The sequence below is a fragment of the Chrysemys picta genome, unplaced genomic scaffold (genome assembly GCF_011386835.1).
Source record: "Chrysemys picta bellii isolate R12L10 unplaced genomic scaffold, ASM1138683v2 scaf46, whole genome shotgun sequence".
Taxonomy (NCBI): domain Eukaryota; kingdom Metazoa; phylum Chordata; order Testudines; family Emydidae; genus Chrysemys; species Chrysemys picta.
Genome location: NW_027052753.1, coordinates 23262 through 94819, shown reverse-complemented (window position 1 = coordinate 94819; position 71558 = coordinate 23262). Strand labels below are relative to the sequence as shown.

Below are 71558 nucleotides of genomic sequence, written 5' to 3'. Positions count from 1 at the left end.
TGCTGCTCTTACGAGAGTTACCTTGCTGGCACTTCTGCTCCGCCTCAGCAGTTCTCCTCTGCTCATAGACGGTAGCTCCAGAATGCATGAGACTTCACCAGGTAGAACGAGCATGAGCGAGATCTTCCCAAAACTCTGGGTCAATGTTGAAACACCTCAAGGATAATTTGAGGGAATCTTTGAAACTTTTATTCTGGCCTCCCTGAGAGCACTTTCTCTCCTTTAACTCACCATAAAAGATCTTCTCTGACAATGACTCATCTGACAGTCTGGTGACATGGCCTGCCCATCTCCCCTGTGATTTCATGCTTGGAGTGCCTACCCATCTGAGAACCTCAATATCTGGAACGTTGTCTTACCATCTTATCCTCATCAGTTTCCTCAGACAGCCCATGTGAAAGTAATTCAGGTACACTGTCCAGGTTTTGCATGGATACCTCAGAGTTGGCAACATGATGACTTTGTAGATGTTCAGTTTTGTTTGTTGGCTAATGTCTCTGTGCTCCCAAAGGCTACACTTGCTTTGTCAATTCTGGTGTTGGTTTAATTATCCATGTGAACTTCACACAACAGTGCACTGCCCAGATAGCTGAACTTGTCCACTGCCCGGAGGGCTTGGCCATTCACTGTAATAGCAGGCCCTATATCAGGCTTTCCTGGTGCAGCAGGCTGGACATCACTTTTCTCTTCTTGATGTTGATTGTGAGACCAAAAGTGTCACAGGCTGAAGAGAACTAGTCCACACTTTGCTACACGTCAGACTCAAATCTGGCATTCAGGGAACAGTCATCAGCAAACAGATCATGAACAGCCACTTCCTGTACCTTTGGCTTTGCCTGTAGTTTCCTCAGATTGAAGAGTTTCCCATCAGTCCGGTATCTGATGCCAATCCAGACGTCACAGTCACCAAACGCATCTGTAATATGCCAGAAAACATCATACTGAAGAGCGCTGGTGCCAGCACACAGCCCTGCTTGACTCCCTTGGTGACTGGGAATGGTTCAGATGACTCACCATCTTCCACAGCACGAGCCATCATGAAATTGATGAACCACTGCAATGAATTTCTCTGGGAAACTGAATTTTGCCATGATTTTCTAAAGGCCCTCCCGACTGACTGCATCCAATGCTTTGTCAGGTCAATGAAAGTGTAGCGGGGTGGTTACCTCGCTCCTGCCCTGAAGGGCTTAAAACAGCCCAAGGGGAAGGGTTGTGGCTGGGAGGTGCTAAGCTGGGCTGATTGGGAAGCAGCTGCAGCTGGGCCACACCCCAATCAGGCCTCATCTGGCCCTATATAAAAAGGCTATGAGCCAGAGGCCAAGCAATCTCTCTCTGCCTTCAGAGGGAGAAGGGCCTGGCTGCAGTGAGCTAGAGACAGAGTACCTGAGTGGAGCAGGGCTGGGGACAGGCTGAGGAGCTGGGGAGCTCCAGCCTGGAAAGCCCCAGGCTGCGGCCTAGTAGGAGGCCAAGGAGTACTGGGGGTTGCAGAGGGCAGCCCAGGGGTAGGCCCAGGCAGCAGGTCCAAACCTAACCTTGCCTGAGATGAGTGGCCTATACTGCAGTCTGCCCCAGGGAGCGGGGGCTAGTTGGTGACTGGCAGTGGCCTTATTCGGAGGCAAGGTAAGGATAGTGGGTGGGCGTTCCCCGGGGAGGGGAGACCCTAGTACTGAGGGGTGTACTGCCAGGGGGCAGCACCCCAGATAAAAGGGCACCAGTGTCCGGGAAGGACACGGGGGCCAAAGGACAGGCGGATCACCGGCCTGCAGAGGGTGCTCTGGGCTGGAAATCGAGCTAATTCCCAGAAGAGACCAGCAGGAGGCGCCGCAGGGGTGAGTCCGCCCCTCTACAGAAAGTCATATACAGGTTGGAGTTCTGTTCCTGACATTTCTCCTGAAGTTGAGACGCAGCAGACACCATATCTGTGGTTCCGCACCTTTTTCTGAAGCCACACTGACACGCAGGCAGGAGCCCTTGTTCAAGGCAATTCTGGCAAGAATTTTGCTGGCTCTTGATAAGGAGATGCCCTAACAGTTGTTGCAGGTCTGTCTGTTATCTTTCCACTTGTACAAGTGGACGATAGATGCAGCCTTTTGTTCCTGGGGTATAGTTTTAGAGCCCACATTGACTGGAAAAATTCAGTCAGTTTCAGAGCCATGTGCAAGCCTCTGACCTTGTAGACTTCTGCTGGTATCACTTCTGCTCCAGGTTCTTTACCATTTGACAGCAGGTCAATTGCTTTCGCAGTTTCAGTCAGTAAGAGATATGGTGATATCAAACTGGGGCAGTCGATCAATTGCCTCCTCACTTACAGATTGTTGATTGAAAAAAAATCACTGGTCTGTTGGTATAAGGAGGCACCATTATCCCTATTTGGTGTATGGTGTGTAATTCCCCTGCGAATCTAGCGCCAAAACTGATCTTTCAATTTGCAAATCTCAAAATGAATGTTTTAATATTCCCCCCAAAAAGGCTTTTTTTTGTTCTCCACTGAAACAATGATAAAAAACAACATGAAGTCATGAAATGTTTTGGTTGACCCAAATATGCATTTTCATACAAAAAATATTTCAAGGGAAAAATGAAACAATGGCAGAAAAGTGCATTCCAAAACCAGAAAACCAACAAACAAAGAAACATATGACAATTACTAGTGTTTGACTTTGCAAAAATTTGAAAATCGTACAGAGTGAGAGGGCAGGGAACGGACCACTATACTACAACTTCATAACAGCTAACAGACATTAGTAATTTTTTTTCTCTTTTAGAGGAAATTCTTGCTGAAATTTTTAAGTTCCATTTTCCCTCTTCCTTCTTCCATAGTCCCCTGAAACACCTCCCACTAAGGGACGGGGCTTCCCTCGCCCATGACCCTCCCACCCAACAAAGACTCCTACTGTGACTCCCTTTCCTATGCTTCCCTCTCCCAACTCCCCCAGCCCATCACACCTCTCTGCCTCCAAGTTCTATCGTCATCCCCACAGCCAATGACTTCTCCCTGCCTCCCCTGGATCCCACCGGATCACACGGCATATTGAAGACAGGTGTGTTTTAAACCACTGATTGTAAATCTGTCCCTCTCTTTCACAAGCCCAGCACATTGTGTTCAACAGTTGGACTATCGCCATGAACATGGCAGAATGAAAGCTCATAATTTGCCTTTTTTTCTTCCTCTGTGTGATCTGAAATGAAGACAAAGGTAATTTCTGGGACCAAAGGGGTGTGTTCAAGGGAGAAGCAAAGGCTACTGCTGGAGAATCCTTCTGGCTGCAGGGGCTTGGAAAGTTTTCCTGCTTTCATCTTCCTCATGCCCATGTGGTAGGCAAGGAGGTTACATGGGTTGTTTCCCCTGTGGCCAGGGGCACTCTGCTTGAGTCTCACCCCTTGCACCATCTTCTTTTGTTGCTTCTCAAGATCGCCTCTCCCACCAGAACAATGAAGAGCCTGATCAAACATTGTGACAACAAAATCAGCTGCCTCAATTGTGCTCCAACCATGTCATCCCCTCCCTACTCAAATCCCTCCCCTGGCTCCTTCTCTACTTCTGCAAAAATTATAGCTTTTCCTCAACTTCAAGGCTCAAGACCCAGGAACTGCATACTTTGTCAGAGGGGCTGCTCTACTGCCCTGGGGTTTGTGGGCTGTTCCACAACCTCAGCCAGAGGGGAATTAATTCAAACTGGAAAGGTGCAGAGATGGGCTCCCAGGATGATCAGAGACATGGAGTGACTGTCTAAGGGCTGGTCTACATTGTGGGGGGGATCGATCCAAGATACGCAACTTCAGCTACGCGAATATCTTGGATCGAAGTATCTTGGATCAAATTACCTGGAGTCCAGACAGCGCGGGATCGACGGCCGCGGCTCCCCCGTCGACTGCGCTATCGCCGCTCGCTCTGGTGGAGTTCCGGAGTCGACGGTGAGCGCGTTTGGGGATCGATATATCGCGTCTTAACGAGACGCGATATATCGATCCCGGATAAATCAATTGCTACCCACCAATACGGCGGGTAGTGAAGACGTACCTTTAGGAGAGGAGACTAAAAGAACTGAGCTTGATTTACCTAGCAAAGGAAGGGCTGAGAGGGGATGTGCTAGCTCTGTGTAAATGTACTGGGGAAGAGAACACCAGAGAGGGAGAGGAGGAACTGGAGTTAATGAACAAATTTGTCAAAAGAATAAATGGAGTATAACTGGCCCTGAATGAAATTCAGGCTGGAAACTGAAGCTTTGTGCCCATCTAGAAAGCTGGCTAGATCGTCGGGCTCAACAGGTAGTGATCAACGGCTCCATGTCGGTCCTGGGGCAGGTTTTGTTCAATATCTTCATTAATGGTCTGGAGGATGGCATGGACTGCACTCTCAGCAAGTTTGCAGATGACACTAAACTGGGAGGAGTGGTAGATAAGCTGGAGGGTAGGGATAGGATACAGAGGGACCTAGACAAATTAGAGGATTGGGCCAAAAGAAACCTGATGAGGTTCAACAAGGACAAGTGCAGAGTCCTGCACTTAGGACGGAAGAATCCCATGCACTGCTACAGACTAGGAACTGAGTGGCTAGGCAGCAGTTCTGCAGAAAAGGACCTAAGGGTTACAGTGGACAAAAAGCTGGATATGAGTCAACAGTGTGCCCTTGTTGCCAAGAAGGCTAACGGCATTTTGGGCTGTATAAGTAGGGGCATTGCCAGCAGATCAAGGAACGTGATCGTTCCCCTCTATTCGACATTGGTGAGGCCTCATCTCGAGTACTGTGTCCAGTTTTGGGCCCCACACTACAAGAAGGATGTGGAAAAATTGGAAAGAGTCCAGCGGAGGGCAACAAAAATGATTAGGGGGCTGGAGCACATGACTTATGAGGAAAGGCTGAGGGAACTGGGATTGCTTAGTCTGCAGAAGAGAAGAATGAGGGGGGATTTGATAGCAGCCTTCAACTACCTGAAGGGGGGTTCCAAAGAGGATGGAGCTCGGCTGTTCTCAGTGGTGGCAGATGACAGAACAAGGAGCAATGGTCTCAAGTTGCAGTTGGGGAGGTTTAGGTTGGATATTAGGAAACACTATTTCACTAGGAGGGTGGTGAAGCACTGGAATGGGTTACCTAGGGAGGTGGTGGAATCTCCTTCATTAGAGGTTTTTAAGGTTAGGCTTGACAAAGCCCTGGCTGGGATGATTTAGTTGGGAATTGGTCCTGCTTTGAGCAAGGGGTTGGACTAGATGACCTTCTGAGGTCCCTTCCAACCCTGATATTCTAGGATTCTATGATCAGAGGAGGGAGATTCTGGAGCAGCGTCCCCGCAGGAGTTGTGGGGTAAGCAACAGAATGAGTTGGAAAATGGAATTTGATAAGTTTCTGAGCATGGTTATCATAGAATCATAGAAGATTAGGGTTGGAAGAAACCTCAGGAGGTCATCTAGTCCAACTCCCTGCTCAAAGCAGGACCAACACTAACTAAATCATCCCAGCCAGGGCTTTGTCAAGGCGGAACTTAAAAACCTCTAAGGAAGCAGATTCCACCACCTCCCTTGGTAATCCATTCCAGTGCTTCACCACCTTCCTAGTGAAACAGTGTTTCCTAATATCCAACCTAAACCTCCTCCACTGCAACTTGAGACCATTGCTCCTTGTTCTGTCATCTACCACCCCTGAAAATAGCCTAGTTCCATCCTCTTTGGAACCCCCCCTTCAGATAGTTGAAGGCTGCTATCAAATCCCCCTCACTCTTCTCTTCTGCAGATTAAACAAGCCCAGGTCCCTTAGCCTCTCCTCGTAAGTCATGTGCCCCAGCTCTCTGATTCTTTTTGTTGCCCTCTCCAGGACTCTTTCCAATTTGTCCACATCCTTCTTGTGGTGTGGGGCTGAAAACTGGACACAGTATTCCAGATGAGGCCTCATCAATGCTGAATAGAGGGGAATGATCGCATCCCTCAATCTGCTGGCAATGCTCCTAGTTATACAGCCCAAAATGCTGTTAGCCTTCTTGGCAACAAGGGCACATTGTGGACTCAATTCCAGTTTCTCGTCCACTGTAACCCCTAGGTCCTTTTCTGCTGAACTGCTGTCTAGCCATTCGGTCCCTAGTCTGTAGCAGTGCTTGGTATTCTTCCGTCCTAAGTGCAGGACTCTGCACTTGTCATTGTTGAACCTCATCAGATTTCTTTTGGTCCAATCCTCCAATATCTCTAGGTCCTTCTGTATCCTATCCCTACCCTCCAGAGTATCTACCCCCCAGCTTAGTGTCATCCATGAACTTGCTGAGTGTGCAATCCAGACCATCATCCATATCATTAATGAGGATACTAAACAAAACCTGCCCCAGGACCAACCCCTGGGGCACTCCACATTTGCTACCGGCTGCCAAATAGACACTACCTGTTAAGCCCGACAATCCAGCCAGCTTTCTATCCACCTTATTGTCCATATATCCAATCCATACTTTTTTAACTTGCTGGCAAGACTACTGTGGGAGACTGTATCAAAAGCTTTGCTAAAGTCAAGCTATATCACGTCCACTGATTTCCCCATATCCACAGAGCCATTTATCTTATCATAGAAGGCAATCAGGTTGACTTGCCTTTGGTGAATCTATGTTGACTGTTCCTGATAACCTTCCTCTCCTCCAAGTGCTTCAAAATTGATTCCTTCAGGACCTACTCCATGATTTTTCCAGGTAGTGAGGTGAGACTGACCACCTGTAGTTCCCCGGGTTCTCCTTCTTCCCTTTTTTAAAGATGGGCACTATAGTTGCCTTTTTCCAATCATTCTAATCACTGAGGAGGAGGCGGTGCCCCTCTGATCACTGATAGCCCAGTTAATAAGTCACTCAGAAGAACTGCAGGCAGCCCAGCTTTGAATCCCTCCTCTCCCCTTTCCTAGGCAAGTGACCTAACTGCAGGGCTGCTGGCTCTTCTAAGCGGGTGCTTTGCAATCTCTCCTGTCGAAGCTATCCTTGTATAAATAATTAAATAGCCATATGCACAGAGTCTGAGACCCAGATGTGCAGCCCTCCCTGGTGAGCATCCTAGTCCCTGGCCTACAGAGCCATTTGCACTTGCTTTCTGGCCCAATTAGTATTAAATATTAGGGTTTTCGGTATTTTTGTAAGTCTTCTCTAAAATATATTAAGTATTTAAGTATACAAGTGTGATATCCATGCTATAGTTAAGGTTCAGGTTTCAGTTACCTGCTGAACCCTGAAAAACTGTTTTGAGCAGTTTCAGAGACTCTGAGGGGCTCTCAGTTCTCTAATAGTCCATTACTTAAGGAGAGTCTGTTTTCAGTTGACAGTTTTAACTTCTGTATCCAGCTTCACTTTCTGAAGCTGTCTCATCGCATAGCAGTAGATCTTGATATTAAACTGTCCATAAGTTGTTTTCTTTTTTAATTTAATGCATTTAACTGAACTGAAATATCCTCCCTTGTGCTGCTTTCACCTATTCCTGGAATGAGAGCAGAAGAATACTGGAGAGTTATACTAATGTAAATCCATACCAAGTGCTGACTACAGGGCGGAGATCAAAATCCCCTTAAAGAATAATAAACACACAGTGTTGTTAAAAAGGCAGCATTAGTGCTAACAGACTCAGTTCTTCAGGTCTGATAGGCTGGCAGTGAACAGTTTCAAGTTTGAAGACTCTTGGACCTGATTCTCATCTTCTCATATACAGCTCTGATAATGGGAATTAGGTGCCCAGGTTCTTTTGAAAATCTTGCTATGCACCGAGCTGCATGTTTAGGCACCTAAATATATTTGAAAATCTGGCTCTTAGGCACTTTTGAAAACTTTACTCAATGTTGAAGACGTTTTTTTCTAGCAATAAAAACACAAGTATTTGCTTTGGTTGTTATAAGAATGGAAGGATTTATTAATCAGCTATAGTTATATGATTGTTCAAAGGGCAAGCAAACAGGTACTGCAGTGACTCTGAAAAGGATTCAGCTGGTGACAGTGGCCAAATAACTTAACATGATCTCCCACTGTAATGCTGTTTCAAAAAGAGCTAATGTGACCCTGGGGTGTAAAACGGGGGTAGTGATTTTTACCTCTGTATCCAGCATTGGAGAGACTGATATTGAAATACTGCATCCAATTCTGGGGTCCACATTTTAAAAAGGATTATGAAAAATTGGAGAGGGCACAGAAAAGAGCTGGAACTATAATTCAAGGGCAGGAGAAAATGACTGAAAAGGACACATTTAAAGAGCTGAATCTGTTGCGCTTATCGAAAAGAAGATTGAGAGGTGATGTGAATACAGTGTGAATACACTGCACAAGAACATTTGTGGGGAGAAAATACTGCGTATTAAAGAGCTCTTTAATCTAGCAGAGAAAGTCCTAACAACGACCAATGACTAGAAGTAAAAGCCAGAACAATTCAGATTAGAAATAATAGCTCACATTTTTAACAGTGAGGGTGATTAACCATTGGAACAAACTACTAAAGGAAGTGGTGGTTTTTCAATCTCTTGATGTCGTCAAATCAAGCCTAGATTCCTTTCTGAAAGACGCTTTAGTCAAACACAAATTATTGGGTTCCATACAGAGCTAACTTGGTGAAATTTAATGGTATGGGATTGATAGAAGGGAGGTCAGAATAGATGATGTAATGTTCTGTTGGGACCTTAACATCTATGAATAGCTCACAGACTGATATATTTTATCACAAGTATAGAAACCACACAATTCAATTACCACACGATAATTATGAAAACACAGTGCTTTTCCCAGCCATCCAACATTAATGTCCGTGAATTTGCTCCAGTGATCCAATGAGGGCTGCAAAACCATGGAGAATTACCCCATCTTGTTCATGGACAAATGCTTGATGAGATAGGCAAAGAATGGGCAAAGTGATCACAACGCTAGCCTCACCGCAGCTGGAAAACCTGAGCTACTTGGTTTGAATATTACCTAGCCTGATCACCTTATGCAACAGCATATATGGAGGGAAGAGCTTTGCACACCTCCATCAACTTCCCTCACTGTGGATTTCCCCACACCAAACTGGTTCACCACCAAGTGGCAGCAATCTGAAGAGATAAGCTCCACACTGCAATTGCCACGCATGTCTCCATGCTAATTGGTGTTCTAGCACTGCAGGTCAAGACAATGTTTGGCTCACAGCTCCAGGAAGGTGACTTTCTGCATCCTAAAGTTTTAGGACCATTGCTGGTCATGCCAAGACTTAAGAGCTATTTGATCCCATGACTGTGCTCACTGGCTAGGCCCAGAAGTGTCACTCCATCGAGAGAAGCTGCTCTAGGAATATATGACAGAGACAGAAAGGCCAGTGCAAATTCAAAGGATGGTTCTTCTTCTACCAATTTAATTTAAAAATCCAATTGCTATCTAAAATTAACCGACAGCTAAGCACAATATTTTATTATTTTTTTATTATATATATTATATATTTATTATATAATGGGGCCTAACTGGTATATAAGGGCTGTCAGCAGCAAACCAGCTGAGCGGCGAACAGCAGAGGCTAACAGAGGAAGTTTGCCTGGGAGCTGTCCGAGAGGAGGTACGCTAAGTGCTGCATTAGGGGGGCTGTGTTGGTGAGTATCTGAGTGTCTGCTGCTGGGACAGTTGGTCAGTTTGACCGTGTGCTTGATTGCTTGCTTGGTTGTTTGAAAAGTGTGAATTGGGAGTGCTTTGTTCCAGGTGGGCCTTGAGGGGGCCTGACTGGTATATAAGGCCAGTCAGCAGCGAACCAGCTGAGCGGCGAACAGCAGAGGCTAAAAGCGGGAGTTTGCCTGGGCAGAGCCCACTGAGGCTTTCATCTATGGGTTTCTCTGAGTAGTTCCTGCAACAGTTGAGGAAGCTCTTAAGAGGACGGTGATATGGAAGGTGAGCGATCAGCTGTTGTCACCTGCACCGGTTGTGCCATGTTTGTCTTTCTTCCACAGGACAGAAGCGACTTTGTCTGTACGAAGGGCAAGCTGGTCTCCATATTGGAAGAGAAGGTTCGAGGCCTGGAGAAACGAGTATCGACTCTGCGTTGCATAAGGGAAAATGAAGATTTCCTGGACAGACGTCAGGAGATGCTTCTACGGCCACAATGTTCTGAAGATTCAGAACAGGCGCAGCAGGGACAGAAGGATTGTGAAGAGGTTTGGCAGCATGTGACCTCCAGAAGAAGAAAGAGGAGCGTCCATGCACCAGCAATGGAGATACAGGTGAGCAATCGTTTCCATGTTCTCTCTACAGGTACTAATGCGGATAGTGGACTAGATGACCCATCTGAGGGAAGGGAGCAGAAGGAGACTCCACCGATTGGAAGGCAAAAGATGCACTGTCCTAGGGATGGGGGTTCCACGACCACCACTCCCAAGAGGAGGAGGAGGGTGGTGGTGGTCGGGGACTCCCTCCTCAGGGGGACTGAGTCATCTATCTGCCGCCCCGACCGGGAAAACCGAGAGGTCTGCTGCTTGCCAGGAGCTAGGATACACGATGTGACGGAGAGACTGCCGAGACTCATCAAACCTTCGGATCGCTACCCCTTCCTGCTTCTCCACGTGGGCACCAATGATACTGCCAAGAATGACCTTGAGCGGATCACTGCAGACTACGTGGCTCTGGGAAGAAGGATAAAGGAGTTTGAGGCGCAAGTGGCGTTCTCGTCCATCCTCCCTGTGCAAGGAAAAGGCCTGGGTAGAGACCGTCGAATCATGGAACTCAACGAATGGCTACGCAGGTGGTGTTGGAGAGAAGGCTTTGGATTCTTTGACCATGGGATGGTGTTCCAAGAACGAGGAGTGCTAGGCAGAGACGGGCTCCACCTAACGACGAGAGGGAAGAGCCTCTTCGCCAGCAGGCTGGCTAACCTAGTGAGGAGGGCTTTAAACTAGGTTCACCGGGGGAAGGAGACCAAAGCCCTGAGGTAAGTGGGGAAATGGGATCCTGGGAGGAAGCACGAGTAGGAGAGCGCAAGAGGGGAGGACTCCTGTCTCATGCTGAGAAAGAGGGACGATCGATGAGTTATCTTAAGTGCCTATACACAAATGCAAGAAGCCTGGGAAACAAGCAGGGAGAACTGGAAGTCCTGGCACAGTCAGGGAACTATGATGCGATTGGAATAACAGAGACTTGGTGGGATAACTCACATGACTGGAGTACTGTCATGGATGGATATAAACTGTTCAGGAAGGACAGGCAGGGCAGAAAAGGTGGGGGAGTTGCGTTGTATGTAAGAGAGGAGTATGACTGCTCAGAGCTCCTGTATGAAACTGCAGAAAAACCTGAGAGTCTCTGGATAAAGTTGAGAAGTGTGAGTAACAAGGGTGATGTCATGGTTGGAGTCTGCTATAGACCACCAGACCAGGGGGATGAGGTGGACGAGGCTTTCTTCTGGCAACTAGCAGAAGTTGCTAGATCGCAGGCCCTGGTTCTCATGGGAGACTTTAATCACCCTGATATCTGCTGGGAGAGCAATACAGCGGTGCACAGACAATCCAGGAAATTTTTGGAAAGTGTAGGGGACAATTTCCTGGTGCAAGTGCTGGAGGAACCAACTAGGGGCAGAGCTTTTCTTGACCTGCTGCTCACAAACAGGGAAGAATTAGTAGGGGAAGCAAAAGTGGATGGGAACCTGGGAGGCAGTGACCATGAGATGGTCGAGTTCAGGATCCTGACACAAGGAAGAAAGGAGATCAGCACAATACGGACCCTGGACTTCAGAAAAGCAGACTTTGACTCCCTCAGGGAACAGATGGGCAGGATCCCCTGGGAGAATAACATGAAGGGCAAAGGGGTCCAGGAGAGCTGGCTGTATTTTAAAGAATCCTTATTGCGGTCGCAGGAACAAACCATCCCGATGTGTAGAAAGAATAGTAAATATGGCAGGCGACCAGCTTGGCTAAACAGTGAAATCCTTGCTGATCTTAAACGCAAAAAAGAAGCTTACAAGAAGTGGAAGATTGGACAAGTGACCAGGGAGGAGTATAAAAATATTGCTCAGGCATGCAGGAGTGAAATCAGGAAGGCCAAATCACTCTTGGAGTTGCAGTTAGCAAGAGATGTTAAGAGTAACAAAAAGGGTTTCTACAGGTATGTTAGCAACAAGAAGAAAGTCAAGGAAAGTGTGGGCCCCTTACTGAATGAGGGAGGCAACCTAGTGACCGAGGATGTGGAAAAAGCTAATGTACTCAATGATTTTTTTGCCTCTGTCTTCACGAACTAGGTCAGCTCCCAGACTGCTGCACTGGGCAGCACAATATGGGGAGAAGGTGACCAGCCCTCTGTGGAGAAAGAAGTGGTTCAGGACTATTTAGAAAAACTGGACGTGCACAAGTCCATGGGGCCAGATGCGCTGCATCCGAGGGTGCTAAAGGAGTAGGCGGGTGAGATTGCAGAGCCATTAGCCATTATTTTTGAAAACTCATGGCGATCGGGGGAGGTCCCGGATGACTGGAAAAAGGCTAATGTAGTGCCCATCTTTAAAAAAGGGAAGGAGGAGGATCCGGGGAACTACAGGCCAGTCAGCCTCACCTCCGTCCCTGGAAAAATCATGGAGCAGGTCCTCAAGGAATCAATTATGAAACATTTAGAGGAGAGGAAAGTGATCAGGAACAGTCAGCAGGGATTCACGAAGGGGAAGTCGTGCCTGACTAACCTAATTGCCTTCTATGATGAGATAACTGGCTCTGTGGATGAGGGGAAAGCAGTGGATGTGTTATTCCTTGACTTTAGCAAAGCTTTTGATACGGACTCCCACAATATTCTTGCCGCCAAGTTAAAGAAGTATGGGCTGGATGAATGGACTGTAAGGTGGATAGAAAGCTGGCTAGATCGTCGGGCTCAACGGGAAGTGATCAATGACTCCATGTCTAGCTGGCAGCCGGTTTCAAGCGGAGTGCCCCAAGGGTCGGTCCTGGGGCCGGTTTTGTTTAATATCTTTATTAATGATCTGGAGGATGGTGTGGACTGCACTCTCAGCAAGTTTGCAGATGACACTAAACTAGGAGGCGTGGTAGATACATTAGAGGGTAGGGATCGGATACAGCGGGACCTAGACAAATTAGAGGATTGGGCCAAAAAAAACCTGATGAGGTTCAACAAGGACAAGAGCAGAGTCCTGCACTTAGGACGGAAGAATCCCACGCACTGCTACAGACTAGGGACCAAATGGCTAGGTAGCAGTTCTGCAGAAAAGGACCTAGGGGTCACAGTGGACGAGAAGCTGGATATGAGTCAACAGTGTGCTCTTGTTGCCAAGAAGGCTAATGGCATTTTGGGATGTATAAGTAGGGGCATTGCCAGCAGATCGAGGAACGTGATCGTTCCCCTTTATTCGACATTGGTGAGGCCTCATCTGGAATACTGTGTCCAGTTTTGGGCCCCACATTACAAGAAGGATGTGGAAAAATTGGAAAGAGTCCAATGGAGGGCAACAAAAATGATTAGGGATCTGGAGCACATGACTTATGAGGAAAGGCTGAGGGAACTGGGATTGTTTAGTCTGCAGAAGAGAAGAATGAGGGGGGATTTGATAGCAGCCTTCAACTACCTGAAGGGGGGTTCCAAAGAGGATGGAGCTCGGCTGTTCTCAGTGGTGGCAGATGACAGAACAAGGAGCAATGGTCTCAAGTTGCAGTGGGGGAGGTCCAGGTTGGATATTAGGAAACACTATTTCACTAGAAGGGTGGTGAAGCACTGGAATGCGTTACCTAGGGAGGTGGTGGAGTCTCCTTTCTTGGAGGTTTTTAAGGCCCGGCTTGACAAAGCCCTGGCTGGGATGATTTAGCTGGGAATTGGTCCTGCTTTGAGCAGGAGGTAGGACTAGATGACCTCTTGAGGTCCCTTCCAACCCTGATATTCTAGGATTCTATATTCATTTTAATATCATAATTAATATGAGAACTTCTAGTACTAATATTCATATTGTAATTTCTTATTCCAAAAATATTGTTCTAGACTTTCAATGGGACTTAGACACTGAAATCACTTAGATACTTTTGAAAATGTTACTCTTAGTGTCTAAAATTAGGCACCTAAATCTTTACTTAGGTATCAAAGTAAGTGGCTTTATTCTCAGAGGTGCTGAGAACCTACAGTCCCCATTGATTTCAGAAGTAATTATGGGAGCTTGGCATCTCCGAAAATCAGCCCACTCATTTAGCCATCACATCTTGAAAGACGTCCTGACCAGACAAGAGGAAGCAACCAGACAAGATCACTGTGACAAACGTGAGACCTTGCAAGCATGGAAACTTCAAAGACTGTTCTACTGAGATGTGATAGCCACTGTGGGCACAGGGGATGTTCACAGACTGCTGTATCAATAATCGGTATATGCAGCTGTGTGTTTCTGGCTCGCTGAGTGAGTTTTCAGCAGAATCTGGACTCACTGCGGGGTGGGGAGGGTAATGAATGCAAGTCCCAATGCCAGTTACTCAGACACCCAGCACCTTTGAAGCTTTGGTCCTGGGGAGAAGTAGCACTGATTGGTTTTACCTGGTCCTGGAGGCCTGACGACAAAGGCCCCAAATAGTATAACGATTCAGCCTGATCTGACTTAGGTCAGACTCACTCTGGACCAGTGTATGGACCTACCAGGACTCCCTGTGGATGATGGGTGACACTGGCTAAGGTTAATATCTGTGCTGTCTATTGTTTTAGGATAGGTTTTCTTTGACATACACTTGTACTAAATCAAGATACTGTGTTCTGTGAAAGCTGGCTAGTCACTGGTAACCCTGTCATTATCCCTGGGGGAGAGCAGAACTGCAGGTGCTAACCTAAAGTCAGACCTGCTAGGGTAGTCACAGGGAATTGCCGGGGGACTGCAGCCCTAAAATTGTGGTCTGGAGGGAGAGGGACAGGGGTTATAGAATCATAGAATATCAGGATTGGAAGGACCTCAGGAGGTCATCTAGTCCAACCCCCTGCTCAAAGCAGGACCAACCCCAACTAAATCATCCTGCTCATAGTGGGATGATGGCTGGAGGCCAGGAAGGGGGAACAGGTGCAGTTAACCCCAAAACTGGGACAATCTCCATTGGGTTCAGCTGAATCCTGGGCAATGCCTGGGATGATGAGAACCTGAAGTTCCTAATATCACCCATGCTCTAGCACATCATTTTTCCTTCCCACACAGGAGCACTCCACATTACGCTTCCTCTTTTTCTTGTTTTGCCTTCCGTCTCATGAGAGTCTAGCTTAGGCAGCCAGAAAAACTCCACCTTTGCAACTCTGCTGTACTGAAAGAGACAACCTGAGAGCCATGCTTTCACCCCAGCCAGTAACAGCTAAATCTCAGGTTAATAAGTAGAGCTGCGTGAAACCTTTTGTCTGAACCTCTTTTTCCAGTAAAAAATGCAGATTTAGGCTGACTAAAACATTTTGCGAATTCATGTTAATTTTGCAGAATTATTTTGGTGAAAAACAAACCAACAAACATGCAGAAAAAAGGAAATTGTTTTGTTTTGACATTGTTGAATGGAAACATTTGATTTCTCAATTCAAAATGACTTTTTTTTTAAATTTTCTTCAATTTTATTTAAAATATATAAAAACATTTTTTAAAAGCTCCAAAACAAAATGAAATGTTACATTTCATGTCAAACACTTCATGTCACTGAAAAAGTTTTTTTATAGGCCAAAATTTTGAATTTTTTTTCATTCAGGGTTACCTAAAACATTCCCCCCCGCCAAATTTTTTGGAACTGCCAGCAAAATTAAAAGTCAGTTCTTTGCACTGCTCTACTAATAAAACTCTTGGAATTTGCAGCTGCTAAATGGCAAATAATAGGGACAGAAGCTGGGCCTTCTTATATTTCTTCTCCTGTGTGTGTCTGCTTTGTTTTGTCTTGTCTTTAAAAGAAACAGGACTGGAATTCAACACCCCCAAAGCAACCATCTTACTGTATCTACCTCATGTCCCCAACAAGGTCATTCAATCCTTCTTCAGCACCAGAGCCCAAGGATAGTCCAGCCAGGAACAAACATTTCTAGAGTGTCTAGATGACCATTTACACCCCTGCTATAGCTGGCAAACAAGTCACTTGTCTGATATGGCCAAAATCTCTAGTTTAGACAAAGGTGAGGAGATTTTCCACTAAAGAAAATGCTGTACAGAGAAAGGGAGTATGGGAAGCAGCCACAATGAAAGTCTTATTTAGTTCTTTCAGTTGTAAATGCTTTAAGAGTTTTCCTTCCCCTTCTCCTTCCCCTGTGTTTTTAATAGAAGGTTAAAAGGATTTATGTTCTCTCCCCGCCCTTTAATGGAAAAGGGGCAGTGATCAGTAATAATTCTGACACAAACCCGCTTACCATAAGTAAGTGTTTAGTGCTGCAACTATATACAAGAGCCTTCAATCTCCTCAACCATTGCTGGCCCCAACATACACCCTCTATCAATGCAACAGGGAAAATGAATCTCACAGCTTTGTTGACAAAGATTTTTTATATGAGCTACATTTTCCTCACCGGGAATCATAGGTAGTGTTTCAAATAATGGCAATTTCAGCATCCTTTTAATATTCTCATCATTAAAACCAGCCACCTGCTTGAGCCAGTGCTAAAACTGTCCAATTTCATGGCATAACGTGATTTTTTTTCTGGAGCAGAGGGAGGGAAATAACCATTAGATACTTTTCAGTTTCTTAGATGAGCCATTTTAAAGGCTTTTAATCTGTAAATTGATGATAATTACTCCCTGACCTCCTTTGTAGGACACTTTGAGTATGTCTACACTGCAATAAATAATTCCCGGCACCAAGTCTGAGAGCCATGGTCAATTGACTAGGGCTCGGACTGTGGAGCTAAATACTGCTGTGTAAACATTTGGGATCAGACTAGACCCCAGGCTCTGAGACCCTCCCTCCTTGTGGGCTTTCACAGCCTGGATTCCAGACGAAGCCAAAACGTCTGCCCTGCAATTTGTAATCCTGGAGATAGAGCCCTGTGAGCTGATTTGTGCCTCCTGCTGCCCTGCCGTGGGTCTTTTGTTGCCGTGTAAATGTTCCCTTTGAGATCTAGTGATGGGAATTGCTATATAAGAACTATTTCCTCTTTTGTGTAGGTGTGACACTCTGTATCTCGGGGGAACACCCTGCAACCCCATGTTCATCCTTGTAATATAATTGCGTGGTATCCAATGCAAAGTTTGTCATGTCGGGTGTCTTCAGAAGGTTTATGATGCACTGAGCATTGTTGTTACAATAATGTTATAGGTAGTAATTTCATCTATATAGTTGTGAGGCTGAAAATGTGTCCTCATGGCTTAAAACAAGCCCAGGCAAAACTCTCCAGGAACAGAGGGGCAGTTCACACCTCATCGAGGCATATATGGGATGAACCCAGCCCAGCCTCACAGGAACAAAGGACACTGGCCTAGGCAGCAACAAAGGATCTGTTGGACTCTCAAGTGAGTCACCCCCTTTCCCTTCCTTTGGTCAGTTTGGGACTACGATGAGGTAATGCTCACCTGACTCTGAAGGGGGGGTGGGGGCAAAGCCAAGGGCTGGTCTACACTGGGGGGGGATCGATCCAAGATACGGAACTTCAGCTACGCGAATAGCATAGCTGAAGTCGAAGTATCTTGGATCGAATTACCTGGGGTCCAGACGGCGCGGGATCGACGGCCGCGGCTCCCCCGTCGACTGCGCTACCGCCGCTCGCTCTGGTGGAGTTCCGGAGTCCACGGTGAGCGCGTTCGGGGATCGATATATCGCGTCTTAACGAGATGTGATATATCGATCCCAGATAAATCGATTGCTACCCACCAATACAGCGGGTAGTGAAGACGTACCCCCAGAGGGAAGAAAGAACATGATAATGAGGTGCTTTTGCATCAGTACCCTGTACAATTCCTTACAGAAATAGAACTGTTAAATAACAAGTCGAAGTTATTGATAAATATATTCAAGACCACCAAGATCATGAAATTCTTAACATTTGACAGATTTCCCCCCCTTAACTATAATGATCTTGTCAGGATTTTTACCTTGAAATTAATTATATTTATTCTCACTTTTGCCTTCAACATAGAGGTTTTTTTTTTGCCTGTGTACTATGAAGACATAGCAAAATAGATTTAAAAAATAGAATTATGACTAGAAATAGATATAACAACAGTGAACATATTAAAGTCAGTAAACATCAACAGCCTTCGAGTTGAATTCAATACATTACCTTGACGCTGAATGATTGCAGATCAGTGTTTCTCCCTTTCTTTCAGTCCATGGATCACTTCACCAGAGAATCCCTCATGGACCAGCCTCTCTCTAAAGCTACTGGTCCCAAGTGCTTGGGTCATCAACTGTTTTATTCTTGGATTCTGGAGAATCACTAGTGTATTGGAATATAAAAATGAAACTAAGTTATGACTTACATAACTAAGGTCTGACTCTTTGCCTAATTGTACTGCCACTAGTTCTCACATTTTTATCATAGTGTTTACAGCAATGAAGCCCATTTCTGCTGGGTTCATTCAGTGTCTGAAGTAGCATGTTACCATCAATGTGCAGCAATTCCGGCTTACTAATTAATCATTGAATAATTGAATAACCAATACTTCAGTGATTAATAGGGGTCATGAGCTATACTGGTGAATGAATAGTATCTTTGCTATAAAACGTCAGTGTTCGGCATTCAGATTTTGTTTTATATCTTTCATGCAAACATTTGTAAATAAAAATACAATTTTATATATTTTAAATAAATGGGATGGAGGACTCACCACATTCACAAATTAAAGAGGGAAGCAAATATTCTTTTTTTCATACAAAAAGCCATTTTTGGGGATAAACAGTATCAATTCCTGATTTTCTGTTCCTCCTTTGCACTTTGGTGCACCCAGTGAGCATTGTGCTATGGCTGATGTTTATGTTTAAGAATCGTTGGCAGACTGGTCATTTGAAATGAAAAGGTGCCTGGGCTCAAGCAATTTTTTTAATTTCATAACTGATGCGGCCAGCCTAGAGGTGCTGGGGCTCAATCCTGGCAAGCCCTGGCACAAATGAATCCCTGGGAGAGACCCCACTGCACCTGGGTTCCACAGCCCACTGGCAACATGAGCTGGAGGCTCCTTCATGGAGCCCTGAGGTGTTCACAGACAGCAGTGGCCTGCCTCTCACACATCCCTGCCCCTTCTGCAGCTGGGGTTCAGCACCTCGACCATCCCCTTCAGATCTGGCTTCTCTTCTCCCCTCCCCTGGTTATTTATGGTCACCCTGCCCAAAGCCTCAGGAAGCCCAGGGACCTCTTCATAAGCTTGGCCTGGCATTGGCCCAGCTCAGCCTATGCAGCTCTCTCCTTTTCCTCATTCCCTCACAAGTCCAGGCAGAGCTCCCCAGGCAGCATCCAGTCACTCCCCAGACATCTCCTCAGAGCAGCAGGCATAATTCATGGTTCTCTGCCTGATGACCCCACTGGCACTCTCTGGCTTAGCCCTGTCCTTCTTGTGTTCTCCCCAGTAATTAGTTGATCTCTGTTCCTTTTTTCTCACCCTTCCCTTCCTCTGGGGGGGGGGGAGTGGGCACTGCTGTCTGGCAGGCTCAGGCCAAGGGAGGGGAAGAATGAAGGCCCCAGGAAGAGACCTAGCCTGGGAGGGATTTTTCAATCTGTGCTGCATCATTTTTCCTTCAGAGTCCAGCTCCTGCCCCTCAGCAAGTGAGCCAGGGCAGCCATGGGCAAGGGGAGCCCTGGCAGTACGGCTCCAATGGACTGATGCTGCTATGGAGCTAGGATGGGCATCAAGGAGCAGAGTCAGTGTAGAACATACGAACGTAAGAACGGCCATACTGGGTCAGACCAAGGGTCCATCCAGCCCAGCATCCTGCCTGCTGATAGTGGCCAATGCCAGGTGCCCCAGAGGGAGTGAACCTAATAGGCAATGATCAAGTGATCAAGCCCAGGGGCTCTGCTCAGATGGCTAGGATCAGTGCAGGTGCCTGAGGCTTTCACTGGTTTGTGGATAGGTCCTGCAGCCTTTTCACAAAGGGCCAACCCTGCCCACTCCCCCCATGCGATGATGTGGGGAAAGGTCTAGGAGGGGCCCAAACAGACCTGCTCTGCGCCACAAAGTGAACAACAGAGCGAGCTAACACAATGTCACCGGCTCCTGCGATTTTATTGGGAGTCTCGTGATACTTGGTGTTTGACAGAGAACCCCAGCTCCTGGAGTCAGGTGACTAGGTGAGAGACTCAGTTTTTATTTAAACAAAAAAAGTCAGTTTTTAAGCCCTCCTGGTTGCAGACAGAAGCTTGAAAGTGAGTGCGGCCAGAAGTCTTGGGAGAAAATGTGTTTTGTTTCGGTTTTTTTAAATAAATTTCATGGTGTTTTGGGGGCCAGGTTCATGACTTTCTAACATTTGGGGTCAGCAATCCTGGTAACATGATGCCAACCATAACTGATCCTGGTCCAAATAGCCAGTCCACCATATCATCTATTTACCAGCTGGCTTGCCTGGTTTCTCCTGCCAGGGGGCAAATGCAAGGGGTCTCCTCAGGGGATGGATGTGGCTGGGAACATCAGGGGCTGGATAGGGGACGGAGTGGAGGAGTAGGAGTTCAAAAATCCCCAAGCAGACCAGAAGGCATGATTTATTTTTTATCTTTTGGGGGCCAGGCTCATGATTTTCTGTGCTCCTATGCTTGTGGTTGGCTATACTGGTATTTCAAATCCCTCTTCTACAACCAGAATGCTGCTGAGTATCTTCCTATGGGGGTAGGCAGGGTGGTAGGAGGATTTGGGGCTGTGAGCCGGACAGAGGGGAGGGGAGTGGAGGGGAGGAGACTGTGCAAAGCAGAGGGAAATTGTCCTTTTGAGAAATTGCTGATTTCTGCCTGTCTGTCTTGTTAGTGATTGCAAGGGGCGCAGTATGGCAGTGAAGCCGTTTCATTACAATAGCTAGAATGACTAGACCAACTCACCACAGGCTGCTTGCCCCACACAGCATCCCGCATGGGCACGTACAATTTATGGCTTCAACTTTGTTTTTAATTGTATAAAATGGCAGCAAAATTTCAGACTGTCCTAGTGGAGCAGACCTAGGTGCCCTCATTTTAGCGTCTCCCCCACAGCCTCCCAGCAGGGTCAGCTGTAAGCTAGGTTTGAAGAGATTCCCAGGTCACCTCAGGGCCATTAACTGCCTGATCTGACGCCCAAAAGAAGCCAGTCCCAACGCCTCGGCATTTACTGTCCTAGGGACTCTGTGCCCATGGCAAGGAGTGAAACGGCACAGGAGGCAGGTGTGAGAGCACCAGGCTCTGCTGCAAGGGCTGCTCTGTGCTGCAGACTCAGCCTTGTGAGAGGAGCTGGTCTCAGTGTGATGGAGGGGTAGGGTTACCATACGTCCGGATTTTCCCGGACACGTCCGGCTTTTTGGGCTCCAAATTCCCGTCCGGGGGGAAATCCCCAAAAGCCAGACATGTCTGGGAAAATCGGGACATGCGGGCCGGCGGCCGGCGGTCAGCGGTGCCGGGCCGGGGGCTCGGGGGCTCGGGAGCCAGCGGTGCCGGGCCGGGGACTCGGGGGCCGGCGGCTCGGGGGCTCGGGGGACGGAGGTCGGCCGGGCCGGGCCGGGGGCTTGGGGGCCGGCGGTGCCGGGCCGGGGGCTCGGGGGCCGGCGGTCGGCGAGGCTGGGCCGCGGGTGCTCGGCCGGGGGCCCGGGGGCCGGCAGTGCTGGGCGGGCCGGAGGTGCTCGGCCGGGGGCTGGGCCGGGGACTGGCAGTGCTGGGCGGGCCGACCCGGTCTAGGGTTACCATATTTTGAGCCTCCAAAAGGAGGACACTCCACGGGGCCCCGCCCATGCCCCCCCCCGCCCCAACTCCGCCCCTTCTCCAAAGTCCCCGCCCCAACTCCGCCCCCTCCCCTGCTTCCCACGAATATTTGATTCACGGGAAGCCTGAAGCAGGTAAGGAGGGTGTGGGGGGAGGAGGCGCGTCTCCAGCCTGGGTCGGCTAGGGTTACCATTCATCCGGATTTACCCGGACATGTCCTCCTTTTTGTGCTAAAAATAGCGTCCGGGGGGAATTTGTAAATCACTCAAAATGTCCGGGATTTCCCCCCCCCCCCCCGGCAGAGCAGAGCGAGCGGCTGGTAGGGCTGCAGGAAAGTCACGGGCTGGACTCCGGAGCAGCTGTAGAGGAGCTCCTCCTCCTCCCTCCCTCCCTGCATTCTGAGCCGGCAGCTCCTCCCCGGCAGCCCCGCGCCCGGCTCCAGCAGCACTGTGCAGGGCCAGGGACCGTGTTGTGTGTTGTGCTGGGGAGCGCAGCCACATGTCCGGCTCGCACAGAGCCCAACACCCTGTTCTGAGCAGCAGGGTAAGGGGGCCAGGGGGCAGGAGAAGGGGCAGGGAGGTTCTGGAGGGGGCAGTCAAGAAACGGGGGGGTCGGGAGTTCGGGGGGGGCTTTTTGGGGGGAGTGGAGAAAGTTTTGGGCAGTCAGGGTACAGGTAGGGGGTAGGGTCCTGGGGGGCAGTTGGGGGGGGTCTTAGGAAGGAGCAGTTAGGGGATAAGGAACAGGGAGGCTTAGGTAGGAGGTGGGGTTCTGGAGGGCAGTTAGGAGCAGGGGTCCCAGGAGGGGGCAGTCAGGGGACAAGGAGCGGGAGGGGTGGGGGGTTGGGAGTTCTGGGGGGGAGCTGTCAGGGAGCAGGAGTGAGGAGAGGGATCGGAGCAGTCAGGGGACAGGGAGCAGAGGGGTTTAGATGGGTTGGGAGTTCTGGGGGGGGCTGTCAGGGGGTGGGGAGTGGTTGGATGGGGCGTGGGAGTCCCAGGGGTCTGTCTGGGGGTGGGGGTGTGGATAAGGGTTGGGGCAGTCAGGGGACAAGAGGCAGGGAGGCTTAGATAGGGGGTGGAGTCCTGGGGTGCAGTTAGGGGCAGAGGTCCCAGGAGGGGGCAGTCAGGGGACAAGGAACGGGGGGAGGGTTGAGGGTTCTGGGGGGGTGGGAAGTGGGAGGGGCTAGGGCGGGGCTCCTCCCGTCCTCTTTTTTGCTTGCTGAAATATGGTAACCCTATGGAGGGGGAATGGGGAGAGCTGGGGAAGGGGATCTGGTAGCTGGGCCAGGGGAAGGGGAGTGAGACCCCTGCCCCAGGACTGTGTGAGCAATAGGCCCTGGCTGGGTGAAGGAAACCCACTCACAGGAAGGAGCCATGCAGCTTTTTGCCCCTCTCCATGTTAGCTCCACCCCAGCCTCTTGCCTACCCCTTCTATCTTTGCACCTTCCTCCATGCCTGGAACGCCCACCCTGACCTACTGCCCCAGGCCTGCAGACTTCTCCTCCTCCTCCTTGCTTACACCCATTAGTGAGCCCCTAAACCCAGCCCAGCCTGGAAGCTCCCAGGACAGGGACCATACGACATGCCCAGGGCACTGAGGGGGCTACAGAAATAACATGGGAGTAACCCCAGTAATTCTTCAGACAGAGCAAAGGGGTAAATAAACCAAGACCCAGAGAGTGTGGGGGTGGGGGAGAGACAGAAGGGCTGAAAGCGGAGCTGGGGGAAATAATGTACTGCATGTGTTGTATCCAGTGAGCTCAGCTTCTGTTCCAGTTTCTCAGCTGCCCACAAACTGACCACAATTTTTTCAGATTTATTTGTTATTCAAAAATATTTGCTAAATACGTTTGTCAAATACATTGATCTGCATGGGTTAGTTCTGATTGGACACACAGGTCACATGGGATTGTTTCTGAGTCCTGAATGGATGAATTTAATTCTTATAAACAGGATTTTGGTGCAAATATTTGTGATTCAGGCTTTGGTGGGTTTCCTTGCATTGTGAGAGTTATGCATATGCTTGTTAGATTAGGGCCTTAATTTTCAAACATTGCTTCCCATGAATATTTTATAACATTCAGCAGAAATGCCTGGTTTGCATGGCCATTCCTACCAGGAAGCGCCTTCGACTGATTATACCTGGGGCGAATAGAGAAGGGGCAGGATCACAGCTGAAGGGAGTTCATGGGAGCCAGGCACCTCACTCACACAGGCACTCTTGAAAATACCACTCGGCTTCTGTCTGAATCTTTAAGTGCCTAAATAGCTTTACAAACCTGGGACAGAGACTAAGGGCAGAGTTTGGAAGGTCTGTGGGCACCTAAAGATGCAGTTGGGTGTCTAGTGGGATTTTCAACAGCATCGAGGTGCCTAACTCCCATTGGAAGCTCAGTGCCCAGACACCTTTGAAAATCCCACTAGATACCTATCTGCATCTTTAGACATCAAAACACCTTTGAAACTTTGGGCCCAAGTGACTTGCCTAAGGCCACCCAGGGCGTCTGTAGCAGGGCAAGGAATTGTGCAGCCTGACACTGGAACTTCTTTCAGAGCTGCACCTGAAGCATCTCAGAGCCCCTGAGCTCTGTCAGCACAGGCAGTGGAGTGTTTAATTATCATTTCCTATCAGTGTTTTCTGGAGCACATGGGCTCAGCCTTGCTATTACCCCAACTCAGGGCCTCTCTGTCAGATAAGAGTTCAATGATGTGCAATAAAAAAGGAGACTCTGACCCCCAGAGGCTCCCACTGGACATCGCTCCCCTCTGCAGCTCAATCAACTGATGCTTATTGTTACCCTTTGTCCCTGATGCTCGTCACTTGCCCCTTTCTGCTGCTGTTATCCAAGGTCATCATCTCAGCTGGATTGTAAATGATGGGGGAGGGGAGAATGCCCTGAGTAATGATCGGGAACAGTTGGACAGTAACTAGGGTGTCTTGATAGCTTTTCCCCTTAATTTTTAAATAGGATTTTTCTCTCCCATTCTCACCTCTTTCCTTGGAAACAATAATATGGCCACATAAAAGAACAGCTGATAAAATCACATTGTTAGTTTCTCTTTGCTCCTTCCTCTTCAGGAACTTGGGGTTTGCCACATTCAAAGTGAAAGCTGCACCTGAGTCTTATCTGAGCCTGGATTGGGCTGGGCTGTGAACGTCAGACTCTGGACCACCGTGTCCCTGCAGAATCACTCGGGTCAGCGCAAGGGCTGTTGTTACTTTCTGACATTTTCATTTTCAGGGACAGGGTGGCGGAAACCCAGAGGAGATTTCACAGAGGAGACAGAACTTTGTGAGCTCAGCTCAGTGCCCCCCTGTAACAATAGCCCAGGGGTTGCTAGGACCCTAACAATGCACATAGCAATACACAGGTGATGAGCTGTGCGCTAGGGTCAGTTCCAAGGCCCAGAGAGTCTCAGATACGTCAGAGCCCACTGATAAGAAATGTCATAAGAACATAAAACTGGCCACTTTGGGTCAGACCGGTGGTCCATCTAGCCCAGTATCCTGTCTTCCAACAGTGGCCAATGCCAGGTGTCCCAGAGCGAATGAACAGAACAGGTAATCATCAAGTGATCCATCCCCTGTTGCCCATTCCCAGCCTCTGGCAAACAGAGGCTAGGGACACTTCAAGAGCATGGTTTTGTATCCCTGCCCACCCTGGCTAATAGCCATTGATGGATCTATCCTCCATTAACTTATCTAGTTCTTTTCTGAACCCTGTTATAGTCTTGGCCTTTACAATATCCTCTGGCAAGGAGTTCCACAGGTTGATTGTGCATTGTGTGAAGAAATACTTCCTTATATTAGTTTTAAACCTGCTGCCTATTAATTTCATTTGGTGACCACTAGTTCCAAATGTGGGATTGGAAGGGCCCTGGAGATGTCAACAAGTCCCAGGGCCGCCCAGAGGATTCAGGGAGCCTTGGGCAAAGCGGGGGAGCTGCAGCACTTGTACTCACCCGGCGGCGGTCCGGGTCTTCAGTGGCATTTCGGCGGCGGGGGGCCCTTCAGTCGCTCCGCGTCTTCGGCAGCACTGAAGGACCCCCCACCGCCGAAATGCCACCAAAGACCTGGACCACCACCGGGCCAGGGCTCGCGGGGCCCTTGCAGGGCCTGGGGCAAATTGCCCCACTTCTCCCCCACCCCGGGTGGCCCTGCCAAGTCCAGCCCCCTGCACTGAGGCAAGGTCCAATAAACTGACAGGGGTTCACCCTTGTCTCTGGGTGCAGTGGGGGAGGGGCATCCTCAGACAAGGCTTTGTGCAGAGACCTCATTTTGCTGCTCACAGGAGGCAATGCTGGGTAAGCCGAGGGCAGCAGAGAACAGCAGGAGGGAAGGGAGAGGGACTCAGCAGGGAGCCCAGCAGGGACATGGGGTGCTGGGCACACAGGTACTATTGCTGAGATGTAACGTGTTTGTCTATAATGCAGCTGCCACATTCAATAGGAGCAAGGCAGAGTATAGCACAGGGGAAGAGGGGTATGTGTGTGTGTGGTGGGGGGGGAGGGGGCAGCCAGAGTTGGTGTGCCAGGCTGGGCTGTCACCATGTGCATTTTCGGTGAGACCTTGCTAGAAAGGATTAGGCAGAGGCAGCAGGCCCAGTAGTTAGAGCAGGAGATCTCTGGGAAGGATCCACTGCTGCAGGGAATCTGTGGGGGCGTGGGGGTGGCTGAAGGCAGAAGCCAGCAGAGCCATGTGCCAGGAATCTGCCCAGGCAATAACTCCAGGCCTGCCTGGCTCTGGGGCATGTCTACACTGGCTGTACTGCCGAGTTTGGCCAGCCAGGCTGGGGGGAAGCAGCCAGGCCTACGGCCCTTCTCTGGGTGGGGAGGAGAGGGGGCAGTGGCTGCAGGCAGGAGAGGGGGTGGCTGAAGAATCCACATGTGACACAAAGGTATTATATCTCTCCCCTCCCCGAAATCCCACTGCCTCCTGCTTCTCATTCAGGTGTTGGCCCTCACTCATTTGCTGGCCCCAAATGCAGTGTGTGTGTGTGGTGTGTGTATGTCATGTGAGGAGGGCAAGGGTTGTACTGGTACCGCGGGGCTGTATGGGACCCCAATGTCTCTGGGCCCCCTAGAGCACACACTGGTCAGTAACCCTGGCCCAGATCAGCAGCCTCTTGTATCGCCTCTTGTGTCACCCTCTTGTAATGTCAGAGGCGGCAGCTCCCCTCCCGTGAGAACGGCTTCGGGATGCTGGGGGAGGGGAAGGGGAGCTCTTCCTGTGGCAGCCCTGATCAACTGTTCAGCCCCAGGATGTGGGAAGAGCAGCGTGGTGGAGGGATGGAGCTTCCTGTATTATCAAGGGACAGGTTCCAGACTGTCCAGAATCACATCACCGTGAGAACATCGTGTGCTAGTGCTGACACGGCCTGGCTGTGGATTGGAGCTGCGCAGGGAGCCCCATGTACCTGTATGCAAGGGAGCGCCTGTGGGGGGCAGCTGCTGCAATGGGTAGGCTGGGAGGCTGTGGGCTGAGGAGATGGTTCAGCCTCGTCTATGCAGCAAGATGAGCAGCAGCCCCTCCTGCCAAGTGGAGATGCAGCGGATAGTAGCAGAGAATGCTTTCCCCAGGAGAGATGACACCAGCTCCCTGACGGGAACAAATTGTACCAACAAAAGGGCCACAGGGCGGGTTCAAACTCCTAAGCAAGCTAGCTTTGCCAACACAACATTTATCTGTAGACCAAGCCACAAACTCTCGGGGCCTCCATAACACTGACACTGTCCATTGTAAGGGACTCGGTACAGTGGTGAGGCCCTTTCAGAACAAGAACGACTAGGCCAGCTCAACGCAGGCTGCCCCCCCACACACACACTCACAGAGTCCCACATGGGCACTTGCAATTTTTGTCCTCAATTTTTTTAAATCGTATAAAATTCAGAGAATTGCAGCAGGATTTCAGAATGTCCTGGGGCCTAGGGCCCCTCATTTTAGCACCTCCCACACAATCTCCAAGAGCATCCCAGTGACATCAGCTCCAAGTCAGGGGGATTCCCAGATTCCCTCAGGGCCACTCCCAAAGGAAGCCAGTCCCGGGGGCCCAGTGAGTGCGACGTGGCCAGTGAGTGTTAGGGAACGTCCTGCCATTTACTGCCCTAGGGACTCTTTGCTCATGAGGAGGAGTGAAACAGCCACAGGGAGCAGGACTGAGACCACCAAAGCGTTGCTGTACCCATCATGGAATCATAGAATATCAGGGTTGGAAGAGACCTCAGGAAGTCATCTAGTCCAACCCCCTGCTCAAAATAGGACCAACACCAAATAAATCATCCCAGCCAAGGCTTTGTCAAGCTGGGCCTTAAAAGGATGGTGTCATGCATATAAAGGGAACCACCTTTCTGTATACAGTGCTATGGGGTCCCTCCTGGCCAGAGGCACAAAATCCTCTTACCTGTAAAGGGTTAAGAAGCTCAAGCTGGCACCTGACCAAAAGGATCAATAAAGGGACAAGATACTTTCAAATCTGGGTGGGGGGGAAGGCTTTGTCTGTCTGTTCTGTGTGCTTGCTGGAGTCAGATCAAGGAAGCAAGCAATCCAACTCCTATAGAGTTAGTAAGTATTTAGCAAGGAAATGTGTTAGTTTACTTTTATTTTGGCTTGTGTTTTCCTTTGTGTAAGAGGAGGTTTATGCCTGGTTTTGCATCTGAAGAAGTGAGGTTCTTACCCACGAAAGCTTATGCTCCCAATACTTCTGTTAGTCTCAAAGGTGCCACAGGACCCTCTGTTGCTTTTTACAGATTCAGACTAACACGGCTACCCCTCTGATACTATGCCTGGTTTTGTAACTTTAAGGTTTTGCTTAGAGGGGAGATCCTCTGTGTTCTTGAGTCTTTTGTTATTCTGTAAAGTACTTACCATCCTGATTTTACAGAGGTAATTCTTTTACCTTTTCTTTAATTAAAATCCTTCTTTTAAGAACCTGATTGATTTTTCATTGTTTTAAGATCCTAGGGTTTGGGTCTGTGTTCACCTGTACCAATTGGTGAGGATATATTCTCAAGCCTGCCCAGGAAAAGGGGTGTAGGGGCTTGGGGAGATATTTGGGGAAGGTAGGTCTCCAAGTGGCCCTCCCTAAATCTTTGTTTAAATCACTTGGTGGTGGCAGCGTTACCTAATCCAAGGTACAAGGAAGGATTTGTGCCTTGGGGAGTTTTTAACCTAAGCTGGTAGAAATAAGCTTAGGGGGTCTTCATGCGGGTCCCCATGTCTGTCCCCTAGAGTTCAGCGTGGGGAGGGAACCCTGACAGATGGAGATTCCACCATCTCCCTAGATAACCCAGTCCAGTGCTTCACCACCCTCCTAGTGAAATAGTGTTTCCTAATATCCAACCCAGACCTCCCCCACTGCAACTTGAGACCATTGCTTCTTGTTCTGTCATCTGCCACCATTGAGAACAGCCTAGCTCCATTCTCTATGGAACCCCCCTTCAGATAGTTGAAGGCTGCTATCAAATCCCCCCTCACTCTTCTCTTCTGCAGACTAAACAAGCCCAGTTCCCTCAGCCTCTCCTCATAAGTCATGTGCACTAGCACCCTAATCATTTTCATTGCCCTCCGCTGGACTGTCTCCAATTTGTCCACATCTCTTCTGTAGTGGAGGGACCAAAACTGGACACAATACTCCAGGTGCGGCGTCACCAGTGTCGAATAGATGGTCTGCTCTGTGCTGCAGACTCAGCCGTGTGAGGGGAGTTGGTCCCAGCACAATAGAAAGGGGATGGGGAATGGGGAGAGCTGGGGAAGGGAATCTGGTAGCTGGGCCAGGGGAAGGGGATAGAGGAAAGAACCCAGGAAGCTTTTTGCCCCTCACCCTATGTGTTAGTCCATGCCAGCCTCTTGCCTGCCCCTGCCCAATGTCCTTCTATCTTTGCATCTTCCTCCATGCCTGGAACACCCACCCTGACCTACTGCCCTGGGCCTGCAGACGTCTCCTCCTCCTCCCTGCTTACACCCATTAGTGAGCCCCTAAACCCAGCCCAGCCTGGAAGCTCCCAGGGCAGGAACCATAGAACATGCCCAGGGCACTGAGGGGGCTACAGAAATAACATGGGAGTAACCCTAGTAATTCCTCAGGCAGAGCTAAGGGGTAAATACAAGTCAGGAGACCAAGACCCAGAGAGTGTATGTGTGGGGGGGGGGCAGGGGGGATTGTGGGGGAGGGACAGAAGGGCTGAAAAGCAGAGCTGGGGGAATAATGTGCAGCATGTGATGTGTCCAGTGAGCTCAACCTCCATTCTGGTTTGTCAGCTGCCCAAGAACTGATCATAAATAGTTGCTAAATACGTTTGTCAAATACATTGATCTATGTTGTTACTTTCTGACAATTTCATTTTCAGGGGCAGGATAGCAAAACCCAGAGGAGATGTCACAGAGGAGACAGAACTCTGTGACCTCAGCTCAGTGGCCCCCATAACAATAACCCAGGGGTCTCTAGGACCCTAACAACACACACTGCAATACACAGGGTGATGAGATGTGCCCTAGGGACAAACCCAGCAGCCAATGGGAATCTCACCATTGATTGCAATTGGTCAGGCTCCAAGTCCCAGAGCATCTCAAACAGAGCAGAGCTCATGGATAGAAATGTCAGGCTGGATAGGCCCTGGAGAAGTCACCAAGTCCAGCCCCCTGCGCTAAAGCAGGGTCCAGTAAACCTGACTGGCAGGGCTTCACCCTGGTCTCTGGGTGGGGCAGAGGCATACTCAGACCATGCTTCATGCAGACCTCGTTTTGCTTCTAACCCGAGGCGATGCTGGGCAAGCCAAGGGCAGCAGAGAACAGTGGAAGGGAAGGGAGAGGGGCTGAGTGGGGAGCCCAGCAGGGACACGTGGTGCTGGGCACACAGGCGATATTGCTAAGCTGTAACATGTGTCTATAACGCAACTGCCACATTCAATAGGAGCGAGGCCGAGCAGTGTGTGGGGGAAGGGGTGGCAGCCAGAGTGGGTGTGCCAGGCTGGGCTGTCACCATGTGTGTTGTCTGTGTAACTTTGCTAGAAAGGATTAGGCAGAGGCAGCAGGCCCAGTGGTAACAGCAGGAGATCTCTGGCCCTATTTACAGCTGAGCTAATGGCTCCCTGCCCTTTACTGGTCCCCCCGATATGCTGAGCTGGATGGGCCTGTCTCCAGTAATTCCCTCTAATACCTTCCCTCTGCCCAACCCCGCTCCCTTGTCCACATCTGTACTGGTGGCCCCTCTCTGGGAAGTTCAGGAGGGGTGGGTGGTGCTGTATTACTCTGAGGTGGGTTAGTGATGAAGGAGCGATGAAGGTCACAGTATAGTCAGCACATTTGTTTATTCCCCTGTTCGCTGTTAATGGTTATCAGTATCAGTGATGGTGTGTTAGTGCCTAGGAACCCCAGTCACAGATGTGTAACAAGAGACTCCCTGGCCCAGAGAGCTCACAATCTACACAACAGACACAACAGGAGTGAGGCCTGGTCTACACTACGAGTTTAGGTCGAATTTAGTAGCGTTAAATTGAATTAAGCCTGGACACGTTCACACGGCTAAGTCCCTTTTTTCGACTTAAAGGGCCCTTTAAACCGATTTCTTTACTCCACCTCCAACGAGGGGATTAGCAATAAAATCGGCCTTAGCAGGTCGGAATTGGGGTAGTGTGAACGGAATTCGACGTTATTGGCCTCCAGGAGCTATCCCACAGTGCTTCATTGTGACTGCTCTGGACAGCACTCTCAACTCAGATGCACTGACCAGGTAGATAGGAAAAGCCCCGCGAATGTTTGAATTTCATTTCCTGTTTGCCCAGTGTGGAGAACACAGGTGACCACGCAGAGCTCATCAGCACAGGTAACCATGGATGGAGTCCTAGGATCGCAAAAGAGCTCCATCATGGACCGAACGGGAGGTACGGGATCTGCTCGCCATATGGGGAGATGAATCAGTGCTAGCTGAACTCCGTAGCAGTAAACGAAATGGCAAAATATTAGAAAAGGTCTCCAAGGCCATGAAGGACAGAGGCCATAACAGGGATGCACAGCAGTGCCGCGTGAAAATTAAGGAGCTAAGACAAGCCTACCACAAAGCCAGAGAGGCAAACAGAAGGTCCGGGGCAGAGCCGCAAACATGCCGCTTCTACGCAGAGCTGCATGCCATGCTAGGGGGTGCAGCCACCACTACCCCAACCATGTGCTTTGACTCCTTCAATGGAGAAACACACAGGTAAGCAGGTTCGGGCTATGAGGAAGATGAGGATGAAGATAATGTAGATAGCTCACAGCAGCAAGGAAGCGGAGAAACCGGTTTCCCCAACAGCCAGGATATGTTTATCACCCTGGACCTGGAACCAGTAACCCCCGAACTCACCCAAGGCGTGGTCCCAGACCCTGAGGGCACACAGGGGACCTCTGGTGAGTGTACCTTTGTAAATATTACACATGGTTTAAAAGCAAGCGTGTTTAATGATTAATTTGCCCTGGCAATCGCGGCCAGTACAGCTACTGGAAAAGTCTGTTAACGTGTATGAGGATGGAGCGGAAATCCTCCAGGGACATCTCCAGAAAGCTCTCCTTCATGTACTCCCAAAGCCTTTGCAAAAGGTTTTTTGGGGAGGGCTGCCTTATCCCGTCCGCCATGGTAGGACACTTTACCACGCCAGGCCAGTAGCACATAGTCTGGAATCATTGCATAACAAAGCATGGCAGCATATGTTCTCGGTGTTTGCTGGCATGCAGACAACATCCATTCCTTATCGCTCTTTGTTATCCTCAGGAGAGTGATATCATTCACGGTCACCTGGTTGAAATGGGGCGATTTTATTAAGGGGACATTCAGAGGTGCCCGTTCCTGCTCTGCTGAACAGAAATGTTCCCCACTGTTAGCCACGCCGTGGGGGGGAGGGGTGAAGTGATCATCCCAGAGATTTGGGGGGGGGGGTGTTAGTTGGGTTTGTGCTGCATGTTAACCCGGAAACCGCAGCCCCTTTTAAATGGCCAACCCAACGGGTGCTTGGTATGGGAAAGGAGGGTGCTACTGTTTGAAACCATTCCCACATGTTAAGAAGGTTAAAAAAGCCAAAAGACTGTGGCTTACCATGGCTGCCTGCAAGCCGAAATCTGTTGCCTGGCACTGCGTGAGTGATCTCTCACACCAAACCGGCAGGCCCTCAATATAAGAGGAAAAATGTGACCTTGTAACGAAAGTACATGTGCTGTGTAATGTGAACAGCAAAATTTAACGTGAAAGAGTGTACCCATTGTTCTCTAAAATGTGTCTTTTTTAACCACCTCTCCCTTCTCCTCCACCAGCTGCAAATGTTTCTCCTTCACAGAGGCTAGTGAAGATTAGAAGGAGAAAACGGCAGACTCGGGATGATATGTTCTCGGAGCTCCAGATGTCCTCCCACGCTGACAGAGCACAGCAGAACGCATGGAGGCAGTCAATGTCAGACTACAGAAAAGCACAATATGAACGAGAGGAGAGGTGGCGGGCTGAATCGCGGGATGAACAGAGCAAGTGGCGGGCTGAAGATGATAGGTGGCGTCAGCTTGCAGACAGAAGGCAAGAGTCAATGCTCCGTCTACTGGAGCATCAAACTGATGTGCTCCAGCGTATGGTTGAGCTGCAGGAAAGGCAGCAGGAGCAGAGACCGCCGCTACAGCCCCTGTGTAACCAACAGCCCACCTCCCCAAGTTCCATAGCCTCCTCAACCAGACGCCCAAGAACACGGTGGGGGGGGGGCCTCCGGCCACCCAGTCACTCCACCCCAGATGATTGCCCGAGCATCAGAAGGTTGGCCTTCAATAAGAGTTAAAGTTTTAAACTGTAGTGTGTCCTTTTCCTTCCCTACTCCCCCACCCATCCCGGGCTACCTTGGCAATTATCCCCCTAGTTGTGTGATGAATTCATAAAGAATGCATGAATGTGAAGTAACCATGACTTTATTGCCTCTGCATGTGCTGCTCGAGGGTGGGAGGGGAGGGTGGGGTGGTTGGTTTACAGGGAAGTAGAGTGAACCGGGTGGGGTAGGGGCGGACGGTTCATCAAGGAGAAACAAACAGAAGTTTCACTCCGTAGCCTGGCCAGTCACAAAACTCATTTTCAAAGCTTCTCTGATGCGCACCGCGCCCTGCTGTGCTCTTCTAACCATCCTGGTGTCTGGCTGCACGTAATCAGCAGCCAGGCGATTTGCCTCAATCTCTCACTCCGACATAAATGTCTCCCCCTTACTCTCACAGATATTGTGGAGTGCACAGCAAGCAGCAATAACAATGGGGATATTCTTTTCGCTGAGGTCTGAGCGAGTCAGTAAGCTGCGCCAGCGCGCTTTTAAACATCCAAATGCACATTCTGGAAAAGACCTTTCCAACACTCAGCTGGACAGCATAGCAGAGTTCATCAAACAACTGGGGTTAAAACCAGGAAAAAGGGGGAGGGAAGGGAATGTCTGTGGGGAACATGGCAAGGAGCTCACATGGTTCTGTAAGGAGATTGCCAAAGCTCTTTGTGAAGATTGCAAAGGATCCCCGACTCACCGCTCTCACGCTGTGATTCCCATGGCAAAGGCTGCTCATGGGTCCAAGGTAGGGGTGTTTTGCTAGCTAATTAAATCACTTCAAGGCCCTGTGTCACCCCCTCTCTGGACTGACGCCAGTCTGCTGTGGGTGGGCCTAACCCCAGGATCCCATGTGCTTCTGGGCCTCTCAGACACACTCCCAGCTGCAGACCCCATGTCTGCCACCCTGCTTTGTGGAGTGCTCCTGCACAGCCCAGCTGCCTTAACCCCACGAACCAGTGCTGCTGCCCTGCCAAGCTCCAAGTCACATACACACGCTCCACACACTGTGCAGATTTCCAGCTTGCTGTGCGCACGCTGAGTTCTCAACTGACCCTTTCAGGGACAATGTGTCAGCCGAGTCGAGAACACTGGCCTAGGAAAGGGATTTCTGAACCATGGGCCTTTGTACCAAAAAAAAAAAAAAAACAAAAACAAAAGCCGCAATCGCGATCTGCGGCGGCAATTCGGCGGGAGGTCCTTCACTCCCAGGCGGAGTGACGGACCCTCCACCGAATTGCCGCCGAATACCTGGAACTGCCGCCCCTGTCTGGAACGGCCGCCCCAAGCACCTGCTTGAGAAGCTGGTGCCTGGAGCCGGCCCTGATTCAGATGTACCAATAGTCAAAAAGGCTATTAGCTGTAATCTGTGCAATTTAAATGAACAAGTCTACAATCCATGATCCCATGGTCCTACACCACTCCGAGCCTAAGACGGGTTGACATATTTTAAGGACAATGAAGCCATCAAAGCCAGATGGAAGGAGCATTTTGAGTCACTCCTGAATCGTGAGTCAACCGTCTCTAATGCCACCATCGAATCTATACCTCAGTGACATGAAAGAGAATCTCTTGCTGATCCTCCTGCCCTCGAAGAAGTAACATGATCCATCATGCAAATGAAGAACAGCAAGGCAGCAGGGCCAGATGCTGATGACATCCTCGTGCACACTAAGACTGACCTTCAGTCCACACTGGATTTTTTTGCACAAGCTCATCGAAGCCTAGGACTCTGACTCAATATTCGGAAGACTAAAGTGCTCCATCAGTCTGCCTCAGGCCTTTTACATAACCCATAAGACAAATATGACTCCTACACTCCTTTAGGGATGCAAACCCAACTGTCTGGAGAGGTACCACCGACAATGCTTCTGGAAGATCCTTCGCATCAAATGGGAAGATTGCTACGCTAACGCCAGCATCCTCACTGAAGCCAAGTCACCAGCACTAAGCAATGATTCTCATGAACCAGCTTCATTGGGCTGAACATTGTGTGTGGATGCCATACTCTCGCCTCCCAAAACAAGCCATCTACTCTCAGATCACCCATGGTCAGAGATCCCGTGGTGGTCAGAGGAAACGCTACAAATAGACACTGAAAATGTATCTCAAGAAAACTGATGTGGACATCACAAGCTGGGAGGAGCAAGCCACCAACTGACCTCAGTGGTCAGCCTCCATCAGGTAGTGGCCCGCTTCGAGGAGAAGCGCCTTTCCCTCAAAGCTGAAGGAAGGAAAAAGAACTTTCTCACAATGGGGAGCTGACCCGCTAGGAAATGTCTGTACCTACTGCGGGCAGATCTGTGGTTCCAGGATTGGACTCCTGAGATATCTCAGGACCCATAAGTAAATCTGTGGTAGAGATCATCCACGAACCAAGGAACTGCCGATGATGATGATTTCAGCTGAAAAATGTTGCCCAACTCTAGTGATAAAAAATGTCACAAGCGAGCATGCCCAAAACAGGAAACAAAAAAACAAAAACTGCCTGTGTTTGACTTTGAAAACATAACAAAATGGATGAAGGTAGCAGGGGTGGGGAGAGAACCACTGTACTAAAATTTTTAACAGCTATTACACATTATTAATTCCTCTTTTTTGTCTTTTAGAAGAAATTCTTGCTGAACTTGGTAAGTTCAATTTTTCCTATTCCTTGTTTCTGGAGTCCCCTGAAACCTCTCCCACTAAGGGATGAGGCTTTCCTGACCTGTGCATCCCCCCAAAAAAACAACAGTCCTACATCTCCTTCCTTTCCTCATCTTTCCCCTCCCAATTCTGCCAGATCATCACACCTCTCTGCCCCCAAGTTCTATCCTCATCCCACATAGCCGACTCCTCCCTGCCTTCACTTGACCCCACTTGACCCCACGGTGCATTTGAGACAGGTGTGTTTTAAACCACTGACTGTAAATCTGTCCCTCTCTTTCACAAGCACAACACATTGTGTTCAACCGTTGGAATATCACCATAACCATGGCAGAACGAAAGCTCATAATTTGCCTTTTTCTCCTTCTAGCAACCTTGCGATCTGAAATGAAGAAAGACAAAGGTAATTTCTGGGACCAGTGGGGTGTATTCAAAAGACTAGCAAAGGGGAAATAAACACAGCTTCTGCTCTTCCTTTAAGATGAAAGAAGAAGGGCTGAAACACTGTTTTTTAGAATGTGATTGTTCAATATATTAGCAATTCAGGTCCTGCCTAGGACCATGGAGGGCAGAGGGAGGCAGGGAACGGAGCAGAGCAAAGAGGAAACCAGCAAACTGAAAAGGCCAGAGGCTGTCTGGGCAGCAGGCTATTGCTGCTTTGCCGGCTACTGCTGGAGGAATCCTGGCTGCAGGGGCTTGGAACACCTCTAAGTTTTCCTGCTGTCATTTCCCCCATCGCCATGTGGCTGGGCAAGGAGGTTACATGGGGCTGGTTCCCCTGTGGTCAGGGGGACTCTGGTTGGGTCTCAGCCCTGGCACCAGGTGCTTTTGTTGCTTCTCAAGCTCTTCTCTCCCACCAGAGAAATGAAGAGCCTGATCGAACATTGTGCCAGCAAAATCAGCTGCCTCAATTGTTCTCCAACCATGTCGTCCGCTCCCTACTCAAATCCCTCCCCTGGCTCCTCTTCTACTTCTGCAGCAAATTGTAGCTTCTCCTCAATGCCAAGGATCAGCACCCAGGAGCTGGATATTTTGTAAGAGGGGCTGCTCTCCTGTCCTGGCATCTGTGGGGTGTCCCACAACCTCAGCCAGAGGTGGATGAATTTCAGGTTCAGAGATGGGCTCCCAGGATGATCAGGGTCATGGAGGGCCTGCCGTAAGAGAGGAGACTAAAAAAACTGAGCTTGTTTTGGGTAGCAAAGGGAAGGCTGAGAGGGGATGTGATTGCTCTTTGCGAATGCATCAGGGGAGTAAACAACATGGAGAGAGATGAACTGTTGAAGCTAACAATCAAATCGACCAAGAAGAAATGGGGATTATCTGGCCTTGAATTCAATTCAGGCTGGGAACTAAAGGTTTCTACCCATCAGAGGAGTGAGGTTCTGGAGCAGACTGCCAGGAAGTGTTGTGAGAGAAAACAACAGGTATTTAAAGGTATTTTCAGGTATTTAAAAGGGTGTCATAAGGAGGAGGGAGAAAACTTGTTCACCTTAGACTCTAAGGATAGAACAAGAAGCAATGGGTTTAAACTGCAGCAAGGGAGGTCTAGGTTGGACACGAGGAAAAAGTTCCTAACGGTCAGGGTGGTTAAACACTGGAATAAATTGCCGAGGGAGGTTGTGGAATCTCCATCTCTGGAGATATTTAAGAGTAGGTTAGATAAATGTCTATCAGGGATGGTCTAGACAGTATTTGGTCCTGCCATGCGGGCAGGGGACTGGACTCGATGACCTCTCGAGGTCCCTTCCAGTCCTAGAATCTATGAATCTATGAAACAGAACTAATGTTAAAATGGAACTTGCTAAGTTTTTTAATAGGATTTTATGAAGGGGCTGTGATGGGGATCCCAGGATGTCACCTGGACTGGGGGACTGCTGAGCCCTCTGTCCCACCACTGGGTGGTTGTTGGCAAGCTACAGACCTCTGGCAGGTTCTGCATTTACACGGATATCCACAGGAAGGGACACACCTAGCTGAGTTACATGAATGCTTCTCCCAGCCACTCATGAATCGTCAGCAGAGAGGCTCCAGCCAATCCTCACAGCTCCCCAGCCTAGGACCCCAGAGCTGAAGTGTCTTGCGCTGGTCAGAAGCCTGAGCAATGTAAGTTCATTACCCAGTCTGCCCCTCCCTCAATGTGGAGAGGACACACACTAACCTTTGTATCCTGAGCTGAGATTTTCCAAGCACTTCAACTATTTTATGTAAAATATAAAACAGATTTAATAACTACAGAAAGATAGATTTTAAGTTATTATAAGTAGCAGACATAGAGATCAAAGTTGATTGAAAACTGCTCTGCCTGATGGGAATGGTATGTTGTGGACATGGTGGGACACAGCTTAAAAGGGGCAGAACTAAGGATGTTTTGAACAGGTGGCATGTAACTTAACTTTGTATTTCCTGGATTTCAGAGGTGTTAGCGCAGTGTACAGTCCAGCCCAAGGTGTGCACCATCATCTCTGACACAGCTGTCATTTCAAATAGCAGCAAAGCAGGGTACAATGGATTTACTGAGTACATGTTGTCGTTTTCAGTCAGACAGTGGAAGAGAGAAAATTTTCCATCGAATGGAGGAAATCTGTTTCCCTGCTGTATATTCAAAGCAACGTGCTGTAATTTCAGACAAGAAAGTTTACTTCACACCTTTTGAAATTCAGGAGAATAGCAATGGTTGAGCATCAGAGAGCACAGTTATTTTATAACAGTGCCATTGCTTAGTCAAAGAGCTGAGGTATTCAGATGTAACAAAGGTCAAAAAGTCTATCAGCTACAACCTCTCCAACTTAACGCCTCTGCTCCCTGGTCTGTGCAGGCAGACTGGTTGGTGAATGACAGAGTCAGAGAAAGAGCTGTTGAAATAATTGATTTTTTTGTTTGTCTGGTAGTTATAAAAACTTCAAAACTATTTCATTGTGATTTGGGGCTTTTGAAAACATTGTTTAAATTAAAAGCTAAGTCAGTTTGGAAATGAAGGGCTAGATTTAAAGAGGTGGTCAGTGATAGCAGGGGACTGGCTCAATGATTCAGGTGGTTCCTTCCAGTCCTATGTTGTTAGGTTTCACAAGGTGCCTTAGGCCAGATCTACACCACAAACATCTCGGTATAACTACGTCACTCAGGGATGTGAAAAATTATACCGACCTAACCCTGGTGTAGACAGCGCTTTGTTGACGAGAGAGCTTCTTCATCTCTGCAGTGCTGTACATGTAGACAAGCCATGACGCGTCATTCTAAAAACTAAGGAGCACCTCCTTAGTTTTTCGAATGATGCGTCATGGCTTGTCTACATGTACAGCACTGCAGAGATGATGTCCCTCTGATCACCGATAGCCCAGTTATTAAGTCACTCAGACGAACTGCGGCGGCCCAGCTTTGAATCCCTGCTCTCCCCTTTCCTATGCGAGTGCCCTAACTGCAGGGCTGCTGGCTATTCTAAGTGGGTCTCTCTCAATCTCTCTGTCGAAGCTGTTCTAGGTGGTATAAATCATTAAATAGTCTTAGGCACAGAGACTGAAACCCAGGAGCTCACCCCTCCCCAGTGACCATCCTAATCCCTACCCTACAGAGCCTACACTTGCTTTCTGGGCCAATGAGTATTAAATATTAAGGTACATAAGTATTTTCATAAATATTCTCTAAGGTATATTAAGTATTAAACATATAAAGGTGACAGCCCTGCCAGAGTTAAGGTTTAGATCAGGCCTGTGTTTGAAGCTGGTCTTTCCTAACTGCTCTAAAATCAGCGTGGTTCCTTGGATTGCCCTGACATATGATGTGGCTCCTGGGAACACAGGTTTCTATTACTGATCCATATTTGACCATTTGACTTTGCAAAAATACAAAAAAGGACAGGGGAGAAAAAATACCTCTATTATGAAACATCTTAACAACTATCATCATTTTCATACATTATTTATTTTTCTTTATTTGTCTTTTAGAGGAAATTCTTGCTAAATCTGGTAAGTTCCATTTTCCCTCTTCCTTCTACCTGGAGTACAGAGAAACACCTCCCACTAAGGGATGGGAGTTGTATGATCTTTTGAAAATTGTTTTTAATGTGGAACCTTAACATTTTATTTCTACACATTTAAGAATCTGATTAAAAAACTAGAAATAAATAAGTTAAAAGGTCTTGTTAGAAATGTTTGCTGACACCTCTTCTTGCTGACACCTCCACAAGCTGTTTTGTTTTCAAATATAGCAATATTTGAAATGTATTCATTGTTATGTTTTTTAAATGTGTGAGAGATTGAAGAGATGAATGAAAAGCATAGTTCCACTTTTTCTACAATGAACTGGAAAAAGTATAGCTATATATATAGCACCACTTAAGAGCTTAAAATAAGAGTCTAGCTAAGGCTTGGTCTACACATGAAAATTCTATCAGTGTAGCTACATTGGTCAGGGGTATGAAAGTCTTCCAGGCCAGTGGAAGAGTGCTTCCATCACCTTAGCTAACATCATTCCCCCTTGTGCTCCGGGGGGAAAGGGGGCTGCACACTCCGGCAGATCAAAGCAAGTTCGATATAACGCGGTTTCACCTATAACGCGGTAAGATTTTTTTCGCTCCCGAGGACAGCATTATATCGAGGTAGAGGTGTATCTGACTGATTTGCAGAATATTGGCTAAATCAGCTAGGGAGAGAAACCTTTCTCTAGACATTGCCCTTCCAGAGATCTGCTTTGTTGGTGGAAGAAACTGTTGTTCTGAGATTATTTATTATTATACCCAGGGATTTCAAAGGAGTTTGAATCCTCCTTTTATCTCTGGCACTAAGTTCACTTTGAAGCTCAGAAGCAAACTCTGAGTGCACCTCAGACTGCTGTAGGAAACAAACAGGATGGTGGGGAAAAGGTCTGGGATAAGTTTAAAGAATTATCATTAGTGCAGCCCTGTGGGTTTGGGTGAAATATAACACACCCAGAGCCTTCTGCACTCAGGCCCAGATCCACAAAGGAACTTGGGCACTATGCCTAACTTTCAGCTAGCCCCTCCCCTCCCCCCCCGTGGCATCTACAAAGCCTCAGTCAGGCACCTAGGCCCCTGATACCATGTGTGGGGAGACGTGAGGCCTATGAATGTGATTCACACAAACTAGGCAATGAGAGATGCTCAGAAGTGGAGTGTGACCCTTGCTGGAGAAACACAGCCCAGCCCTGGACAGTGCTGCAGCGGCGTGGCTCCAGCAGGGCCTGAGCTCCCGCCGCTCGGCCGCAACTCGCAATCCCGCCCCTTACCTAGGGTTACCATTCGTCCGGATTTACCCGGACATGTCCTCCTTTTGTGTGCTAAAAATAGCGTCCGGGGGGAATTTGTGAAGCACTCACAATGTCCGGGATTTCCCCCTCCCCTGGCAGAGCAGAGCGAGCGGCTGGGAGGGCTGCAGGGAAGTCCCGGGTTGGACTCAGGAGCAGCTGTAGAGGAGCCGGATCCGCCCTGCATTCTGAGCCGGCAGCTCCCTTGCAGCCCAGTCCGGCAGCACTGTGCAGGGCCAGGGACCGGGTTTTGTTGTGCAGGGCCAGGGACCGGGTTTTGTTGTGCTGGGGAGCTCAGCCACGTGTCCGGCTCGGCTGCACAGAGCCCAACACCCTGTTCTGAGCAGCAGGGTAAGGAGGTCAGGGGGCAGGAAGGTTCTGGAGGGGGCAGTCAAGAAACGGGGGGGGCTTTTTGGGGGGAGTGGAGAAAGTTTTGGGCAGTCAGGGTACAGGTAGGGGGTAGGGTCCTGGGGGGCAGTTGGGGGGGGTCTTAGGAGGGGGCAGTTAGGGGACAAGGAACAGGGAGGCTTAGGTAGGGGGTGGGGTTCTGGAGGGCAGTTAGGAGCAGGGGTCCCAGGAGGGGGCAGTCAGGGGACAAGGAGCGGGAGGGGTGGGGGGTTGGGAGTTCTGGGGGGGGCTGTCAGGTGGCAGGGGTGGGGAGATGGATCGGAGCAGTCAGGGGACAGGGAGCAGAGGGGTTTAGATGGGTTGGGAGTTCTGGGGGGGGGCTGTCAGGGGGTGGGGAGTGGTTGGATGGGGCGTGGGAGTCCCAGGGGTCTGTCTGGGGGTGGGGGTGTGGATAAGGGTTGGGGCAGTCAGGGGACAAGAGGCAGGGAGGCTTAGATAGGGGGTGGAGTCCTGGGGTGCAGTTAGGGGCAGGGGTCCCAGGAGGGGGCAGTCAGGGGACAAGGAACGGGGGGAGGGTTGGGGGTTCTGGGGGGGTGGGAAGTGGGAGGGGCAGGGGCGGGGCTAGGGCGGGGCTCCTCCCGTCCTCTTTTTTTCTTGCTGAAATATGGTAACCCTACCTTACCTCGCGGCTCTGAGCGGGAGGAGCTCAGGCCCCGCCCGAGCCATGCCGCTGCAGCGCTGTCCAGGGCTGCTCCTGGATGCAGCGCGCCGTGGCGCTGGGGGATGGGGGAAGGCAGAGGCGGGGGGGAGCCTATGACGTTCTCGTGGGGGCCCCTGCGGGGCCTGGGGCAAATTGCCCCACTTGCCCCCCCAGGCAGCCCTGGCTATAGGAAAGAGAAGACGTGAGGGAGGAAGAGGACACAGGAAGTGAGGGGCAAAGTCTCACATCCCAGGTGGTGGTGGGTTTTAGCCAGACCCAATGGAGGTAGTGATGTCATCTGGGTCCCACATTCTGGCCTGGTCTGGTCAGGTGCCTTTCAGGCTCAGGATGACAAAGATCCAACGGTGTCATGGGGGATCCCGGGGTTCCAGGGGACAGTGGGGGTGGCAGCCATGATGATGCAGCTCACTCCATTCAGTCACCCCTCCCCCCATCAGCAGTGAGTCTCAGACTCTCCTGCCACAGGCTTTTCTTTCAAGAACCCCAAAGGGAAGGGAGAGGTGGAATAGCTCTGTTCACTCATTATATTGTCCACCAATTACACCCAGTTTCTGACACACCAATTTTGGTCTCCTTAGTACCAGTCCCACACGTCGCTTCTTCACCAGGCATGAGCTTAACTCAATCCTTGAGTTATAGCAGGAGGTCTCTTTGTCTGGGCTATTTCAGTCTGTTTCACTCCCCTTTCAACCCCTTTCCTCTCAACTAGGGTGACCAGATGTCCCGATTTTATAGGGACAGTCCTGATTTTTGGGACATTTTCTTATATAGGCTCCTATTACCCCCCACCCCTGGTCCCGTTTTTCACATTTGCTCTCTGGTCACCCTACTTTCAACATTTATTACCATGGGTTACTGTGACTTTTGATGAGCTCTCACTCACGTCTGCCAGCGGCGCTCACAGTCAGGGTCAGCCTGTAGGGACAGTTATCACAACGGGGGTTGAAGGGAGGGGGGGTTTCTGCCTTCACCCCTTGGTGAGAAGACGAATATGGGGAATGAAGGGACGGCAAGGGGGACCCACCTGTCACTGAAAGGGGGGTTCATGACAAGTACAGTTATAATAGTTTTCAGTCTTATAACACATTTACGATCTTTTCAACTTAAAATTACCTATCCCCTCCCCATTCTCTGCCCCCTATTTCAGCTCCTACTGTCCTCTACTGCAGTCCTTCCCCTTCCCCCCACTCCCTACCCCCCCCTTCAGCTGCTGTCCCCCTTCCTGTCCCGAGGTTTTTTAACCCATTCCCTTGAATTCCCCACAGTGCATGTGACTCTGGATCCAGACACAGCTCATCCTGAACTCATCCTGTCTGAGGATCGGCGGGGTGTGAGATGGGGAGACACACGGCAGGACCTGCCCAACAATCCTGAGCGATTTGATCGTTGGCACTGTGTGCTGGGCTCTCCAGGGTTCACCACGGGGAGTTGGTACTGGGAGGTGGAGGTGGGGGATGAGGAATTCTGGGCCATCGGGGTGGCCAGGGAGTCTGTGTGGAGGAAAGGCTGGATCGGCATTTCCCCTGAGGAGGGGATCTGGGCCATGAATTGGTGGGGATGGGTGTCTAAGGTTCAACCTGCCCCTCAGAGCACCCTGCCCCAGAGCAGCTGGCACCGGCAGGTTCGGGTCTGTCTGGACTATGAACAGGGGCAGGTGGCATTTTTCAGTGCTGATAATGAGGCCCCGATCTTCACTTTCACTGAGGCCTCCTTCGCTGGGGAGAGAATCCGTCCTTTCTTTCAGATGAACTCCCAGCTCAGACTGGGTCCCTGAGATGGAGGGACGGGGGTGACATTCACCCAGGGCTGTCCTTAGGCATACTCAGCATACACAGCTGTGTAGGGCACCGGAAAATTCGGGGCACCTCCTGGGTCTTAGTGTCCACCCCCCCACCTTCCTATCCCTGTTCTGACCCTTCCTGCAGGCTCCCACAGCTGGCTGCTGCAGCCTGGTGTCTCTTACTCCGGAAGGGAGCTAGTAACTTAAAAGTGAAAAAGCCTCCAGCCTGCCAATCCTATTAGCACAACATTGAAACTGTTAAAGAGCCATTCGAGTGGTAATGAAGCCATTTAACAGGCATTTGCCAACCCCTAGGTATATACTGTCAGGGTACGTCTATACTTACTTCCTGGTCCGGATGTAAGCGATCGATCTTCTGGGATCGATCCCGGAAGTGCTTGCCGTCGACGCCGGTACTCCAGCTCGGCGAGAGGAGTACGTGGCATCGACAGGGGAGCCTGCCTGCCGCGTCTGGACCCGCGGTAAGTTCGGACTAAGGTACTTCGAATTCAGCTACGTTATTAGCGTACCTTAGTCCGAAGTGGGGGGGTTAGTGTGGACCAGGTCTCAGTTTCTGAATTTACTGACAAAAACAGTTGTGCATTACTGTAATATTTACTCAGAATATGTTAGTCTACGGGACCTTATTTTTAAAGCAAATTTTAAACTATTTCATTAGAAGATTGCTGAAGATTATGAAATCACATCTCTAAAAAATCCTTGCATAGAGTTTTAGATCCACGATCTGAGTATTCACCTTTAGCCTCACATGCTTGGCTCTTCAGACATATAGTTTTTAAAATAAATCCTTCAAAAGACCACTCTTATCTAAAATACATATTTTAATTTTAGTTACTATAGTACAAAAAACTTGCTTCCAAAGTCTCCCTGTCCTTTCTGTCCATCCCTTTCTCCCTTCACCCCCCTGTTGAAGAGAGGCTAGCCCTTAAAGGGACAACGCTTTCCTTCCAGATAGCTGGACAAACAAGTTTCCCTTTCTTTACCTCTGAACTATTTGATGAACTAGTTTTAAGAGAACCCTCCAGCACAATCAGTACCTTAGTAAGATTTAAAATCCTTTGTTATGCCTAAAATCTTTGGAAACATAAAGTTGGTGAAATTTCATAAACATGTCTGGTTATGGAGATAACACAAAATAAATTAGTGTTCCCTTTTTCTAAAAGCAATGAACATTGTTATGAACATACTAAACCTCTGTGACTGATTAATTTAAAATAATGTCTTTGTTTCAGTCAATTAAAAATGTAGTAATCTAGAACGATTACTTTATGATCTGTTGAACCGTAATATCCTGTTGGATTGTCTCTGCTATCATTGTGTGTGAAGTTATGAGGTATTGCCTTTTGTGTTACTGAAATATGTCATGGGGTTGGGAGATGCCCAAAGCCAGCCTTTCAGTAGGGACAAAGGAGCAGCCATCAGTGGCCAGACAGGAGTTAAGGGCTCATCAACACTCAATCCACTATCCCAGAGACTTTTTGGAGAAGGCACGTATGCCATGGGGATACGCTAACCCACGTCACAGCAAGAATCTTTCGAGCAGCCGGAAAAAAGTATAAGAGAGGAAGAGTGACATCATTACTTGGCCTCTCTCCCCGCTCAGCTCAACACCTGGAAGATTGTCTGAAAGACAAAGGCTTTGTCAACACCACTTCTGTTGGTAAAATTTCTGTCGGTCAGGGGTGCGAAAAAAGAAAGCCCTGACAGACAACTGTCACAGACAGAAGTGCTGATATGGACAGCGCTATGTTGGCAGTAGAGGCTCTCCTGCAGAAATAGCTAACGCCGCTCATTGGGGGTGGTTTAATCATGCCAGCAGGAGAACTCTCTCCTATCGGCAAAGCGTGGCTACATGGGAGACCTTACAGCGGCACATCTGTAGCGGTACAGCTGTGCCGCTGTAAGGTCCGTAGTGTAGCCGAAGACTTTGAAGGAGGGAGTTTGGTCCCAAGCTGGAAAGGGGTTCAGTCTGTGTATTGGAGAACTGGAAGCTGCTTGTACCAGCTCTTAGGGTGAGACACTGCTTGATTCAAATCTTGCTTAGCCTCTTTAAGTTAGAATTAAGACCTCTGCATCTGCTACTTATAATCACTTAAATCAACTGTTCTGTAGTTAATAAACCTGTTTGATATGTTACCTCAAACAGTGTGTTTTGTTTGAAGTGCTTGGGGAATTGCAGCTCAGACTACAAAGGCTGATGTGTGTCCATTCCACACTGAGGGTGTGGTGAACTAGGTAATGAGCTTACACTGGCTAGGCTGCTGACAAGTGCACAATGGTACAATCCTGGGGTGCAAGGCTGGGGAGCTGGGGGGAATTGACTGGAGCCTCCCTACTATGGCTCATGAGTGGCTGGGAGAGTATTCATGTAATGCAGTTGGGTGTTGTTGTAGGAGCAGCAGTGATCTGTATGCTATGTATAACCTGTATGCTCAAAAGGTCTGTTACACTTTCCCCCACCCCTCCCTCCTGGAATGCTTGTGGGATGAATGGATTGGTTGAACAGCTGGAAGATCAGGAGAGCTCCCAGGTAGACTCATAGACTTTAAGGTCAGAAGGGACCAGTATGATCATCTAGTCTGACCTCCCGCATGATGCAGGCCACAAAAGCTGACCCACCCCCTTTCCCTTGACTCAGCTGTTGAAGTCCCCGAATCCTGTGATTTAAGGACTTCAAGTCGCAGAGAATCCTCCAGCTAGCGACCCCCGCCCCATGCTGCGGAGGAAGGCGAAAAACCTCTAGGGCCTCTGCCAATCTACCCTGGAGGAAAATTCCTTCCCGACCCCAAATATGGCAATCAGTAGAACCCCAAGCATGCAGGCAAGATTCTCTAGCCAGACCCTCATTGACCATTGATACTATTTACCAGTGATGGCACGCTGTTGATTAATTGACTAAAATCATGTTATCCCATCAAACCATCCCCTCCATAAACTTATCAAGCTTAATCTTAAAGCCAAAGAGGTCTTTCTCCCCCACTGTTTCCCTCGGAAGGCTGTTCCAAAATTTCACCCCTCTGATGGTTAGAAACCTTTGTCTAATTTCAAGCCTAAACTTCCCCACCACCAGTTTATATCCATTCCTTCTCGTGTCCACATTAGTACTGAGCTGAAATAATTCCTCTCCCTCCCTGGAATTTATCCCTCTGATATATTTAAAGAGAGCAATCATATCCCCCCTCAGCCTTCTTTTGGTTAGGGTAAACAAACCGAGCTCCTCGAGTCTCCTTTCATACGACAGGTTTCCATTCCTCTGATCATCCTAGTGGCCCTTCTCTGTACCCATTCCAGTTTGAGTTCCCTTTTAAACATGGGAGACAAGAACTTGCACACAGTACTCCAAATGAGGTCTCACCAGTGCCTTGTATAACGGAAGCAGCACCTCCTTATCCCTACCAGATATACCTCGCCTAATGCATCTCAAGACTGCATTAGCTTTTTTCACGGCCACGTCACATTGCCGACTCATAGTCATCCTGCGGTCAACCAGGACTCCGAGGTCTTTCTCCTCCTCCGTTACTTCCAACCGATGCGTCCCCAGCTTATAACTAAAATTCTTGTTAGTCATCCCTAAATGCATCACCTTACACTTTTCACTATTAAATTTCATCCTATTTCTATTACTCCAATTTACAAGGTCATCCAAGTCTCCCTGCAGAATATCCCAATCCTTCTCCGAATTGGCAATACCTCCCAACTTTGTGTCATCCGCAAACTTTATCAGCCCACTCCTACATTTGGTTCCGAGGTCAGTAATAAATAGATTAAATAAAATGGGACCCAAAACCGAACCTTGAGGAACTCCACTGGTGACCTCCCTCCAACCTGACAGTTCACCTTTCAGTATGACCCACTGCAGTCTCCCCTTTAACCAGTTCCTTATCCACCTCTGGATTTTCATATTGATCTCCATCTTTTCCAATTTAACCAATAATTCCTCGTGCGGTACCGTATCAAACGCTTTACTGAAATCGAGGTATATTAGGTCCACTGCATTTTCCTTATCTAAAAAGTCTGTTACTTTCTCAAAGAAGGAGATCAGGCTGGTTTGGCACGATCTGCCTTTCGTAAAACCATGTTGTAATTTGTCGCAATTGCCATTGACCTCAAGGTCCTTAACTACTTTCTCCTTCAAAATTTTTTCCAGGACCTTACATACTACAGATGTTAAACTAACAGGCCTGTAGTTACCCAGGTCACTTTTTTTCCCTTTCTTGAAAATAGGAACCACATTAGCTATTCTCCAGTCCAACGGTACCACCCCCGAGTTTGGTCTAAATCTCTTTCCTACTAACCGTTTTCCCTTTCTCGGGATACAGGCCTCCGACAGCTCCTGCAACTTCAACTTAAAATAATCCCAGGCGCCATCCGCCTTTAGATCCATAAATATGTTAGCCCAATCCACTTCCCTTACCAGTCCCCTTAATTTATTAAAATTAGCCTTTTTGAAATTGTAAACCCTAGTCTCTGATATAATTCTGTTAATCTTTCCATTTAGTTTAAATCGAATTAGCTCATGATCACTCAAGCCAAGGTTGTCCCCTACAACCATTTCCTCAACGAGGTCCTCACTACTCACCAAAACCAAATCTAAAATGGCCTCCCCCCTCGTCGGTTCAGCTACTACTTGATGAAGGAATTCATCAGCTAGCACGTCTAGCAACATCTGAGCCCTATTATTGTTGCTAGCATTTGTCCCCCAATCTATATCCGGGAAGTTAAAGTCTCCCATGATTACACAGTTCCTATTAGTATTTACTTCCCTAAAAACATTAAATAGTTCTCTGTCCATATCCAGGGTAGTCCCGGCGGTCTATAGCACACCCCAAGCACTATCCCGGGGAGGCTCTAGTAGTTCTTTTACCCAGTGTGAGTATTGCCCAGACAGACTCCGTCTTATCCATTCCATCAGTTATTATTTCTTTACAGTTTACCTCATACAATGCTACCCCCCCACACCTTTACCTTTGTTCCTATCGTTCCTAAACAGCACATACCCTTCCATATCTGTACTCCAGTCATGACTACTGTTCCACCAGGTTTCGGTTATTCCTACGATATCCGGTTTCATTTCTCGGACCAGGAGCTCCAATTCCTCCATTTTGTTACCTAGGCTTCTCACATTGGTGTATAAACATCTTAATGTATGCCGTTTAGCCTGTCTCCCATCAGTTATGCAATTTGGTACGGACCCCTTGCTGTTCATCCCCCCTCTCCTTCTTATAGCCGGGGGGAAGGGTTTGGACATATCTGTTCTTATCTCATCACCCTCCTTTTCAATGTTGGAATCTGGCGTGGAGATTAACTGGACATCTCCCAACCGTCTCCCCCAGATTCCTAGTTTAAAGCTCTTTTGATGAGATGAGCCAGCGTCCCTCCCAGAAGTCTATTTCCTTCCCTACTCAGGTGAAGTCCATCCCGTGAGAACAGTTGTCTGTCCCCGAAAGCCTCCCAGTGACCATACATCCCAAAGCCCTCCTTATAGCACTACTCCCTTAGCCAGCTAGTTATCCTCACAATCCTGTCAGCCCTTTGCTGCCCTTCTCTAGGAACAGGCAGAATCCCACTGAAGATGATCTGAGCCTCGATTTCCTTGAGCGTCTTCCCCAGTCTGGCATAATCTCCCTTGATTCTCTCTAACGAGAACCTAGCTGTGTCATTTGTTCCTACGTGAAGGATTATCAAGGGGTTCTTACCTGCTCCTTTTAGGATCCTTTTCAACCGCAGGTCCACATCCCGTATCTTAGCACCCGGTAGACAGCACACCCTTCTGTTCTCTGGGTCCGCCCTGGTCACAGGCCTGTCTAACCTCCTCAGTAAGGAGTCCCCAATCACGTAAACCTGCCTTTGCCTGGCGACAGTGCGATCTACTAATCTATCCTCTGTTCCCTCTAGTCGTAACCCGTGTCCGTTCCTATTTTCCTTTATACTCCCCCTTGTGCCATCCTGTATCCTCCCGGGGCCCAGATTTGGTGCTGTCTCCATCAACTCCTCCCCTCTCTCTATTGGGCTAGCTGCTCTTCTCTTCTTCCTCACCCTCCCACCTTCAGTTACCACCTGCTGCCCCCCCTCCTCGCTATCCAAACACCCAAACCTGTTCCTGAGTTCTATTTCCCCTTCACTAGCCCTCCTTTTCCTTGGCCTGCTTCTCATGGTCACATGCTTCCACTGCCCTTGTTCTCCCTCAGATATTCCCCCCTCACAGACCTTAGCCCCTGCTTCCACCTGAACCCCTGAGCATTCCCCTTCAGCCCCTCCTTGCCTTTCCTCCATCAGCTGCTCGAACCCCCTTCTAAACTCTACCCGGGTATCTACCTGCATCTCCAACCCTCGGATCTTTTCTTCCAGCAGCTCTATTAGACGGCACTTCATACAGACATACCTCTGTTTAGGCTTCCCCCTTCTAGTACCATGTACATACCGCAGCTTCCACATGCAATCATCTGCATTGTGTCCCCTGCTGCTTGGCTCATGGCCGCTGTAGTCTCTGCCCAGTGCACCTGGGGAAACAGAGCACACGGGACACCGCGCCCTCCTGCCTCCCCTTCCGCCTCCCCCTGCAAACTCCCACTCAAACTCCCCAGTTAGCAGCCCTGTTCACTGCCTCCTGTGCCGCTGCCTGGCTGGGCGGCCGCTTTTATAGGCCCCCTAATCAGCCAAGCTCCGCCCCCTACTCAGGGCTCGGCTGCCCTCCCAGCACAGTGCCCCTACAGGCCTCTACATACACAAGCACTACAAAGACAGACACAAGTACAGATACCTTCTCCTCCAATGAGACTCCCACTCAAACTCCCCTGTTAGCAGCCTCCTGTGCCGCTGCTCACAGCTGTGCCGCTGCCTGGCTGGGCGGCTGCTTTTATAGGCCCCCTAATCAGTCGAGCCTCCGCCCCCAAGCTCCACAAGGTGTCTGGGACTCTAATTAGGCAGCGTTCACACACCCAATGCATGGACACTGCATGGACACTGGCTGAGGTGGAGTGTGACCAACCAGATGCAGCCAAGTCATCTCTAGTCACAGGCCATGAGGAGCAGGTCCTTAAAAGGGGAAGGGGCCATGTGCTCAGCAGTGCACTCACAAGCTTGTACCTCCCGTGAAGGCCCTTCGCCCGGACCGCCTGGCCAGTGGTTCACCGCATTGCATTCCATCATGCCTCGGGAAGACTTACCTTCATCGCACAATCCATCGCTATGCTGTGGGACACTTACGTTGAAGGATCCTGACATCTCCAGTGCCATGCCTGTCCTGGGAGCATGAGTATGCAAGTGTGAATGTGACACCACCCTCTATTTTGAGCTTAGCTATCAATATAATAAACGTACTGCTTTCTGCCAAACTCTGGTGGGTCATTAGTCCTCCCTAAGCTCACTAGCTGACCCAATTTCGGGTAACAGGTGTGTCCCTGCCTGTGGATGGCTGTGTGAGTGCAGGGCCTGTCCGAGGCTTGTAGCTTGACATTAGCACCGCAGTGTGAGGGACGGCCCAGGCAGGTGGGGTTGGAGGGCTCAGCAGTCCCACAGTCCACGTTACACCTCAGGGACCCCGTTACAACCTCCCACCATGGGTGTGGGGGGAGGCATTGAGCAATGCTTCAGCTGCTGCCTCTGCAATTGGCTCACAGTTGCTAGCATTCACTCGCTGCTGTCACCCACCACTGCTGTTGTTCACTCTGCTGCTCCACCCATTTTTGTCATGGCCCGCTGCTGCCACCACTTTCTCCGCTGCCACATTCGGAGGTTCTGTCACTTACCCAGCTCTCAGGGATTTCAGCCAGTAGTGGGGAACCTCCCTGCTGGTGCAGGCTGGACAGTCCCTTTCACTGTAACATGGCCCCACACCAGGTCTAAGGCTCAGCACCTACAGCTGGTTAGCAGTGATTGCAGGGGTAGTGACCACGGAACAAAACCAGGGCTCACCACTGAGACTAACCAGCTCTGTCTTTAAACAAGGGAGAGACCACTCTTAGCCAGAGCCCACACCACCAGAAAAGAATTCCCGCCTCCACCCTTGTCTCTCTTTCACTGGGATTTGGCAACTCTACCCCCTGCTTAGCAAGTGAGAATCCCTGCGTGACCCACTCAGTCAGGGGCCTGCAAATCACAGTTCTGATGCCCTTTGCTCACACACTCAGGATAACAACATTTCATTGCCCTTCCACTCAAATACTAGAGTGATTTGTAACCCAAAACCAGCCAAAACTGATCATTTTGGCAGAGCAGCTCCCTCTGCTGCATGCCTAGGCAGTGTAGGTGTGTCTGTGCAAATACAATCTGCTCCTGAAGTCTTTTCCCCCCAGGAGCAGTCAATGGGCAGATGATGGCGGGCCAAATCCGGACCACCAGATGTTTTTGAACAGACCCAAAATCTTATAATTATCATTGTTGTTATAATGTCTTTATTATTTTCTCCGGAGTCTGGACCTTGACTATACCTTGACCAAGAAATTTGGCCCTTGACAAAAAATAATTGACTACTCCTGTTCCAGCTCATCACTAGAAATCAGAGAAGAGCTCATTCATTCAGACTCTGCTTACATCACCATTCTCACTTTTGCTATCACACTTGCTGGTGTGCAGTCTGGGTCTAACTGAAGCTGTGTTGATCAGTCAGTGTCTCTTATAACTAGCTAGGGTGACCAGATCACCAAAGACAAATATCAGGCCGCGGGGGGGGGGGGGGGGGGGTGACGTGGGGGGGCGTGGCGGGGGGCGGGGCCAAAAAAAAAAAAAAACCTTCCTCCGCAAGCGCTGGAGGGAGGCCCGGGAGACTCAGGGGAAGCGCGGGGCCGGGGTAGTGAGAGTCCGGCCTGGCCCCGAGCAGGCAGGACTCAGTCGGGTGGTAGGGAGAGGAGGGGGGCGGCCCGCGGGGCCAGGCGGCGGCTGTTGTTCTCCCCCCCCGGGCAGCGGGACTCGGGAGCAGCCGCTGCTGCAGCTCCCACTGCCGCGGGGGGAGGAAGCGGCCATGGCGCTTGGTGGCTGCGGCTCTGGCGCCCCCGAGCCCGGGCCTGCTGCGGGGACCCAGCAGCGCGCACGCTGCGCCCAGCCCCTGGCCAGTCGCGTCTGGGCTGCTGCCCAGCTGGTGCTATCCCGCGGCGGCCCCGGAGCGGGGGCAGCAGGCCCCAGCCCCCCCGTCCCGCTCGGGTCCCGCAGGGGAACGAACGGGGCTGGGCTGCCGATGCCTCCGCCCCGGGGCCGCCGCGGGATAGCACCAGCTGGGCAGCAGCCCAGACGCGACTGGCCAGGGGCTGGGCGCAGCGTGCGCGCTGCTGGGTCCCCTCAGCAGGCCCCGGCTCGGGGGGTTCGGGGGCGCCGCAGCCGCCGAGCGCCATGGCCGCTTCCTCCCCCGCGGCAGTGGGAGCTGCAGCAGCGGCTGCTCCCGAGTCCCGCTGCCCGGGGGGGGGAGAACAACAGCCGCCGCCTGGCTCCGCGGGCCGCCCCCCTCCTCTCCCTACCACCCGACTGAGTCCTGCCTGCTCGGGGCCAGGCCGGACTCTTACTCACCCTGGTCCCGCGCTTCCCCTGAGTCTCCCGGGCCTCCCTCCAGCGCTTGCGTAGGGGGGAGGAATGGTGAGCCTGGGGAAGAGGCGGGGATTCAGGGAGGGAGCCAATCGGGGGAGGAGGGGGCGGAGTCGGGGCGGGGGGGGGGGCGCGAGCACTTCCGGGCTCCAGGCTCCGGCGCATTTCCTTGTTTGTCCGGTTGTCCCGACCTCATGTCGGTCGGGACGCGGGACAAACAAGGAAATATCGGGACGGTCCCGATAAAATCGGGACGTCTGGTCACCCTATAACTAGCCCATCTCCTATTAGTTCATCTTTAAATGTTCCATATTTCCAACGTTCAGCCAGACTATGAACTGCAGTAATGAAAATCTCAGCTGTTTCCTCTGGTTCCTGGCACCTGCTATTCAAACTGGCCTTTTCCTAGATAACATTCTATGTGCCCAGGAAATGGGCCTTAAACACCTCTTTCCCTTTGGCGTAGTCTTTCCTCTCCTCAGAGTGAGGAGTCTGGCACACAGGATGTCATCAGCAGCATCACCCATGGCAAATGGCCAGGCATTTACCTGGTATTCTTGGGCTTCCTCTATTAAACCAGCAGTCGTCTGGAATTGCTCAAATCTCTGCTTCCAGCAAGACCAGCTGCCTGATTTGCCACAATCACATTTCTGTCGCAGAGCCGTTTGCACTAGGGACTGCAGTGCTGTGCTGAGACACGACTCTGCCTCCTCCTGCTGCAGCTCCCACAGCTCTCCACCCTGAGTCGCCACTGTCCCCACTCACTCACCACTCTGGCCATTTTCTTCCTTTACTCCTGCTTTGGAGAGCAGATTTCACTCACTTCTGACACACTGGGGCAGGACTGTCAGCCTCAGAGATCAAAAATCATGAGTCAGATCCTAAAAAACCATCAGATTGGCCCCACAAACCATGAGAGTTAAAAAACATCAACAAACAATGTTTCCAATCTGTCTGTTGACTTTTTCACTCCCCTCTGCTCCTCTGGCGATGTGTGTGTGATAATCCAGGCTGAAAAGCCAACCTTTACTACACACATGCCTCTCCTTGGAGGCTCAAAAGGAGACTCGCTGGATGCTGGAAGGACACAAACATATGGAAGGAGAATCAGAATGGAGAAGCTTCCAAGTCTTTCTTTTATCTGACCAAGTCCTAAGTGGCAAGAGACTGCGCCAAGGACCCCAAAACTGGGGGTGTGATTGGACTCTGCTCATGCTCCATGAGCTTGAAACACCCCTGGGAATACAGAGCCAGGGCCGGCTCTAGGCACCAGCATTCCAAGCATGTGCTTGGGGCGGCACTTTTCAAGGGGCGGCATTCCGGGGGTTTTTGTGTAGATTTTTTTTTTTTTTTTTTTGCTTCGGCGGTGGCTCTCCGGTTGTTTTGTTTTTTTTTTTTGCTTGGGGCAGCAAAAAACCTGGAGCCGGCCCTGACAGCAGCCTTAGCGGGTAGCCAGGAAGGAGCACTCACTAGGATCTGTGACACCAGTTCCAGTTATGATGGTAATATAGGTGAGTGATTTGTATCATGACACTATTCATAGTCTGCAAACAGCCGAGTGTAATCCCAGAAATCTCAGTGTGGAGCCTGGTCTGGTCACATGAAGACACTGCCCCTGGCACCAGTAAAATGACATTGACTAGAAAGGGGTGGAGGATGACTGGAAAAAATAGAAAAACAATCATAGAATCAGAGACGATTAGGGTTAGAAGAGACCTCAGGAGGTCATCTAGTCCAACCCCCTGCTCAAAGCAGGACCAACACCAACTAAATCGACTAAATAGTCCTTAACCTGTTCTTTCACCACTGAGGGCTGCTCACCTCCTCCTCATACTGTTTTGCCCAGGATAGCTGTCTGGGAGCTGACCTTGTCTGCTAAGACCAAGTCAAAAAAAACATTGAGTTCTTCAGCTTTTTCCACATCATCTGTCACTAGGTTGCCTCCACCATTCATTAAGGGTCCCACACTTTCCCTGACCTTTTTCATGTTGCTAATATACCTGTAGAAATCCTTCTTGTTACCCTTCACATCTCATGATAGCTGCAACTCCAGTTGTGTTTTGGCCTTTCTGATTACATCCCTGCATGCTCGAGCAATATTTTTTATACTCCTGCCTGTCTAGGTTGGATATTAGGAAACACTATTTCACTAGGAAGTTGGTGAAGCACTGGAATGGGTTACCTAGGGACATGGTGGAATCTCCATCCTTAGAAGTTTTTAAGGCCCGGCTTGACAAAGCCCTGGCTCCGATGATTTAGTTGGTGTTGGTCCTGCTTTGAGCAGGGGGTTGGACTAGATGACCTACTGAGGTCTCTTCCAACCCCAATCTTCTATGATTCTATGAACAGGAGACACAGTCTGTTTTTAATTGTGATGGGAATTCAGATGTCTAGATGACTAGACTGAGAAATGAGGAATTGTGTCCCACACAGAAAGATCCCAGGTCACAAAGCTGGGGTCAGCAGTCTGGATCTTTCTGGAAGGACCTGACACAACTCACATCCTTCTGATGAAAACACCCCCTGTTGTCCCAGGTTCACAGTCCCCACCCAACCTGCCTCCAGAAACCCTCTCTGGCTCCTCATCTCTCTCCCTTCCCTGCTACTGGAAACTGTACCAGGGCAATGTACACCACACACAGCTTCCCCTCTGCTGTCTGTCCAAGACCCCAGACACGGGCAACTCCAGACACCTGTTGTCCCTTCCAATCCCATCCTGAACACAGCCTACAATGACAGTTCTCTCTGTTCTCAGCTCCACACCCCAGTCTCTGCAATGTGGGCCTGTGCCATGCACTGAGCAGGCCTGTTCCCAGCGCCTGGCACACACTCAAGCCGTCATACCTAGTGCTGCCTGGCAGCAGCTTCATAGGTCCAGAGATTTGAAGGCCAGAGGGGAACATTAGAACATTGACTTTGACCCCCTGTATAGCACAGGTCAGAGAATTTCTCCCAGTTACCCCTATATTGACCCAATGACTTATGTTTGGCGAAAGGACCTTCCAGCAGGGCTTCCAGGTTGGATCTGGAGGAATCAGAATCTGGGTAATCAAATGCTTCCATTGGCCGGTTGTTCTAGTGGTTAATCACCCCCCACTGTCATAATGTTGGGCCTTATTTCCATAGGTGCCAACTGCATGGGTGCTCCAGAGCTGGAGAACTCAGTGAAAAAAATTAGCGGGTGCTTAACACCCACCAGCAATAGAGCTGCAGCCCCAGCCAGGGATAAGTAGCCCCACCCCCACCGATCAGCTGGTAGATGGCTGCATTAATCACCTATTAGCTGTTCAACTTTTGTAGCCCCCCTGGGCTTGCTGCAGCAAAGGCTGACCCAGGCCTGAGTCAGACTTCGGTGGAGGGTGGGGCTCCTCCTCCAGCAGCCTCAGGGAGCTGCTCCACTGCTCCAGCTAGGGTTAGAGGTGGGTAAGGGGGGAGCACCAGGCTCCCTCTGCTCTGCAAAAACCCAGTCTGATCAGCAGTGGTGAGACCCTGCTCCCCTGGGTCGCCCCGCCTGCTACCTAGATCTCCTGGGCAAGCTCCAGCTCCCAGCCAGTGCCAACTGCAGGCACCACTAGGTGAGTCCTGTTTCAGGCAGAGGGAGCCTGGCGGGGGTGGTGATGCTGCAGTGTTGGGGGGGGGATGGGGAGTTCCACCATGGGTGCAGTTTGGGGGTGGGGGGCATGCAGACTCACTGCCACTGCCTTTCCCCAATTCTGTGCATGCCAAGCTGCTCTGCTCAGAGCTGGTAGCTCAAGTGGCAGATCATTCCCCTCCCACAGGTGCCCTCCAATCATGCCCCCTCACTAACACCACTTCCTCAGGAAACAAGGGAAATTAACTGCCTGAAAACGTGGTTAATGCAGGTCTTGTTTACACTATAGCGTCTTTGCCAGTATAGCTATGCCAGTCAGCCTTACCCCTGCTGAGTACCCTCTTCAACTCAAGAAGTGTGTTTCAGATTCCTGCTGGCACTGCCAGTCTGACGTGCCTTCTCTGGCTTGTCAGATTGGGTTTATATCTGTTATTGAACCACAGCCACTCATTAGGCTCTTCCCAGGCTGGTGAACCGCTGGGGTTCATTAACTGATTTCCTTAGGGTTGCTCCTGATTTACACGGCTACAAGTGAGAAGAGAATCAGGCATAGGCACTGACTCCATTGGTGCTCCAGGGCTCAAGCACCCATGGAAAAAAATAGCAGGGGTGGTCAACACCCAGCAGTCACAGCTGGGCTGCCATTCAGCTGTTTGGCAGCTGGCATGGGGCCTCGGAGGAGAGGGCAGAGCAGAGGCAGGAAGAGGCAGAGTGAGGGCGGGGCCTCGAGGGAGGAGGTGGAGTGGGGGGGCCTTGGGGTGCAGTGAGGATGGAGCACCCACCAGGAAAAATAAAAGTCAGCGTATATGCTTATTTCTCATTTGAATTAGTCTGGCTCTAACTTCCAGCCATTGGTTTTTGTTCTGGTGGTCTCTGCTGGGCTAAAGAGCCTTTTAGTACCCGGGAGTCTCTCCCTGGGATGGTATTTATGCTCTGTAATCAAGTCACTTCTGATCTTCTTTTTGTGATATTCAATAGATTCAGCTCTGTAAATCTCTCCCCATCAGACATTTTCTCCAGCCCCTTGGATCGTATTTGTGGCTCTTTCCTGCACCTTTCCAATTTCCAATGGCCTGTGTCAAACACCGACGCTGCAGCAGTCCCGGGAGGAGGAGCCATGGGCCGATCACCTGTGCCCCCTGCCGCAGCATCCGGGCTCCTGGCCCATCTCAGGCCCCGGGCAGCGCACCAGGAAGGAGGAGGAAGCCCCGCCTGCTAATGCAGCAGCCCCAGGCCCAGCCCCAGCCCCAGCCCGGCAGGTTCCAGTCCTGCGGGGACTGAACACCATGGCCAGGAAGGTGACTGGCATCATGGGCATCCTGCTGCTGTGCCTGCCGGTGGGACCTGCGGGAGCCGCCAGGCTTCAAGGTGAGCGGGGGCCACCCAACGTGTGGAGAACACAGGGGCAGCCAGAGCCCCAGGGCCAGGCAGAGCCGGGAGCCAGGGGCAGCCAGAGCCCCAAGGCCACGCCAGGCGCCTGCAGCTCCAGAGATGCCCAGTGCAGAGGAGCTGTCCCGTCCCCCTGGCAGCAGCCAAGTGAACTCAAAGACTCAGTTCCCTGGCAGACAGCGAGCCCCCGCGTAACGCTGAGCTCAGGGCTCGTGGGGCGGTCCCTGCAAGCTCCCTTCCTTGCAAATGTTTTTTATTTTCTCATTAAAAAAATACATGGCTAGAAAACCGTAGCGGGTTTAGATACAGTTCCCCGCTCTAGGAGCAGCTCTAAGGGCTTGATTTTTCCAGAGTTGAGTGCCCACTGTCGTATTGAAGTCAGTGGGAACTGTGGACTTTGCCAGCACTTGGGCAGAGCCAGCCCTGTCTGAAAGAAAAATGGGCTGGTTTTCTTCTTGCAGAAAATTTTGATATTTTTTCCTGCAAAAATTCAAAACCTGATAATTTTCAGCTGAAACCCCTCCCAAAATTTGATCCACGCCCAAAATCATCTGTTTTTGGGCCAAAATCTTTTGAGTTTGCAGTATTTGAGTTTTTCCACAGAAAGCAGATCCTTTTTGTGAAAAATGTTTATTAGTTGAAAACCTGTTTCCATCAAAAAACAGTTTTTTTGGATAACTTTTGACCCTCCCCCCGACTGATTTCACTGATATGTTGCCTTTTTTTAAGATTTGTTAGTTCCATACAGCTGTTAAGAGAGGCAAGGGAGCACATTGCCAGCCATGTATTTTAGAACTAGTAATTTCCTAGTAATTATTACCCCCTTGACAACATTGTGCTTTTGTTTACCAATCCAACCTCCCATCAAACATGTGCAAACACATAATGGGCCAGATTCTCAGCGGGTGTAAATCATGCTAATGCCATGGAAATGAAGAGATGTTGATTTACGCCTGGATCATATTCACTGTACTTTATGTAGTTTTGAATGGCTTATGTCTCCTGCAGTTGATTCCTCACTGGGCCTTTGTTCTTTAACAAACTGCATTAATAATGATCAATATTTTATTTTGTAGCTAGGGCTTTGGGGAACTTTTCCCGAGGTTTCCCCACTGTTAGTGGCTTTCGAATTTCTGAGTACTGCTGTGGTTTTGGTGTTGCTGGGGGAATATGAATTTGCTTTTCAGACCTGCACCTACTTTCCTTGTGCACCTCCCAAAGCCAAAGGGAATTAGAGTGCCCAAGGAATGCAGGATCTGGTCTAGAGATAGCTCCAGCCCAGCCTCACAGGAACAATGGAAACTGGCTTAGGCAGGCAGCAACAAAATAATCTGTTATTAGACCCTCAAGGGAGTCACCCTGTTCCTTTAGGCAGGTTGGGACTGCGATGAGGTAATGCTCACCTGACTCTGAAGGGGATGGGGAGCAAAGTCAGAAGGAAAGAAAGGCCATGCTCTCTCTCTTCCACCTACATCTACAGACACCACTACCATCAAGCAACTGAAATGTTGATCAAAGGGGAGAGCCTGACTGAAAAGTAATCAGCCAGCCTGTGGTGAGAAGCATTTTTAAGGACATTGAAAGTGTTAAGATCAGCGTTTTGCTTTTATTTCATTTGACCAAATCTGACTTGTTATGCTTTGACTTATAATCACTTATAGTTAATAAATCTGTTTGTTTATTCTACGTGAAGCAGTGTGTTTGGTTTGAAGTGTGTCGGAGGCTCCCCTTGAGATAACAAGCCTGGTGCATATCAATTTCTTTGTTAAATTGATGAACTTATATAACCTTGCAGCATCCAGTGGGCATAACTGGACACTGCAAGATGGAGGTTTCTAGGGTTGCATCTGGGACCGGAGATATTGGCTGGTGTCATTCGCTTGCGAGTAGCTGGGAGCAGCTTACATGCGAGAGGCTGTGGGTGAAAAGCCCAGGAGTGGGGTTTTCACAGCAGAGCAGGGTAAGGCTGGCTCCCAGAGTCAAGGATTGGAGTGGCCTAGTATATCACTGGTCCAGATAACACCAGAAGGGAACGTCACAGCGACACGAACATTCCAGTCATACACATCATCCCACTGGGTTTCCCCATTTCCCCTCCCCAGGGAGAATTTCCAACTTCTCTTCCTTATTGCCCAGATTCCAGTGCCAAGAGCAGTGTTGCTTCCCTTCATGAGTGATATCTTGCAGGGCACATTCTCCACAGCACAGCATTCCCCTGAGTCCACACTTGTGTTACTGCAGAATGGGTTATCTGTAAGCCAGGGAGAGACTCCATCTCATGTCTCCCTTTCTTCCCTCCATTGGAAAGTACCGGGAAAGAAAGAGAACCATGCTGCCCAGGAACCCTCACACCTTCCCTATCGGCTCTGCAGCATCAGAACAGCAGAGCCTGGATTGGAGCAAGGGAAAGGCCTGTTTTCCACAGAATCTTTCCCTCAGGCCCAGAGCATTTAGAGCAGAAATCCCTGTGGGAGTTAATGTTGCTCTAAAAAGAGCTGCCAAGGAGTGTGCAGCTTCTTGACAACACCACACAAAGTGATCTGTTTGTAGAGATGCATAAAGCCCTGCACTGATTTCTCTGAGCGGATTCCCCCAAGCAGTTGCGGGGGGCAGGACCTTATTCCTTACCTCTGGTGACAGGGCTGTGTGAGAGCTTGTAGAGCCAGAGGCAGCTTTCTAGAGGGTTAATTCAGAAATTCCCTATGGAACCTAGGGGCTGTGGCCTACGGCAGGAAGGAGCCAGGGGGTTGTTGGAGTGACTCTAGGAGGAATGCTATGGGATGGTTCTCTGATCACCTCTTCACTCTGCTTCTTCCCACACCCACTTTTGGGGTAAGTCCCTCACCCTCCTCCTTAGTGCGTGTGGGCTGGAAACCAGATATGGCAGTAGAGAGGTTACCCACTCAGCCAATGCACAGGGGGATCCATTGCAGCTCACGTCCTCCTGCTTGTCACAGCCCAGAGGAATGCATGACACTGAGCCTGGACTCTGTGACTGCATTAGTCAGCAACAGGTGAGTGTGGCAGAGGACACACAACATGTCTACAAATAGCTTTTTCTGGACTGCTGAGCTGGGGGGCGGGGGGGAGAGGGGAGAGGCCAGATTCCATCTGGCTCCTTAGGACTCTGAGGAAACTCTGGGATCTGGAGAGAGGTCTCTGGAGTCTCGGGATGTGCAGGTTTGGAGACATGTGGCTCCTACCTAGTCTAATATAACCTGCGGTGCTCCCCCACAAGAGCCATGTTAACAGGCAACACTGCAAGTGACCCCCATGCCTCTCTATTTCCTTGGCCACATGTATCGTGTTCTTTTTCTGGTGGCTAGTCCAGAAAAAGAGGACAAGAGCTCACTACTGCTACCACCTCAGGGATTTGTTGGGTTGAGATCGGCTGGTAGAAGCACGCAATAGCGACAGGATCTGGGAATTCAAGCCCCTAGAGTTACCTCTTCCCTTTATAGTCCTGCCCTTTCATCACACACGGCTATTTCAAAGTTTAGTGTGATAGTAGAGACCCGTTTTCAACCCTTCACCACACAAGACAAAGCCCGCATCATTAACTCTTTATTTCTACTCTCCTGGCTTTTCCTCCCTACTGCTGCCAGCTACCTTCGAGTTCTCCCTCTTCTCTCCCCGGCTCTGCTCACTTGATTGCAGCAGCTCAGCGGATGGTCCAGCTTTGCTCTTTCATTTCCATTCTTCTTCACTTCTTTGGGTGGCTGCATTTGCCATTGAGCAACCTGTGGAAATACCTGAGTCTTCTGTCTAGGCACGCAGGCCCAGCAGCTAAAGCCAAAGCCCCACTGAGAGCAGTGGGAAATTAGCTTGGAGTGTCAGGAGTGGAGGCTTGGCCCATGGACACCCCAGGCACTGCAGCTGCTGCCATCTACACAGTGAATCCTTCAACCCATCGCCAAACAGCTCTTCCACATTCTGCAAACTGGCCTCACTGGCTGACTAGTTAGGAGAACAGAAACCCTTTGTTAGAGCAGGAGAGTCTCTTCAATGCAGCGCTCTTTCCATGGCTCCCAGAGGGTCACAGTGAAACACCTGCAAGTCTCTAGGAGTCTCTCAAGGAGTTCCCTGCTCAGTCACTTGGCATCCACTAGCAATGGTCTCTGACAGCAGCATTGCAAAGGGGAGCTCAGCAGATGGTCCCTTCTATGGCTTCCTGAGTGGGAGGGGGGTTGGTCTTGTCATTTAAGGCCTAGCTGTCCGAGTCAGGGCTCCTGGGTTCTCTGGCTTTGGAAGTGGGTGGTATCTAGTGGTTGGAGCTGGACTGGTATCAGTACCATGCTTCGTTCCTGCCTCTGGCATGACCTTGTGTGTGACCTTGCAGCCAATTGCTTTCCATCCCAGTGCGCCAGCTTAGAGAGACAATACGGACCCCCCTCAGAGGGGCTGGCAGGGGTCACTACCGTAATGACTCAAACTGGGGTGAGTTGTGCTCTTAGCAGTGAAGCACCCAGATTCAGTCCCCATGGATGCCCAAGGTGTCTATATGTGGCCATGGTTGACTCACCTAGCATTACAGGCTGTTTAGCCCGGTCCTGGCCATGCGTGGTGCATCTGCTCCTGGCCCTCTCTGGCACACAGCACCATCACACACAAGAACATGGCCCACCAAGGACAATCTATCAGCTCCAGGGCCGGCTCTGGCTTTTTTGCAACCCCAAGCAAAAAACAAAAAAACCTGCGGGGGTGTGTGGGCGGAGTAGCGAAGCAAAAAAAAAAAAAAAAACCACACCTGCGGACCGGCCAAGCGCGCACGCCCCCACACACACCCCTGCAGGGTGGCCAGAGCGGCAAAGCACACACACACACACAAAAACCACCTGTGGGGTGGCCGGAGCAGCAAAGCAGAAACCCCCCCCCCCCAAAACGGCAGGGCAGCCGGAGCCAGGGTGCAGGAGGATTCCCTGTGCTGCAGACGTGCAGCAGAGTGCACGCTTGGTCTAGCGGGGAGGGGAAGGAGAGGGAGTGGGGGGGAGAGACAGAAGTGGGGCGGCCAGGGCTTCAGCGGGGCACTCACCACGCGGCCCTTCCTGCCGCGCCACCTGCCGGGAGGGCTCTGCGCCACTCCAGTCGGCTGGGAGGGAAGGACGCGGGCTGCCCTGCCGAGTTTGCTGCAGGGCACTCCCCTCCTCCACGCCGCCGCCCCCTACAGGGCGGCTGGAGCGGCAAACCAAAACGAAAAAGAAAAAAAAAAAAGGCGGACGGAATGCCGCCCCTTAGAATCTGCTGCCCCAAGCACGAGCTTGCTCGGCTGGTGCCTGGAGCTGGCCCTGATCAGCTCCCATCTGGTGTTCAGCTCCAAGATGGATGGGGAGCCCTAGTCAGACCACAGAAAGACTGGATGGTGTGCTTTGGTGAAAACTGCTGGAGCTTCAGGCTCTGCTCCCACCTCTAACAGTAAGGGCTTCAAAATTGGTCCCTGATCCCAGGTAAACACAGTAGCTGAGCTGAGGCCAGGGTGGGTGGAATTACTGCTGGGACTGATCCTAAGAGAAGAGCACATTTCTCCTCTGCTCTAGGGAGATTCCCATAGGAAAAGCCGCTGGGCTGGGGGTGGGGGAAATACAAGCACTACCCCTCTCACCCTTGAATAGCCGGCAACTAGGACTTTGGGAGGCAAGGTACTGGTGTATCTTGCTGGAGAGCAGAAAAGGGCATTGGAGAAATTGTACAAAAGTCAATGTCACAGCTGGGTCAAGGGCAGCCAGACCTACTGGTCAGAGCCAGAGTCCACACTCACATGACAGGAGTCGAGAGTCAGCTCGGTCAGGATACTGGAAGATCAGAAGCAAAAGAAACTTGTGATCACAATGTGGTGTTTAGATGCTGCTTGTAATTATTAGAACTGGGAGCACTGGCTGTTGGGGGGTCTGAAAGGACAGGAAACAGGAAGGAGGGGGCGGAGTTGAGGAGGCTGGGAGAGTTACAGAGGGTGCAGCTTCAGCTTGGAGAAGAGACTTGCACTGTAAATAAAGTTCTGTTGAAGTTGTTAATACTTTGCCTGGTGGATACAACATTTTGGCGATGAGGATGGATCTTCTGCCTCTGAACCCACCTGCACCCTTTCTGCAAAGCCCAGGTGAGCCTCCAATTGCTTTTACTGCCTGGATCCGTATGTTTGAGACTTATCTGCTTACAATCAGTGCTACAGAGATTTCTGAAGTAAGAAAGCGTGCTCTGCTAATCCACTGCCTTGGAGCAGAAGGGCAGTGTATATTTTACACTTTCCCCCTTGCAGATGATAAATATGAGACTGCACTCACTGCATTAAAGAACTTTTTTGTGCCAAAAGTGAATGTAGTAGCTAATCGCTATAGATTTCGCCAGCGTGAGCAGAAACCAGGGGAGACTATAATGCAGTATATGGCTTCCCTGAGGAGTCTGATTGTAACTTGTGACTTTGGGAATATGGCAGATGAGATGATTAGAGACCAGCTCATTGAGAAAACAACAGTGCTTCATGTAAGAGAACGCTTACTTCTAGAACCACAACTTACACTAGAAAAAGCAATAACCATTGCTACTCAGATTGAGTCAGCTACAGCTGAAGCCAAAATAATGAGTCAGGGTACAAGAGGCCCAGTCCAGGCTGTGACTCCTTTGCAGAAAAGTTCACTATCACTGCAGACAAACAATTGCAAAAGGAAAACTAATGAAAAGCCACTGAATCAGCGAATGCAAAATACAGTAAAAGCATGCTTTCGCTGTGGATCCCCATAACATCTTGCAAGCTACACAGGATGTCCAGCAAAAGTAGCTCGGTGCAATCATTGCAAAAAGATTGGGCATTTTGCTAAAGTATGTTGCAGTAGCCAGTTCAATCAACAGGTGCATGCAGTTACAATGCCAGATGTTACTGTGCTGAGTGTAGACAAAATCACTACTGCACATATTCCAGAACAGATCAAGTGCACTGTAAATGTTTCTGCCATACCTTCAGGCAAATCACACTCTATTCAGCTAATGTTGGACACTGGCTCAGCAGTATCTATACTACCTGATTCCATCTATTTGCATTACGTTAAAGATGTGCCTCTTACTGAACCCAAACTTCACTTGGTATGCTATTTGAAAAACCATATTCCAGTACATGGCTGCCTGCCAGCAATAGTTACTTTTGGTGATCGCTGTGTAACTGTGGAGTTCTACATTGTCCACAAAGGCACTGCTATCCTTGGCAGAGATTTATTAGCTGCTTTAAATCTCAGGGTAGTTAATGGACGAATTGATCTTCCTCAGCAAAGCACTCTTGCGGTACACACACCAGTTTCAGCTGGGACCCAACTCCAGGTTGAGGAGAAACTCAGCTGTGCTTATGGGTTTCTGCATAAAGTTAAAATGCGGAATAATGTGTTGCCTGTACGACAGAAATTACGGCGCTTACCATTTTCAGTCAGGGAAGCTGTTTCAGAGGAACGTAGAAAACTTGTTCAAAAGGACATTATTGAAGAGATTAACTCCTCGGAATGGGTTTCACCTATAGTAATGATGCAGAAGAAGGGTGGAGACATTCGCCTTTGTGTGGACTTAAGGGAGCCAAATAAAGCTATTGTGATTGACAGTCATCCTCTTCCTCACATAGAGGAAGTATTTGCAGAACTCCGCGGAGCAAAGATGTTTTCTACTCTTGATTTGCAGAGTAGAACATACCACCAGGTTATGTTGTATGAAGGTAGCAGAGACCTCACAGCAATTATTACACATGAGGGACTATTTCGTTTTAAACGTGTTCCATACGGTCTCGCATGAGCCCCAAGTGCCTTTCAAAAAATGATGTCATTGATTCTGAAGAATCAACATGGAGTTCAGTGCTATTTGGATGATATTATTGTGTTTGGAAATACTACTGAGGAGCATGACAATAAACTGCAGTCTGTACTAAACTGCATCAGCAAAGCAGGCCTCAAGCTCAATAGGTCCAAATGCAAATTTAGACAAACTGAACTCTCCTTTCTGGGGCATACAATTTCACAGGCTGGACCTGATGCCCCAAACAGGGGTGATGTGAGAAAGACAATTGAACAAAACCAAGCAAAGTCTAAGGCTTTCACAGACAAACGGCGGGGTGCTAAGGAACCAAAGTTTGAGTGTGGTTCCTTCGTTAGAATACGAAAACCTGGAATCTTACGCAAAGGGAACCATAAATTCACAGCTCCTCTTAAAATCATAAAGAAGAAGGGACCTTACACCTATCGACTTTCTGATGGGCAGGTATGGAATGCTTCTTATCTTGCACCTGCCCATGCACCAAGAGGAGATTATGCCAATACCCAGTCTGCATTGGATGACTTCACTGTAGAACCAACACAACAAGACATTGCACTGGAACCGGGGCTTGAGAGACGGCCTGTCAGACCCAGACGACCACCTGCCTGGACTAAAGACTATGTTATGTAGTATCTACAGTGTTTTCAGTGTAATATTCCTGCCAACAGTATAGTGTCTTGTTTCATATTTGTTCCTCTGGTTAGAACAACAATGTTTATTTTAATTTGGAAAGTTTCTTAAGAGAGGAGGGAATGTGGTGTTTAGATGCTGCTTGTAATTATTAGAACTGGGAGCACTGGCTGTTGGGAGTCTGAAAGGACAGGAATCAGGAAGGAGGGGGGAGGAGTTGAGGAGGCTGGGAGAGTTACAGAGTGTGCAGCTACAGCTTGGAGAAGAGACTTGCACTGTAAATAAAGTTCTGTTGAAGTTGTTAATACTTTGCCTGGTGGATAATACACACAACCACAAATCAGATGCCAGGAAATCAAGCCAGGGGAGCGGCAGCAGAAAGGGGCAGCGCACGGTCCAGAACAGGGAGCAGTCCTGGTGTTCAGTCAGCTTCCTGTTCCTGCTGCTGCCTTAAGCAGGGCCAGGGGCCAATTAGCTTCTCTGGGACTCCTCCAATAGGACCTCAGGAGTGGAGCCTTAAACTGGGGCTGAACTTCATGGGTCCTCGCTAAGCAATTTTCAGCAGGCTGCCAGGTGGAGTGCTGGAGTGTGGCTGCTCCTGTGAGCTGTTATCACTCAAGAAAGAGATCTTGGAGTCATTGTGGATAGTTCTCTGAAAACATCCACTCAGTGTGCAGTGGCAGTCAACAAATTTGAACAAAATGTTGGGAATCATTAAGAAAGGGATAGATAAGACAGAAAATATCATATTGCCTCTCTATAAATTCATGGTACTCCCACTGTGTGCAGATGTGGTCTCCCCGTCTTTGAAAGATATAATGGAATTGGGTTCAGAAAAGGGCAACAAAAATTATTAGGGGTATGGAACAGCGGCCAAATGAGGAAAGATTAAGAAGACAGGGACTTTTCAGCTTAGAAAAGAGACGACTAAGGGGGGATATGATAGAGGTCTATAAAATGATGACTGGTGTGGAGAAAGTAAATAAGGAAGTGTTATTTACTCCTTCTCATCATTCAAGAACTGGGGGTCACCAAATGAAATTAATAAGCAGCAGGTTTAAAACTAAAAAAAGGAAGTATTTGTTTGTTTACACAACGCACAGTCAACCTGTGGAACTCCTTGCCAGAGGAGGTTGTGAAGACCAAGACTATAACAGGGTTCAACAAAGAATTAGGTAAGTTCATAGAGGATAGGTCCATCAATGGCTAGAGCGAGGACAGGTCTCTGTTGGACAAAGGACAACGCCCTGCTCCTTACAATCCTCTGTGTCCATGGGAGAGAAGAGATGAATCCCTCCTTGAGAATCTCAGCAGCTTCCTAGGAAGGAGCCAGTGCTCTTCTCTGAGGACCTTCTCCTGGACCTCACAGGGGTCTGATGCTCTCACTCTGCAAGCCTGCCTGGAGCCTTGGAGTTAGTGCTCAACAGAACCAGGCAGAGACCTGTTGTCAAGCACCAGCGCCTTCCCTCTGTCCCTGAAGGAGGAAGGGCCCCAACACTGCTCTGCACTGACTGCCCTGACCACGGTGGCCCAATGGCTCTCAGGCAGCAGGACACAATAGAAACATGGATCATCCAGTCGCTCATTTCCGGGCCTCCCCATGGCTAAGGTAAAAGTCCTGCTGCCCCTGCCCATTCTGCTCATCTCCAAGATGTGCTGGAGTTTGTCTGTGCTGGGGGTTGCTGTCAGCAAGCTCTTCAGCATGTCATCCATGTCTCTGGGCAGGCCTTCTTCAGAGCCTGTCAGCGGAGGGAGACCATGGGTCAGGGTTATGGAACCTGGAGCTACACCAGCCAGGATGATAGCTGGCTCTGCAGTCCTTGCCCAGAGCAGCTCTCTGCAGAGGGCCTGGTGCACAGCATGATAGGGAACAGCCAAGCTGCTAGGGATGGGAGCTGGGCTTCCTGGCAGAGTCCAGGAACCAAAGCACACCATCTGCAAGGAAGGGATTCCCCACAGAGGGGCAACATAATCTCCCACACAGAGATTATAAAGAAACCCTTCGGTGCAGGGCAGCGGGGCCTAGTGGCCAGAGTCTATAAAGCCGCCCTTCGGTGCGGGGCAGTGGGGCCTAACGGCCAGAGTCTATAATGGTGGGGCACCCACCAAGGGTTGTGGTGGCCCCGGAAGCGGGGCCTGGGCCCCCAACTCCACCAGACACCAACCCAGGGCCCTAACAGTAGCCTAGCGACTTGCCACTGACTCAGCCTACCGAAACATGCTGAGGTTTCCTGGGTGGGAGGTACCACTCCGTCACCCTCCCTGAGTCACTTCCTACCAGAGTCTGTATTGGGATCTCCCATGAGATGCTGGGTTCTCTGTGGTCAGTGGGTCTGGTCACCTCCGGTGGCTCCTCCAGTCGCCGGGGTGCAGGTGGGCCCAGGGAGGCTCTGAATCCTGGCGCAGTCAGGGGCTGTGGCTGGCCCTTCGCAGGAGCTTCCCAGACAGGTCATTCCCCTGCAGCCTCCAGCCCAGAATAAGCTGGGCTTCCTCCCTTTCTACTGCTAGAGCACTTGGAGCACACCCAGTCTCGCCGGGGAGGCGGGACTTCCGCTGTCAATAATAGGGGCTTAACCCTGTCTGGGCTAGTGCGGGGTAAGCAGACCCTGTCACAGGGTCTGAAAACCCACCATGGACTGCTCCATCCTTGTGTTTGTCCCTACTTCAGTCTGCTTCATCTCTGGGCCAACCATTTCGTCCTTCACCCCTTGCAGCACTCGACAGGGTGTGTTGGTGGAGGGTCTGCAAGGTTCACGGCCATCCCTGCCACCTCCACCTTGCCTGCCGCATGTGGGTTTGTGTCAGAGGACACCTCCTTTCTTTCTACCTTCTTGGGGCTTTGGCCCCTCATTTTGCCACTCAGCAATTTCCTAAGCGGGCCCTTTCTCATGCCCTTCTCCCTGGGCTAACCTTCTCGGCACAGCCCAGGCGCGCTCTCCTTCTCTGCTCTTTTTGTCCATTGGCATAGCAGACCCTGGGTTGATTTCCCTTTGCAGGATCTCTCACAGGTATTGCTGCTGCTGTGCATGCACTTCCTTCTGCTTTTACTAGGAGCTGCTGGAGAACCCCCTAGAACTGCTTTGGCTGCTTAACCAGTCCCTGGAACTGAAGTGGGAAATCCAGTGACCAGCTTGGTCCTTCGATACACCCACTTCGGTGGACAGACCCTTCCTTCAACAACCAAGACTTCCATCAGCCCTCAGGGATCACAGGGGGAATTCAATCCTCCTGACTATGCCAATCATAAACAAATCTACTCATTGTTACATGCTCCCGGGCCGGGGCGGCTCTAGGCACCAGCAAAGCAAGCAGGTGCTTGGGGCAGCCCATTTGCAGGGGCGGCAGGGAGCCAGCCTGGGAGCTGAGAACCAGCAGGGGGCCCTGGGAGCTGTAGTTCCTTGGTTAGCTCCCTGCCTATAGAGCCAGCCCAGGAGCAGGGAAAGAACTACATTTCCCAGCATTCCCTTGGCCACTACCAACAGGAAAGAGGGGGAGGGAGTGAGGAAGCTGAGACCTCATACTGCAGCCTGCTATGAATGGAGAGCTGCACTGGGAGTAGGGATACCATATTTTAACATTCAAAAAATAGGACACTCCACGGGGAGGGAAGGTAGCCCCACCCTGCCACCATCCACTCCCTCCAACTGCCCCCCCAGAAACCCCAACCCATCCGACCCTTGCCCCAACTGCCCCCCAGGACCTCACCCCCTATCTAAACCCCACTGGTCCTTGTCCCCTGATTGCCCCCTCCCGGGACCCTACCCCCTATCTAAGCCTCCCTTCTCCTTGTCCCCAACTGCCCCCTCCTGAGACCCCCCCAACTTCCCCTCTAGGACCCCACCCCCTACCTGTCCCCTGACAAACCCCTGGGACTCCCATGCCTATCCAACTGCTGCCTGTCCCCCTGACTGCCCCTCCAAACCCCTGACCCATCTAACCCCCCCTTCTCCCTGCCCCTGACTGCCCCCCCAAACCTCCAACCCATCCAACCCCCCCGCTCCCTGTCCCTTGACTGCCCCCCCCAGAGCCCCCTACCCCTTCTCCAACCCCCCAGCCCCCTTACCGTGCCACTCAGACCAGTATGTCTGGCTTAGCGCAGCGCCAGACACGCTGCTGCATACATGCTGCCGTGCTCCCCTGTGGAGCTACAGCTCTCCTGTCCCCAGCACCTGCCTTCCAGATTTGAATACCTCAAAATTCAGGAGTGCTCAAGCTCAGTTTGGGCAGCTGTTACTTCATTTCTCCCAAATCAAATATACTGATCCACTGTAACTTGCTGTAGAGAAAGTAGGATAAAATTGAGCAAGAAATGCTTCCCAGTGGTTATTAGGACTGGAATTGCTATTTTCAACAGCCA

The 71558-nt window shown here is 49.9% G+C and overlaps 2 long non-coding RNA genes across 2 annotated transcripts; both read left to right on the top strand.

Annotated features, from left to right (window-relative positions):
• Positions 1-32637: 32637 nt before the first annotated feature.
• On the top strand, positions 32638-60467 carry LOC135977858 (uncharacterized). Its single transcript, XR_010595302.1, has 4 exons — positions 32638-33477; positions 36130-36150; positions 36537-36569; positions 58379-60467. It is a non-coding gene; the product is annotated as an uncharacterized LOC135977858 (long non-coding RNA).
• LOC135977859 (uncharacterized) lies at positions 39585-46431 on the top strand. The gene is made up of 2 exons (XR_010595303.1): positions 39585-40128; positions 43760-46431. It is a non-coding gene; the product is annotated as an uncharacterized LOC135977859 (long non-coding RNA).
• Positions 60468-71558: the final 11091 nt, after the last annotated feature.